General features: G+C 41.0%; 2 protein-coding genes, 1 long non-coding RNA gene and 1 other non-coding gene across 6 annotated transcripts; 3 read left to right on the top strand and 1 right to left on the bottom strand.

The window, feature by feature from the left end:
- Positions 1–4,653: 4,653 nt before the first annotated feature.
- On the top strand, positions 4,654–4,736 carry trnal-uaa (transfer RNA leucine (anticodon UAA)). The gene has a single exon. It is a non-coding gene; the product is annotated as a tRNA-Leu (tRNA).
- A 19,399-nt stretch (positions 4,737–24,135) lies between these two features.
- LOC133478270 (ankyrin repeat domain-containing protein 36B-like) lies at positions 24,136–49,045 on the top strand. The gene is made up of 33 exons (XM_061774129.1): positions 24,136–24,349; positions 25,245–25,516; positions 25,612–25,726; positions 25,813–25,986; positions 26,076–26,182; positions 26,276–26,413; positions 28,801–28,952; positions 32,822–32,898; positions 32,983–33,046; positions 33,113–33,157; positions 33,305–33,541; positions 33,647–33,733; positions 33,811–33,878; positions 34,201–34,695; positions 34,850–34,998; positions 35,204–35,392; positions 35,631–35,676; positions 35,777–35,876; positions 35,951–36,116; positions 37,442–37,499; positions 37,575–37,715; positions 38,023–38,374; positions 38,438–38,943; positions 39,074–39,226; positions 40,084–40,259; positions 40,360–40,453; positions 41,010–41,087; positions 41,273–41,407; positions 41,504–41,616; positions 43,023–43,095; positions 43,216–43,470; positions 47,941–47,986; positions 48,151–49,045. Exons 2-33 carry the CDS (start codon positions 25,266–25,268, stop codon positions 48,246–48,248), a joined length of 4,938 nt encoding a protein of 1,645 aa, XP_061630113.1. The 5' UTR covers positions 24,136–24,349; positions 25,245–25,265; the 3' UTR covers positions 48,249–49,045.
- LOC133478273 (uncharacterized) lies at positions 33,721–35,357 on the bottom strand. The gene is made up of 4 exons (XR_009788641.1): positions 35,222–35,357; positions 34,347–34,476; positions 33,933–33,957; positions 33,721–33,858 (listed from the first exon to the last, which is right to left on the bottom strand). It is a non-coding gene; the product is annotated as an uncharacterized LOC133478273 (long non-coding RNA).
- A 254-nt stretch (positions 49,046–49,299) lies between the features above and the next one.
- LOC133478271 (ankyrin repeat domain-containing protein 26-like) lies at positions 49,300–68,803 on the top strand. Of its 3 annotated transcripts, none has more exons than XM_061774131.1 (29): positions 49,300–49,550; positions 50,581–50,857; positions 51,694–51,808; positions 51,892–52,065; positions 52,793–52,899; positions 52,987–53,124; positions 53,196–53,308; positions 53,583–53,644; positions 53,718–53,781; positions 53,873–53,893; positions 54,114–54,329; positions 55,903–55,989; positions 56,076–56,170; positions 57,413–57,624; positions 58,941–59,132; positions 60,042–60,072; positions 60,194–60,329; positions 60,445–60,658; positions 60,763–60,832; positions 60,976–61,116; positions 61,398–61,761; positions 62,812–63,317; positions 63,395–63,547; positions 63,993–64,168; positions 64,491–64,563; positions 64,659–64,877; positions 64,955–65,178; positions 66,437–66,641; positions 67,372–68,803. In XM_061774131.1, exons 2-29 carry the CDS (start codon positions 50,667–50,669, stop codon positions 67,375–67,377), a joined length of 4,305 nt encoding a protein of 1,434 aa, XP_061630115.1. In that variant the 5' UTR covers positions 49,300–49,550; positions 50,581–50,666; the 3' UTR covers positions 67,378–68,803. The 3 variants fall into 3 exon arrangements, with proteins under 3 accessions (XP_061630115.1, XP_061630114.1, XP_061630116.1); XM_061774130.1 differs by having other exon boundaries at positions 49,301–49,550; positions 58,938–59,132; XM_061774132.1 differs by lacking the exons at positions 49,300–49,550; positions 50,581–50,857; positions 51,694–51,808; positions 52,793–52,899 and having other exon boundaries at positions 51,943–52,065; positions 58,938–59,132; positions 67,372–68,802.
- The last annotated feature ends 2,887 nt before the right edge of the window (positions 68,804–71,690 follow it).

Raw genomic sequence — 71,690 nt, 5'->3', positions numbered from 1 at the left:
GCTTTTCTTTGTAATATAAGGTTTTCATCTTGCCACACTAACCAATGCAGAAGATGGGAGATTGTTGTCACATTGTTGTCAGCCAACAGTAGTTGCCAGAAATTTCTGCAACTTTTTCAATGTTGCTGTCAGTCTCTTGGCAGACTCCCTGACCAGTTTGCTTTTCCTCAATTTTGGAGGGACATCCAGTTCTTGGTAAGTCGATGCTGTGTCATATCTTCTACATATGGTATTTTGATTATTACTTTTGATTAAGCATGTTGGTTTGCACAAGAGTCCGCATACGCCCATAACACCTTGGGAAGTGGCCCAATAAAGTCTGGTAAGCAAAGACCGGTAATGTCACTGAGCTCGGGCTGTTTTAATATCCAAGAGATATTGAAGGCCAATGGGGAATTGATTTAATTCAAATCCCGTCCACATTCCACATGACAACTGCTAGCAAACGTACTCTACTCTTACTTAATGGAATGAACTGGATTCCTCTGAATGGCTGTGCACACTGTCAATGCATTCAGTCAGATGATGGAAGAGTTGAAGGAACAGCAACAACAATTATTAAAGCGGAAAGCAGCGACGAGTGGGCCCTTGTGCCGCCATTTTTAAGACGAATCCTCGAAAGCCACGCACAGGTTTCACGTAAAGACATATTTTGACGGACTGTCATCTTAATCAGTTTAATTTAATCTAGTGTGTTTGTGTGGGTATATTAAATTGTGACAGGTGAAGCAAATTGATTTCAATGATCTAAAGCACGGAAGACGCATCTTTTTTTTAATAATGGACCTCCAAATATGCATTTAGTCATAAGCACAGTGTTCTGCTTAAATAATTTTTTGGGGAAAGATTTCATACAGAATTAAAAAAACAAATACTGTTCTTCAAAGTGTACATTAAAAGTGTGCTTTATCTTTTTCACAGATTTCATTAAAACTCCCAAGTCTCGAGAAAACGCCACCTTTTCATCAGTCAGTGGCTGGTATCAGCAGCCTTCACAAGTACCCGATACCTTTTTTCATTCACTTGCCATTGTTGCTTTCCCACGTGTGGGATTACCAATGAGTTGTGTCTTTATAAAGAAAAAAATAGTTTATTCTTAATTTAATACCTGTGGGAGCTTCAGTGTCGTGGAAAAGTGACCCCTCCTCATTACACTAGCTCTGTTCTTCTCCCACATTGGGACAAATACCATAAACACATTTATCATGGTGTATTCTTGTCAGTTGTGGTCAAAAATATAAAATGCAATCAATCCTGATTGTTGGGAAGTGTGCTTATACTGTACTCAGAAAGCCAGAGCTAGCTGTACTGCAGACCCAGAGCTACAAAAAAAATAAAAAATCATCATCATCATAATCATCCATCCATTTTCTGAGCCGCTTCTCCTCACTAGGGTCGCGGGCATGCTGGAGCCTATCCCAGCTGTCATCGGTCAGGAGGCGGGGTACACCCTGAACTGGTTGCCAGCAGGGCACATACAAACAACCATTCGCACTCACAGTCACACCTACGGGCAATTTAGAGTCACCAATTAATGCATGTTTTTTGGATGTGGGAGGAAACTGGAATGCCCGGAGAAAACCCACGCATCTTTCCTAAAGCATCATCAGACATGCTACAATTATACTTACATTCTATACTTACATTCTATCCTTACGTTCTAGACTTACGTTCTAGACTTACATTCTAGACTTATGTTCTTTACTTTCACTGTATGTAAAGGAATGACTTGCAGATGACTGGGAAAGAACGCCAAGGGTTAAATCACTACAGGCAGTTTGAGGCACAACCTCATTGGATTATTTTATTTAGATTATACGTCATCTAAAAAATATGTGAATTCATAAATAAAACCGCTAATTTTATTTGTCAGTGCGTCATCATCGCGCGAGCACATTGGCTGTTTTTCATTGAAACCTGACCTTTTGTTACATTTTCGTCTGATCGTGGGCCAAAAGGAAATATCACGCTTCACTAAAATGCACACAACACGCAGCAGGTCCACCTCAGAGCCAGGCTTCCCCCTCCGCCTTGACATATTCTTTAAAGAGTTTTATGGGTGACAAAATTCTGGGATTCTGCTTTCGCGACGCCATTGCTTCTGTGAAGTCTCAAAGCACTTAAAGCAACAAAATGGTGAAATGTGACACTTTTACAACAGCTTGGAAAAAAAAGGAGATACGCATATCTTGCATTCCAGGGGTGACCCCAGATTACCTACAGTGGAGGACCAGCCAGGACGCTCCTTATGTTTTGCTTGCGGTAGCATCATACAAATTAGCGCTATAGAAAACAGATGGATGAATGGACTTGGATTTGTTTTATCTTACGAAATGCACATTGGCCAGAGTCCAGCTAACGAGCTTCAAAATAAAGCCCATGTCTCAACACTAGAGGAGCTATGGAGCAGATGGTCGATGTGGGCGGATTCCTCACAGCTCCGAAATCTCTACTTTTCAGAAAATGTAAAAAAAACTTACCAAACACCACATGGTTAAAATTGATATTATACCTTATATTCTTATCGTATACCATTGTGCACTAACGTCAATATAACACCACCCCAATACAATCACTCATTTTAATGTGTTAAAGAAAAACACTTATTCAATACGCTGTCATTGATTAAGTGATTTTTAAAATGGTAAAATACGTCCACTTCAAAGTGTGCACTCACAGCGACCCCTCAACCAGAAAAAAACACCTTTATTACATCACGAAAGCTAATTACAGTGGTTACATTATCTTTCCCAACTCTTTTTCCAAGGTGTATAAATGACACGATGAGATGACTAAGCAGTGTAAAAGGCGGAAATTAATCTGTACGTTAAGTTCCCTTTGTGGCTGACCAGTTCCTTCTGCACTGAAGCATTACAGCTATCCGTTTTTAACAAAACATGCTTACTCAAATGTATCTAACGTATTTTCACTCGTTACTGTCTAAAAAAAAACATCCAGACTTCAGTTTTGAGGCGACATAATGCCACATGCCTCCTGCTGAGTGGACGGGCAGTTCTCAGACAGTTCATGTGTTAGAATTTGTTCTCAAGCTATTTTCCACACTTTTAATTGGCTAATAATGCGAACAAGAAAAAACCAGACCAATAGTATCGATTTGTGAAAAAATATGAAATTGACTATATTTGAAGATACACGGTTTCTACCTAACAGCAATGAAAAATTACTTCATTAATTACGTATAATATAATTACCAGGATTATGCAAAAATTACTGAAAGGAAGGATGTTTTCAATTTTGTTAAGAATCTGAATTTGATGTGTGATTTATTTTTTATTTTACCATTACCACGGAAATCATAAATTGACATTATTGTTTATAGATTACATTATTAGCCCAACACCAGAAACAAAAATGGTAAAAGCCCAACATTTTTTGTCTAAGTAAACAAAGACAAAGCAGTTTTGTTCAGCCTTGGCGGAGGTCTACTGAGTCCCATTTTGCTTTGTGTTTACTGATTTCCACACATTGAATCAAGAATCTGAGGTCACATGGAATTTGTATTTCTTTTATTTTTTAATGGCCTCCACCTGTACCTGCAAGCTAATGGCAGTGGTTGTATTAATAACCATGATAATAATACAACGTTGGACTTTAAAAGAGCTTTTCTGCGTATGCATGCTCAGGTTTAATAGCATCTCATTTGGTGTAAATAAAGTGGCATCACGACACGGTCACATTTCTGTCTGTATTAAAAATTCTACTGTGGGCCATCAAAGTCGGGAGATAAGACTTGTACAGTCCCTCATCTCCCTCCTGCTCATCCAATAACTTTTCATGAGGCTTCAAATAAAAGGGGTTTAGAGGACTGCATTCTAGTTGTTTGTGCAATGCTGAAGAGGTTGAATGCAAAATGGCAGCACAGTGAGCTGAGATTTGTTTGTGAAAGCGAGCGCAGACATCCCCCTTGGCTTATAAATGCTAATTTGGACATTCACCAGTTTGTGGGGATGTATGGTAGTCTTTTCTGGTTATTACAGTAGCAAATGGACCAACACATGCTACCTAACTCAGCTGGCAATTAGTTTGCAACTGTGGGTGGAGGAAGTTGGCGTGTGCGACGCAGGCAAGCACAGGAAATGTTTGAGGTAGCTTGTTCGGTGTCGAATGAGTATTTAATATATTTTGTTGTTAATATTAGTTAAGGTCTATTTATCATTAATATGTTGCAAAGGCAGTTTCCATTGTAACTCCTCCCACATGACACGACAAAGCCAATAAGTCCAAAGAAGAAAGCTGAGTGTAAACAGATAATTTTGTACTATGAAAGAAAAGAAAGAGGGTTAACACTTTTCAGTTCAGATTGTTTAACTCCTTCTACTTGACACTGCACAGCCAATGAAATAGTTTATTCAGCGTGTGAAGTGTGAAGTGAGTGGGTGAGGCAGGCAAGCGGTGATGTCCAAGGTGTGTGTAGAAAAAAAGCCAGGCTTACTGCAATGCTCTCGTGGAGAGAGAGAGAGAGAGAGAGAGAGAGAGAGGGAGAGAACAATAAGATGAGATTTGTCCAGGATGACATTTTCCAGGTTGCACTTCAGTCAATAAAACAACATTTGGAGTGCGGCGTTTCATTTAAATGACATATTGGACAGCCCAGATAGTTTTGTGCCAAGTGCCAAGTGCCAAGTATCGGCTACCAGGATGGCCGAGCGGTTAAGGCGTTGGACTTAAGATCCAATGGACAGTAGTCCTCGTGGGTTCGAACCCCACTCCTGGTAGACAGTGACCACTAGAGAGGATCTTGACTTTTTGTTACAGGTGATTGGAAAATCAGGAGCCTCTGCTAATCATATTAGTTTGACCACTTAATTGCTAATCTAATTAGACTTACTTTGACCACTTATAGCAGAGGTAGGTAGAGTAGCCAGAAATGGTACTCAACTAAGACTAGTGTTACTTTACAATAATATTACTCTCATAAAAGTAAAAAGTAGCCCTTGAAATACACGACAATTTGCATTCTCATGCGTGCATGTTTTGTTCCACAGGCATTACATTTTGAAAACGCTGATCAGCCTTGTATGATACTCGAGTTCCAAGTGGAGTTTTTGTAGGCTGAAATGATGAGACTGAACTAAACGATACACTACTGGTGTGAATGTTTGTCTGTCTCTATAAACCCTCTGATTGTCTGCCAAGGGTTCTCGTGGGGTACAGGGTCTACGGCCACCTAAAAATATTTTGCTTTTTGATAAAAACTGTTTTGTTTTGTTTTTTAATTGAATATAAATATATAAAACAAAAAATAATTGCTTCACATATATTTACTTACACTGTTTAATAACTAAAAGGTGAACATTCCTTGATTGCTCTGGAAGAAAACATTTGGACACCCTTGACCTGCCCGCTTTTGAAATCACGTGGTCATGCTTGTGCTGATATTGGGGGTATCATACGCCTAATCGCTTCCAAACGAGCGGAGAAAGACATCAAAAGACATTTCTCCATATATTTGCTACATTGCAGTGTCAACTTATGAAAAGTGGACATTCAATATGGTTTCAGTATTTTTGTTTTTCCTTTTCTGAACTCCTTTGCCTCGCATGCAAATGCAAATGAACAATGCTGAGTTTTTTTGATGAGTGAACCCTGGAGTCCGTTCTGGTGATAAATCATGTATGCGTAAGCATGAGCCATACGGGCTGGCAAACAAAGAAAGAAAGCCGACAAAGGCATTTGGCGTTCATCGCGGCTTGCCTCAGCTGCAGGATGATGTGTTACCTGACAGCCCACTTAATGATAGGAACCGAACATCTATCACACATGCAGGCGCCCAGTCCAGGCGAACCAGAAGCATGCATATCGTAGCAGCTAGAGTGTAAAACGCGTCGCCGCTTTTTTCCCTCTCTGTCGCGCTCAGCGAGGGTGTAAAGCGATGCCATTAAAAGGGAGGCATGCTCTCGCACAGCTGCAGCAATAAACAACATGCCTGCCAAAGTGCCGCAATCTTTTCCTAGCATTTAAGCTGGGTTTTGCAAGAACCTGTGGTCACAGCTGCTCATGACCTAACGAGACACAGCAAATGATGCCCTTTTGTACAAACACCTACCACTTACTTCTACTAGTTCCACTTTCCACAAAACGGCCTTCTCCCAGATTATTTGAAAGGGTTTTCCCTCATTCTAATTCAACATATTCTCATGTTGCTTGCCAATGATGAGAAGATAATCTACATCACCTAAAACTATGAAAGGTCAAAGTGTGACTGACTGACTTTGGAGATGAGGGCCATTGTCTGAAGTGAGCATAGGCATTTGGGATTTTTATATTAAGCAGATAACAAGTACACAAACTGATTTCCACTGCCCACATATACATAACAACTCAGTCCCCATTAGTATAGGGAATATATATATTTTTAAGACACATTGTTTTTTAACTATTACTAAAGAAGCTGAGCTCGGGTCGCGGGCGTGCTGGAGCCTATCCCAGCCATCATCGGGCAGGAGGCGGGGTACACCCTCAACTGGTTGCCAGCCAATCGCAGGGCACATACAAACAAACAACCATTCGCACTCACACCTAGGGGCAATTTAGAGACGTCAATTAACCTAGCATGCATGTTTTTGGGATGTGGGAGGAAACCAGAGTGGCCGGAGAAACCCCACGCAGGCACGGGGAGAACATGCAAACTCCACACAGGCGGGGCCGGGGATTGAACCCCGGTCCTCAGAACTGTGAGGCAGACGCTCCACCGTGCTGCCTATTACTACAAGATAAAAAATTACATATATTTTTTTATTAGTAACGCATTATATTCTCATTCATGAGGGACCGACTTTAATCCTTAAACTACATATGTGGGTACTTTGTATATGGTATAAATTTGGTGTACAGAATTTGAGACAGCAAAACACTGAACGGTTAGTTATCGCGATTAGAACTAAGGATGTCCCAATCAATCTCTTTCACTTCCAATCCGATACCGATATTGCAGTCTTGAGTTTTGACCGATACCGATATTCATCCAATCTGATTTCAGCAATAATCATAGATAATTTATTTACTTTGTAGTATGGAATGTTAGTAAAGGCTTGATCAAGCGATATTACTCAAACAGAGAACAATAATCAACAACAGTAGTTATGAGAAAAACTGACTCATTTATTATTAACCAACGGGTTACATAAAATAATTGCTGTGCACATCTTGACTTCCGAGGGGCAGTGTGGTGCACGCAATAAGACACACACTTGCAGTATCAAAGAAAGTAGAGGTTACGATTGAATATTGTTATTATAACTCATTTTCCACAGATCTTATAGAATATATGCCAGAGAGTATTGTTATATTGCCTGTTTGTAAGTGTTTATACAGCATTCCTGTACCAATATTCATTATTTCGAGAGATATAAGTGCCGCGAGCTCGATGCTAATTTCCGTTAGCTCGTCAATGGTGCTTTTTGTGAGAACAAAATCGAAGTCTGTGATTTATTTGAACATTCAATAGGTGTAATTCTTTTGTCATGTCAGTTTAGTGAACTTCAACTGGAGAGTCAATCAACGACTTTAAGCAAACATTCACTCTTACTGCTTGCTATTGTTAGCACCTTAGAAACCTGTTGTTGTTATCATGTGGGCTCTGCGTGCCAACCGTGCGCTGCTGGACAGAAGTGCTGGAGCGGAGCATGGAATAGACTGCTTGCATAATATTGGTAAAATCGGAGCTTTTTAGATCCAGTCTGATCCAATCCTTGTTTTTATGCTGACATCGGACCAATTTCCGATCTCAAAGATCAGCTAATTAGAACGCTACCATCCAGCTATCAATGGCACAACATTCCGTCCGTCTGCAATAAATATCCCAGTGAAATATGGGTTCAGGTGGCGCAAACATAATTCCAGGTGGAACGTTGTCTTTGGCTCTGGGTGTAGCTTCGAGGCAGATATTTTGTGTCAACCTGTTTTTTAAGTTGACTTTTCCAAGTTAATTTTTTTTCTCTGCCCTAATTGACATTTTAAATGACCAATTAATCGGAACTGATATAACCAACCAATCACCGGACCTTCATGTTTGGAATTAACTTGTACTGCCCAATGCAAAGTTAGTGAGGTAATCGACCACTCCCTAGTCCTGTATGTGATCGTTGACATGGAGACTGACCAATGAATGATGACCGACCATAACCGACCAATCACTGGGCTGAGAGTAATGACTGACATAGACTCGCCTAGTGATTCTCAAAGTTTGGGCTCACTCTCGTGGTGCACAAAAGAATCATTGCCCAAGTACAGTTCAGTTGTATTTAACTTTTGAGTCTAATACATTTGCATTTAATTTTTAAGAACTGTTTGTTTTTAGCATATGCAATGCAGTTTAATAGAGTTGTGATTTAAGTCCAGTTTTTTTCCCCCTTTTCCTATATTTAAGTGCAGTGTCAATGTTCAAACTGTACAAAATGTTAGCTTACATCCATCCATCCATCCATTTTCTTAGCCGCTTCTCCTCACTAGGGTCGCGGGCGTGCTGGAGCCTATCCCAGCTGTCATCGGGCAGGAGGTGGGGTACACCCTGAACTGGTTGCCAGCCAATCGCAGGGCACATAGGAACAAACAACCATTCGCCCTCACAGTCATGCCTACGGGCAATTTAGAGTCTCCAATTCATGCATGTTTTTGGGATGTGGGAGGAAACCGGAGTGCCCGGAGAAAACCCACGCAGGCACGGGGAGAACATGCAAACTCCACACAGGCGGGGCCGGGGACCGAACCCGGGTCCTCAGAACTGTGAGGCTGACGCTCTAACCAGTCGGCCACCGTGCCGTGTTAGCTTACAATAATATTAAATATACTTTTTAGGAATGTCATGTTTTTGATGAACAATAAGGCCTACTGTATTCTAATGTTGTCATGATAAATGGTACTGAGAGAGCAAAGTTTTGCTTTCATTGGTACTTCGTGTAAAAAGTAAATGAAACAACAAATCACTGGTGATTGATGTTATGACTGACATGTGGACTGGTCAATAACGTGAACACTTTTTGCTATCGCCTCTTTCTCAAAAATGATTTATGGTGTAAACCATCTGGTGTGTCAGGTTCGAGAGAGAAGAAATTGCCAGGACAGCATTGCATCATCAAGCAATTTAAGTTCCAAGGACTGCATCTCCGCTCTGTGAGGAACTAATTTGAGTTGGAACTTCCTTGCTGTGTATTTACTGAATATTCCAGGCCAGAAACAGGATTCAACCACAAAATGTTCTTAACCTGACAGTGGCAACTCGTTGACCTAGATCCCGACTATGGCGTCAGGCTGGTCCTGTGGCAGGTTGGTGTGAATCATGTCTGACATTTACATGACAGTGGAGGAGAGGCATGTTTGGCAAAAAGGGGACCTTAGGGGTTCTAAAGAAGACACCACATGCGATCTACGGAGTCCTGCTGAGGTGTGAAAAGATTGCTTTAATCGGACAAAAGCCAAGCGATCCCTCTCGAGACTTGTGCATCCGGGAAAATGTATGGTCAATCAATGATGACATTTTGTTGAGGAGTGATTTTTTTTCACAATACTTTTAGACTTGGCTCTGACGACATGCATTACTATCTTATTTTTTATTCCGCAACTCCCCCTAAAAATAAATAAATAAATAAATAAATAACAGAGCGTCTGTTCCTCGTAGTGCACAGCCGGGAGTCCCTTTACAAATGAATCAAAGAAATTAAAATCTCGCAAAGAGACGACTTGCAAATCTTTTTTTCTTCGTCTGCTGCCTCGTCTTCAGTCAAAACGAACAAAAAAAGAAGAGAAATTATTTAAATGCCCTGTGTTTCCATATAATTATCACTTTTAGCAAAAAAAAAAAAAAAAAGCAACTCATGACATTCCTGTAATCACACATTCGAGAACCAGTAAAAATCAGTCTATTAGTGACATTTTAAAAAGTAGTGATTCGTTTTTTTATAATCACACAGAACTTTCGGCTGGTGATCATTTCTCAACTTAAAAATGTCAACAAAGACATGGGTGATTAGTTAAAGGCCCCCCTTCCATCAGAATCTTTTTTTTGCACCCGTTTTATGCATAATATGGGTCGAAATGAGTCAGTGACATGGTTTAAGTATCTGCCCACTTCGTGTGTGGTACCCACCCACTCAACACAGCTGAACGGCAACACAGCATTTTTAAGCGAGAGCGTCTCAGCCGCTGCCATGCCATAAAATACTGTTTGTTGAAGATATTTCACCTTTAAACAAATAGGCTTTTTAAATTGTATTTTTTTGGCATGGAGCTTCCTTATTGATGTTTCCGGTCGGATGTGTCCCCTCTAGGTGGTCACAACAGGGTTGTTGTTGTTTTCAGGCTTGGCTGGTGAATGACCGTCCTGCATACCAACAGGTCCTTCACCTGCCTTGTGACAAAAAAACTCATCAGTGGCCACTCTTCCCGTTGATTAATGCAATCTTTGGGCGAGAGATTTAAGGACATTGTTGTAAACAGACTGTACAAACCTTCTACTCTATTGAGAAAGGGCCTTTCTAGTTTGACATAGATGGCTTCTTTCACACCTCTTTAAAACCAGTAAAGCCCACGTGTCAGTGGTTGCTCGGAATGGCCGCCTTCTACGAATTGCAGTGAATTACCTTTATACAACTCTCTCGTGAGGAAAGTCTCACACTGCAGCTCAAACAACGGCGGACATCCTGGGCCAAACGCAAGCTCCATTAAGAGAATATTTGCTCTATTTCACATGGAAGAGGGACGTGTTGTTTGTGTGTTACGCAGTCACCTTCGGCAGCCACCCAACACATTTTGTATGAACTGTGAGGCTGAAGGTGGGCCAAGACGTTTCACGCTACGGTCTGCCTTACTATTGCTCCTGGGACGTTACAGAACGCACACGCTCTGCTGCCTGGTTGCAAAATATAATACATAAACACATGCTCATTCACACATAGGTGGCAGGTCTCTGCATATTTCTAGGCCATGTGGTATTTAAATTCATCAAAATATAGTATAAAGTGCCTGTCTGGTGTTAACCACACATGATACATACCGTACATACAAATAAAAAAATAAAAGCAGGCCAGAAAAATAAAAAAAGCAGGCCACAATCATCTGTTAATGAACAGATTAATTATCAGAAATGTAAACATACTGTGCCTCTACCGGGGCTGTCAAACATACCATCAGCAGGCCAAAACTGGCTCATTCGAGCAGTGGTTCTCAAACTTATTGCGAAATGAAAGCATTTTAGCCATTGCAATTTCTTATTACAACATAACACAATCATACTTATCTAACACTCCCAAGATCAGCAATAACAGGAACTCATCTTTTATCACTCACATTGTCAAACTCCAAAAATGCCTCCTTCCCTTTCCAGGCAACTTCACTTTAACCCACATGGAGCAAAATGACAGATATCCTTTATTTGTGACATCTGTTGTCTTGTCTACTTCCACAGAAACAAATGGCCCGCCATTAATCTCCTTTTTAATACCATTTCTAATGACATCAGCGACTGCTTCAATTAAATCATTCTGTATTCTATTTGACAAGCCAGAAAACACAGCAGTTGTCTCCAAATGTCTTGCTAATGTTTCTGCGATTAAAAGAGCTTGCACTCTCTTCATTGATGCTAGCTCCTTTATTGTAAGGTTGCATTGGTAAAGTATTTAATAATATCTCTCGACTTTCTTTTATCTTGCCATTGTGGATGCTAACATTAAGTCTCCGCTGCTCATCTAGAACTAAATTGATCCACGATCTCCCAAAGGTTTCCAAAGCAATCTGACTTTGAATGATAGAAGTTTTTCCTGTTTGCTGAGATTTCTTAGTGACATTTTTATGTCACAATTTCTATCCACACGTTGTCACCGGTGGAAACAACAAGCAGGGGAAAGAGAAAACCTGTATCTTCTCGGGCAGCCACACAGCCAGTCTTTACTGCTACGTTTGAAAATAGCAGTTTATTTTATCACCTGATTGAAGCAGATCTTAAAATTCGGGTGTTGGTCTTCCTTTATCTGTTAGACCCCTGTTTCAATTGGTAGTCCAGTTTTGAGAAGTTTTAATGGTTCAATATCTTCCATGTTTGGCTTTTATTAAAACGAACTGACTGCAGCTGTGCACTTGATTTTGGACATGCAGCTAGCAAGGTGTCTATGTAGAAGAACGGCACCAACGTCAAGGTGCTTTTGTACGCCCCCTTCCGTTAAGACGGCAGAATACTGTCTGCCTCAGCTCATGTTTTATCCGCACTTGTATGCGATCAGAAAAACTAAACATCTAACACACAAATTCAAATACATTTTCGGCGAGCACTGAGTTTCTCCAGCCCGTGACACCTCCGCAAAGCGCGAATTACAAGCCTCCTCCACCAAGTAAGTGAGGGATTGCACAATCTGAGGTGAGGCCAGCTGCTCGCTGCTGCACTTCTTGTCTCGCCGATGAATTTGAACAGGAATTACAGTGGTTCCCCACTTATATATGGTACATAAAGTCGATACAAGCCGTTGTTCGGCTGATTTTTTGCTTTAACCTGCGAGCAAAAAATTGAGATAAGAGCGCTGGATGGTGGCAGTGACCTTACCTCATCTCACTTAACAACCAGCAGCAGTTTTGCAGATAGAGAAACATTCTTCAAACGAGAGGGTTCAAGCTGTTAAATGCCACTCCCAGTTGAAGTTTCTGTTAACCCTAACATAACATATACTAAACATTTGAAACAACCACACAACTTTGTCTTCTGCTAGCTTAATGCTAACCCGCAATGCAAAACGTTATAGGCAGGCTAACGACTAGCATTGACAGTGGTGGTGGGTACACTTTAAGCAATGGATATTTGAAAGCAAACGGAAGAGCAACACATGTACACAAACAATATGAAAATACTCACACATTATCCTCAAAAAAATACTTGTATTACCGCAGTTTATTGAGCGTACTTGTGACTGTCTCTACATGTATATCTGTATGTCTGTATTACACTGCACTCACTTTAGGCATGCACACTAAAGAAGCGGCACAGTCACAATGAATAATGTAAACGAACCGTTATATTATTTACATTGTATTTAATAATTTGATTCCTCTTTGTTGTTATAAAGTACAATATTATATAGAGTGCTATTTTCCTTCTAAAAGGAAATCAATATAAAGCACAGACCAGGCAACTAAAATTGAAAATGATTTAATTTCATCATTATTCTTTTTTTGTTTTATTTTTTTACTCTTCACAATGCAGGAGAGGCTCCGCCTCCCCTGCCCCACCTGACCGCACGTCCCCGTTAAATGAGTTGATATGCAGACCCCCAGCTTTCCACTCTGAAGGAGATCTGCTCTCCACTGAGTGCCCTTCTCGTTTACGACTGTTAAGATCTGTTTGAATCCCCCAATGTAGAACTGATAATAAACTGTGTGGGAGGCCCCACAGGAGGCGTGAGAGGGCGTTGGCCACTCGGAAATGCGATTTGTGTCACTGGTGCTTGAAGATGCGATGTGTTACAGGATGTAAAACGAAGGCAGACATCCCGTTTCCCATGTAGTAAACCATGTGGGCATTCATGTAGTTGTCTCATAGCGTTGAAAAAAAAGGGGGGCACAGATCCAAGTTTGATTTGATGGTTTTGGATGCAAGCTTAAACATCAAGCTGATCGTATTTTCTGCAAGTCATTAGCATGTTTTGGAAGACAGAGTTGTACTAAAAACAGCACTAAGACAACTTGTGTGGACTCTAGTTAGCTCTGATTAAGTACATTATTTACAAGAACAACACTACAGTTCATTAAGACAGTATTGACATTGGCAGCGATGTCTGATATTGACTAAATGAAGCCACACGCTAGGTTAGCTAAACAGCACGTACTTGATTTGTCAGTGACTGTAGCGGTGGGGGCTATTTGTGTTTGGTGATGCTTTTATTGTTTTCATGGTCACTGACTCCCCCCGCCCAACACACACACACACACACACACACACACTGGGCTCTCTCACCGCAAATAGAAGCCACTTCAGCCGAAAAGTTCAGGCTCGGCCCCTGGTCGTCATGGTAACAAAAGCTGGACTTGCCATTGGCCTAACAGTACAGTATATACCAAAGGACCATCGTTCAACTGTTGGAGGATGTTTTATAATGTGTGGTTGTGTGTTTTTAGATATCCACATATTCTGTCCTCCTTTCGGATTTAATTTCACACCAACAGATGGTAGAGTGATGACACAACTATCTGATGACTTTTCCATTGGGCTCTATCTAACATGATTGACATCGAAACACAAACCGAGTGAGACGACAGCGTGTTAACATAGTTGCTGTTTGGTGGTGATTGTACGGGTGATGAATTAGAGCAAAAACAAGCATAAATTAGCAGATAATCCTCAATTGTTCCAAACGATGACAGCAATTGGCTCCCTTCACTCATTTATCAATGCTGTTAAGTGATATTTATGACGACTTCTTTTAATCCATTTTCTGAGCCGCTTCTCCTCACTAGGGTCGCGGGCGTGCTGGAGCCTATCCCAGCTGTCATCGGGCAGGAGGCGGGGTACACCCTGAACTGGTTGCCAGCCAATCGCAGGGCACATACAAACAAACAACCATTCGCACTCACAGTCATGCCTACGGGCAATTTAGACTCTCCAATTAATGCATGTTTTTGGGATGTGGGAGGAAACCGGAGTGCCCGGAGAAAACCCACGCAGGCATGGGGAGAACATGCAAACTCCACACAGCCGGGGCCGGGGAATGAACCCAGGTCCTCAGAACTGTGAGGCTGACGCTCTAACCAGTCGTTCACCGTGCCGCCGACTTCTTTTAATGATGATTTTTATTTTTATTTATTTTTTTACTTTTTACCATAATGTGAGCAATGAAAAAAAAAGTTTAATAACATTGTTTTTTAAATAGGGATACAAAAATATGCCAAAAATCCCAGTTGGGTATGTACAATGGATATAAAAAGTCTACACATCCCTGCTCAAAGGTCAGGTTTTTGTAAAATGTAAAAAAAAACAATTTTTTTTTTTTAATTGGACTAAAAAAAACTTTTTTTCCCACAATTAACGTACGGCTCGATTCAAAAAGGAAAGTAAAAGTAAATGTGACATAATGTGGTCGCACAAGTGTGCACACCCTTTTAACTGGAGATGTGGCTGTGTTCAGAATTAACCAAGCACATGCAAACTCATGTTAAATAGGAGTCAGCACACACCTGCCACAATTTAAAGTGCCTTTAACTAGCTACAAATAAAGTTAATTATTATACCCGGCTATGAATGATAACTTTGAATAAAGAGAGCCCTGTGATCCTATAGTGACGCGTTGGGGTATCGAGTCATTTCCAGGTTACAGGCGTTAACACACAGCTGTCGAACTGGTGGCCCGTGGGCCAGATCCGACCCGCCACATCATTTTATGTGGCCCGTGAAAGCAAATCAAAATTGCTCATTGTGTTCTGGTGTAATACCATGGAGATATTTGCAAGCATTTTTTGTTACCAATCCCCCTTTGAAAAGAAATGTAATTAATTGAAAAACATGTTTTTATAGGCTTCTGATTTCAAAACTGATTATTCATCAATGTGTATACTGTATGTAATTAGAATATATGTGATAATCTTTCATTTATGGTGCTACAACTGTGAACCAGTTGTAGCACCACTCCGAGGGAAGTCATAACTACGATGTGGCCCATGACAAAAATTAGTCTGACACCCCTGCATTAACACATCACATCACAAGAAACTCTTAAAATGATGTCATCCATAATTATGGTTTGAATTGAAGTTTTGTTTGACTTTTGGGCTATATTTTTAGTTGAGCTTCAAATTGTCCTACTTTGGGGACGTTTGACTTTGAGGCTCGACAGTGTTTTTTCCAAATAGTGCCTTGAGCATAATCTTTTCCATCATGTTAATGGAATACTCTAGTGGAGTTGTTTATCTTGGGGTCCAAATGCCTAATGATCGTGTTGATTAATGACATCACAAAAGGCAACTAGCCCCTCCTGTACCGTAAGCCACATCTGTGAACAACATATTACAAAATATCACCACTGTCCCAATACGCTACTGCTTCCAGCAACCGTTCTGAGTTGTGAACTGGCAACATATTGACATATTTGTCTTTTTTTGTATTATTATTTTAGAGGGATTGCTTAAGAAAGATGAAATAGTCCAGGCCTCTGTGTTTAGTTCACATTGGGCTAAAGATAACGTGTGCGAAGGGGAAACCATACATTCACCTTACATGGTGATATATATATATATTCATATCTGTCTGGTATGTTGTGGACTAAACCAAGCTGTAATATTTCTTAATGCACTAATTTAGCTGTCGGATCTGGTAGTCCGTTCTATCTTCATCCGTCCTGCTAGGTTAAGATCCTAAAATCTTAATCATGTTTTTTTTCTCATGAATGGTGAGTCCATGAACATTTCCACTGCATAACCGTGCATGGATGTCCTCCCATTGCTTCCCAACCTCCTTGATTCTCCGCTGGTGTGACTTGGAGTTTGCCCGTGCATTCCTGGCAGCAAAGTTCGATCAGAAAACAACCAAATCTTTTCCAGATGTTCCCGTCGACTGCCCCCATTCGTCGAGCGTGCAAAGGGTCTAAAATGAAGAGGGGGGAAAAAAGGTGATCCTAAAGTTGCTGTTGCTTCCACAGCAGGAGGAGTGTGTGCCCGCGATGCGCGGTTGGTGAAAATATACGGTCATGTTTTGCGACCTCACTCGTTGACCCCCACGGAGGCCTCATGACTAGACAAAAACAGAACACCGTCAGTGAAGACTGTTGGAATTTATCCTACCAGCAGACATAGTTTTCCTCTTGAAGATATTTGATAAAGATCATCGCATTGAAATGACTTTTCCTACTTAATATGAAATTTTAAAAAAATACATAAATCACCCGTGTGTTCTCTTTACTCGCGTTACAATTTCCTGCCGTGTCTGGCCTCACGTGTGCAGGCTGTCACACGAGGCAACCTAATGTTTTCTCATCGCTGCTTTCATGCAGTTAAATGCCAGTAGCCAAGTCTCTGCGGGGGGAATCTGTTTAACACAAAGATGACCTTTCTATTGAAAATGGTCCAGTGCAGTAGTGATCAGCACGTCTGCCCCACAGTTACGAGGTTCGGGTTGAGAGCTCAGCTCTTTTTCTGCGTGGAGTTCGCATGTCTTCTCCGTACTTGTGTGGGTTTTCTCCGGTCACTACGGCTTCCTTACAAATTCCACAATATGCATAGAGGAAAGGAAACATGGTGAAGCAGCTTTTAGCTGGAATAAGTTACCAACAGAAATGAAGTCAGCCCCAAGTGTCAATATTTGTAACTCTAGGTTAAAAACTATTTTCTTATGCTTACGATTGAGCATTTTAGAGCATTTCCATTTTTTAAATGATCTTTCTTGCACTGTGCTTCTTTCTTTGTTTTTAAATGCTATCTTTTACTTTCCTCTTTATTTTTGAATGCTTTTAATCATGTAAAGCACCGAGTTACTTTGTGTATGGAATGCGCTATATGCGCTATATGCTTTGCTTTATCCCATCTGACGAGGTGAGAGGCACGGTACACCCTGTACAGGTCACCAGCCAATCACAGGCACAAAACGCAATTGTGAGCATTTAAAAAAAACACTGATGATTTTATTTACAGTGTAAAAGTTACACCTGATCGAACAACGGCAACATAAACATTGTGAGGGTTTTATACAATTCTGGCAGTGGGTAGCTTGACGCTATAAAACTGCTGGTAAATTATTGGCAAGCCTAATAAAAGCTTTAGAGGGTTTTTTTTTGTTTTCTTTTCTTTTAATACGCTGGCACCCTAGACTGGAAACTCTTGCTGTGTCTGTCCATGTTTTAAAGTCGTAGGATGATTGATAGTGCAACAACTTCTCCTGGTTTGCAGTGGATAGAAAACTGAGCGGGGGTCGGAAGGTTTCTTGAGAGGATTTAGCAGGATGAGGATAAGCGGTAAAGAAAATGGATGGATGGATGAGTTCAACGGGTTTTAACTAGTGTCTTGTAGTCCTCCAGTTGATAGCACAATCAAGCGTCGCGCCCGTTGATTTAGAGCTCCTCGTAAAATTCAGAGACAAAGATATTGCAGCTTAGCACCATCGGTCAGCACGACCCCTGTTTGACTTTTCACTGCATTAATTAATGTTTCTTCATTCAAGCGTCATCCTGCTCAGTGTGCGCTCGCCTTTTTCTTATTTGTTTGGTAGATTAATTGGAACATTGCTTTTTGTGAATAAATCTTGTACTGTTGGAAAGCCTGTCCCAAATTAATGCAGACATTTTACGTCCTTCTCCTTCCAACAATTCTTGACCGATTCAAACTGTTGTAACTTCAAACTGTTCAGCTCATTTAGGACATAGCGTTAGGTTACAGAGTTATTACAGCATTCCTCTAATTTCAACATTTCCCAAATAACATTCCCAAATTAAGATATTTTACATATTTATCTCCTTCTTCCACATATTTTGACCGATTCAAACCATTCAAACTTCAAGTCTCACATTCTACATTCCAACAGTTCAATTTAATTCCACGGCATTTCAGTTCAGGGCTCATTTTTAAACTTTCTTTTCTTTGTAAGTGTAACTAAAATGTTGGCGCTGCTCCTCCTTTTGGAATAATAATAATAATTACGGTACTCCTATGATGCTCGCTGAACTGAGGTCTATAGCATGATGTCCTGCATGACGACCGTTCAAACTATGTTTTGTGCGTCTCTCAAGTGTTGGTCAAATTCCAAATTTTCCAACCCAAGATGGCTGTGTTTCATCCTATGATGCATTAAATGCAAAATCTTGCCAAGTTCGTTTGTGTGTAAGCATTCACCATTATAAACAAAAACACCAGTCCCAAGAAGACACATTAAACTACAAACTGGGAAGTGAATGGGGGGCGCAATATTCCCATGGAGGGGTCCTCTGGTTTGAGGCAAATGGCCTTTACACAGGAAGTCAGTGTTGTGGCTTATTTGGATCATCTGCTGCTGTTCGTGTGGTGGCTTTAATCGCAACAATTTTGATTGGCCCTTGTGTTCAGGACTGTTCATTTTTAGATCAGGAAGAAGTGGGTAAGGAAGTGCTTGTAGAAATTTCCCCTTCCTCAAATTGTCTCTGCTTTCCCTCTCCCTGACCTAGAAAAAAAGGATATACTATGAATACATCTTCTTGGTTTACAGACTAAATGTTTTACGATATTTTTCAGTACATTTTGAAATTTACAGATAACTTAATTTTAGCATTCAAAATATCATTGGGGGGTTTGAGCTTTTACATACTGTTTTTTATCAACCATTAAAGGAACTTAAAAAATATTTTGGTCATTACTAATATTAATTTAGAGTAGCGGTGGCATAAACCTAACAGTGGGTGGCGGTTTAATACATTTGTTAAGCACTATTGCACGGACAGATAAAGATTCTTGTAGATACAAACTTGCAAAAACATTATTTTTGTGTGTATGAACAAGTAATTCACTTAAATAGCTTCATTCATCCAGTCACCCATTTTCTATAGTGCTTCTCCTCATGAGGGTCAGGGACAAAATGGAGGCTTTTCTAGTTGATTTTACCTTTACTGGTCGCCATCCGATCGCAGGACACATACAACCATTCTCACTCATATGAATTAGTTGGCAAGAATAGTTTTACTTGTGAGAGTTACAGCACTGCTACATTGGTTATACACACACACACACACACACACACAAATAATAATAGAAAAAAAATAATAATACAGGATAATGTGGCCTTTTTCAAGTGGTTGAAAACATCCAATGTAAGAATGAATTACACCGGAAACTGCCATATTAATCCTAATATTCCTCGGTGTCGAGCGTGGTAAACTCAGTAGGTGATCCAAAACAAACAGACTCTGCAGACTTTGAATGTGTTTGTGCGGAAACAGACTGCACTATTGATTTAGTGCGCTAAGATCCTCTTAAGGCCGCAATTGCGTTCTCATGGTTTTCCCGGTCAACTCATGAGCCTTAGAGCTGCCTCCCCAGACTCGGCGTGCTCTCATTCAAGAAGTCAATCGGCACCTTATTAAAAATGCTTTGACAGCCAACAAATGGTTCCTCGACGGAAAGTGTGAAAGATGGCAGTGTTAATTGGGAATGTGTATGTACAAAAATAGACACGTATAAATGTACCTAAGTAAAAAAAAAAATAAAAAAAAAGTAAAAAGTACATTTATATTTTCCAGCCCAATAATAAAATATGTAGGGAGATTTTTGTATCTGTATAAGTTTCTTTCGCTCAATAATTGGGAAAATATTTTTTATTGGTCGGCCAATGGCAGCTGCATTGACACATTCCTTTATGGCCGAAATCCAAAATCCACGCTATCCTGAGGGAACATGAATTTGCTCTTAAGAGTTCTGGATATGTTTGGTTGAAGGATACGTCTTTCATTTGGAAGAGCGGCTTAGCAACGGTCTAGCAACATATGCAACAACGGTTTTGAGCTGGTTTCTGGAAGAATAAAAAAGTACATTCATTTTTAAAAACTCTTTTCTGAGTCAGCTTCCAGAACATTTTAGAAAGCCATGCCCTGTCTTCCGTCACGCAAATCTTTTCCGGTAAACAAACTATTTGATTGGCTGATTTTGGTCACGTGATCACAACAGAAGCTACCATAATGCTGAATCTCGTCTGTGATCGCATCGTATGTGATAAAACTGCTGGGTGACGATTCCCGCCATTTGAAGATACTTGTTTTATAGGAATTAATGTGTTTTAAAAGAAAAAAAACGTTGGAACAGGTCGGCTGTTTTCCCTGTCGCCACCCTGCCCCGTCTTTTACGCTGTGTCATTGCTAACCATAGAATGTTTTAAAAGTAACAAGCTCATTTTTAAGAAGTAAGGAGTAGAACGTACAGATATTTGTGTTAAAACGTAAGGAGTAAAAGAAAACCCACCTCTGCTGAGACTGTATACTACACAGTAACACCCCTGAGCATATACTGTACACTTTATAGGTTCCAGTAGGCCACATGTGACCTTGTTTCAAAAATCTTGACCTGCAAAAGTGATCATCCAGTGCTTGAAGCACTGCCTCTGGTGGTCAGGAGGATAGAACCAAACTTCCATCATCTAGTTTGTGGAAGGCATTTTCTCACAGGTATGTGGCAATGCCTCTCAATGTGTTGTGTTTCCAATCATTAACAATGATGAGACAGTCAGCCAAACCCATGTTTACAGAAGTGAATTTGAGTGAAACTATAACAGAAAAGTGAATAAAAGAAGAAAGAAGTCATTATTTACAACACTGGCATGAGTCTACTGGCATCGATATTTTTCGCCAATTGTTATGTTGACGTTTAGCAGTTGATGATTGGACTATCAACACAAGTCAGCCGCGCCATCAGCCGCGCCAACTGCCGTCGGGGCAGTTACCTGAATCAAAATGTGCGATATGCTGTTTGACATTCATTGAGCCGCTAGATTTACAACAGCCTCTGGAGTGCTTAAGTCCACGAGAGAATATCCACACTTTGTGCGCCTGCTTAGATTTGACAGTGAACGCCCGCATTTCAGGGTTTCTCCGCCCATAGTGCATAGCTGGCATGATGGTACATACATTTATAGGTTTGACCTGATAGTGCAGCCAGAAATGCATGCAGCTGCCCCTTTTATGACTAATGCACATGGGAAAATATGGCCATAAATGAATATGGACACAATTAGCTCAATGTATGAATATGTAATATTCACAGAGAGTGACAAAATGAGAATTTTTAGGAATAACAATACAAAATAAAGCTGCAAGCAGGGATGAATAGGCCCTTGTTTTGGAAATTCAAACAGATCAAATATCAACCGAGGTCAAAGAAGGGACTGTGCTCGCTCTTCAACCTTCCACTGTGATATTTTGGTTTCTCTTTTTACTAAATCAGCAAAAATTTCAACAATTACGTTTTTTCTTTCATGTCACTATATGGGGTGCTGTGTGTACATTAATGAGGGGGGGGGAAATTACTTAAATAATTTTAACAAATGTCTGCAATATAACAAAGAGTGAAAAATTTAAGGGGGTCTGAAAACTTTCCGTACCCAGTGTAGACCATCATGCTCTCTGATCTAGATGTTGCTGCATGGCTTCACACCACAAGCCGCATATGCAACAACAACACTGCCATCTTTGACATTTCCTGTCTTGGGAATAGAGCGGAAAACGTGAGGAGGAACAAGTGCGTGGAAAAAGATGACACGTGAGATCATGGACGGAAAAGCAATGATGTCATGGCAGTACCTCAACACACTTGGCATTCATTGCCGCTGGGGATTGCTATGATAGGCTTTAATGTACAAACATGCATCACAGGCCTCAATTATGTACTGTACTTTCTTTTGACAGCATCACTCGGCATTCACATACACTCTCAACTCCATCAGTAATTTTCCAGACAAACCCCACCATCTAGTGGTTAACTACGATAGAAACTCAAATCAACTCACTGAAACACGCAAGACATGCTACACACTTTCTCAACTGTTCAATGTTTCAATACTTTTTGCACCACTTGCTGTTCTCGAAAATGAAATGCACAACAGCTGTTTGATCTTTGAGCTTTTGATCCAATACATTTCCCTGCTTAAATAAGAATTAGTTAATTATCCTATTCATCATGCTGTTCACATTTTGACATCATGTAATTGGTCAACAGTACCTCACCATGGCGAGGCTTCAAACAGCATTGTTCTCAGAGGGAAGTGGAGACTGGGTATAGTGTGTCACAGAAGGGTGAGATACACAGAGACTGGAAGAGTCACAGAAAGGGGTATAAGTGTACATCCTTGGCAATGGATTAATGGATCAAACAGCTGTTGTGAACTTTACTGTTCAGCCCTTTGTTAGAGACCAGCAAACTGTGCAAAAAGTAATGAAACATTGAAGAGCTGGCATCCAGAAGTTTACGGAAGGGCGAATAAAATTGCCTTGGAGAGGTTATAGTCCATTTTAGGTTCATCCTGTAATTTTACCCCTAAAATCAATCCTATCTTTTTGTGCTTTGTTTATGGTTCAGATACTAAAAACAAAATAATCATTGTTTATTGAGGATGCAAATTCATTACAATTGAGACTGCACACCCTAAAAAGCAAAGGTATCACTGTAGTATTTTGCATATAGTGGTTAAAAAATATGAAAAGGCATGATGAAATTGATTAAATTGCAGCCTAGAGTATAAATAAGTGTTGACTAAACGTGTTCATAATCAAGAGGAGCATCCTAATCTTAATCTGAATTGTGAGCTACTCCAATTTGAAGGCCTGTCATGACCATTTCCATCAATAGGGGGAGCGCTATAGCGTTGTAAAACCTGGGAAAACGCGGACGTAATGTACTGTCTTTTTCGTATTTTTATTTTTTTAATATTAAAAAAAAAAACAGTTATGTCAATATATATATGAGAAGTGACTGCATTTATTTGTCTCTTTACACTCTCGGCCATCTGTTCCCTTTTTAATTGTGGCGTTTAAAAACGTCACTAGGTAGAGACCATAGAGAATTTCTCTGCTTTGAGGCGTGCTGCAAAGCTGCATTGAGTTTATGTCATATGGTGCGATCGGCAGTTTCGTCCATCACTATGTCTGGAGAAAATTAGAGATTCGTGAATTATGTTATTATGATATGGTTATGTCATGAAAAGTATTTGAAGCAGGAAGTTGTCCAACAAACAAGGCAATTTCAAGTGGGGCAAATCGTATTTAGCCAGCGTCACTTTTAAGAAAACGTGGGTATGTAGAACATGCTCCCTTTGTGATTAAGTTTATTCTATAGATTAGTAAATGTTCAGTTTTCAGTTTCTGCTCACTAAGTGTGTCACAGTGTTCCAACTGCATTCATCGCTAAATGAAAGGTGCTGGTTCAGTTTTAACTATAAACTATTGCGTTTTGGGATGTTAATACATTAAACAGGTAACCTACATTATGTTTATTAAAAGGGAGTTCTGGTGAGAGTGTTTGGGTAGTTAATGGAAATATCATATACTGTGCAGTATACGTATTTGGTATTGCTTTATTAACTGCCGTAAACCTTTTCACTTTGACGTCATACGGTATGGCGGCAAATTTAAAAGGTTTACGGCAGTAGACAATATGTATGGCCCATACCTACTTCCGGGTGGCAAAAGCCTGAGTTTTCCCGATGGGACCAGTCGTCAACAAGCACTTTCATGTCATTTTAACCAATGCAGAGCGATTGAGAAATAGCGTAAAGGCATAAATGATGATTTTAGCCTAATTTTTTTTAACGCTGTTGTTTGTATGTCTGAAGTGTAAATAAAAAAAAAAAAGACGATTTTACGTGAGGTAAATTGCTTCAAAGCGAGACAGAACGCCAAAGTACTTTACATTTCAACAGGTGAGTTGATTTAAAAAAAACAGACGTGTTAGGAATTCAGACATAATTAACATGATCATTGAGACTGGTAGTTGACTTTTCTTTTGCTTGGATTAATGGCACAGGCATAGTCTTTTGACATGAAATTAATTGTGCATGCATAGAGCATGTAGAGCTGACGTTAGCTGGCTGGCTAGCCGTAATGTGTTGCTAAATTAATCAAACACAACCCAACCAATCTAGTAAGGAGTCACTGCACAGTGCACAGGCTTTCCAGAGTATCAGTTAATGGTACAACAACACAACAAAAATGAAAACCAACAGGTGAATAAAACACAGTTAACTATTACTATGGCGAAAACACAAAAATGTCTAACATTGGAACTGACACGTAATTAACGCATGTATAACATTGCTAGGAATGCTGGGACGTCTGTGTCCACTTCTTTGGGTGCTACAGTACATACCCTACTGTAAATATTAAAATTGTGATATTGCACCTCCGTCGCTTAAGTTTAATAATCTACTGGGACCCTTTACTGATTTTTGTTCAAAACCCCAGCACAAAGTTACCATCCACCTGGCAAGAGGCAATCAGTACTGAGAAACAATTACTAAAAACTATAAAGGAACTACTTCTGGTCAAAAATTGTTGTTAGCCAATTTCATGACCTATAATAGCAGCCTGTTCGAGCGGTTCAGGTCAGTGTTAGTCAGTCGCTCCTCTCTCACCCGGAAGTACACTGGGGCCTATTGTTTACAAACAAAGTGGCATTAGGTAGGTAGGGAGGAAGGTTGGTTGGTTGGATGATAGATATAGTCAATTAGTCAATCAGTCATAGATAGATATACCCATAACCATGTCAAACTACTGTATATGCAGTTACCAGGAGTAATTCCTTGGGTGTCTTTTCAGGAATAAGGAGTTCTGCTGTTGATGATCATTTTACCTCAATTAAGTCACGTTGCTGTGTTGCTCTATAAGATGAAGAAATTATTTGCCAGCTTCTCCAGCAAGATGCGAAGACCAAGTGATGCACCAGACCGTGGTGGTAAACTCACTGTTGGCTACAAGGTGAAAAAAAGGAAGATGGAACATTTCCACAAGGCTGCCTGGTTGGGTGATATGACCAAACTGCGGTGTCATGCCATGTGCAGTGATGTTAATCAGGTTGACAAGTACAATAGGTGAGTGAGTCTCAAATAAGATGCGACACATATAGATAAGCCTGTCAGTATGTTGTCAGAAAATGAATGCTAGCAACAATCTCTCCTGTTTACAGAACTGCACTTCACCTAGCCTGTGCCAATGGACAAGTCGGGGTGGTGAGTTTCCTCCTAGGGAAAAAAGCCAAGATAAATCTACGTGACAACCAAAATAGGACTGCCTTGATGAAGGTGAGCCTGGACATCGTCGAGACAATTTCAGACCGGATGCATCATGATGGCCATCAATGACTGTCTATTCACTCTCGTTTTATCAGGCAGTGCAGTGCGATAATGATCTCTGTGTGAACATTCTGCTGGAGAACAATGCCGATCCTGACCTGACGGATGCAGACGGAAACACTGCTTTACATTTGGCCTCGAAAATCCCGTCAATCTCCTGTGTCATCTTACTCGCGAAGAAGGATGCCGACCTTAATGCAAAAAATCTGGTGATTCTTTCTCACTGACCATTCTTAAGACATGTGACATTGAAATGCTGCATACTTTGTGTTTGTATGACTGTGATCTCATTTTCAAGAAAGGCCTTTCACCCTTGATAATGGCAGTCCGAGGAAACCACATGGGAGTCACTGAGTTGCTGTTGAAGAAAGGTGCTGATGTTAATATTTCAGACAAACACCAGAGGTTGGAGCAAAACAATGACACACGACTATTATTCATAATCAATCTTTTTACAGTTTGGCTTTGTTTGTGCGCGGTCTCTAAACAAACTTGCAGGACACCATTAATCATAGCTGCTGGCAATGGACAAATGGACATGGTGCAAATGCTATTATGGTTCCAAGCAGATATTACACTGAAGGACGACAGAGGACTATCAGCTGAGGACCATGCTGTGACAAATGGCCATCGTCCGTAAGTTTATCTTCAGTTAACTTATTTTTACACTTGTATGAGAGTCAAGCATGTTATAAAGTACGACACATGAAGTCGACTCTCCTTCAGCATCCCTCCCTCGCAACATTTCCCTAGATTATACACGAATAGTGCAGTTTTATTTTACAGTTGCGCCTTGAGATATGTGTTTAATTAGTTCTGTGACCACGCTCATAAATCAAAACACTCGTATCTCAAAAGGTCTTTCAACATTAAAATTAATGTTCCAGCCTCCTAAAAAGATCACAAAAATGTTTGTAATGTCTATTAAAAAAGCAAAATAGCACTCTATAATATTTTACTTCATAAAAACATACAGTAATGACAATTAAGTAGAATGTAAAGAAATTATATTGTTTTTGCCATATTTTGTTCTTCAATTCAATGGCCATTTTGCTGCTCCTTTTGGTGTGTGCTCCTTGGCCACCCGAGAGCATTATAGTACAAACATAGGGATATAAGGAGACTGTCTCAGTTCCGCAGTAAGCTGCACTAATATTTGTTTGTCACAGAGGATAAAGAATATATGCCTGTGTCATCCATCCATCCATTTTCTGAGCCGCTTATCCTCACTAGGGTCGCGGGAGTGCTGGAGCCTATCCCAGCTATCATTGGGCAGGAGGCTGGTTGCCAGCCAATCGCAGTATATGTCTGCGATTATTGTTATATTATCGGTCTACGTGTTGCTCCACCATATATGTTCAAATATTTGTTGCTCAAAGGGTTATGTGACACCAATGTTATTTATTCGTCCGTTTATGGTGTTTCCCATTATGTGTTAGCATTAAGCTAGAGGCTTTAGGGCAAAGTGTTTTAGTTCTTTTAAATATGCAACATGTAATTATATTTATTTAACATGACAGTAAACTTTATGTGCGAGTAAATATCTTAAAGCTATCACTATCTGCCAGTTTGCTGCCTGTCGTGAAGTTCTCTTCCACAATATAGTGCTCAAAGTTTTTGCTCACAAGTCAAAGGAAAAAAATCAGCCAAAACACTGTCCATCCATCCATCCATTTTGTACCACTTATCCGAGGTCGGGTCGCGGGGGCAGTAGCTTTAGCAGGGATGCCCAGACTTCCCTCTCCCCAGCCACTTCATCCAGCTCTTCCGGGGGGATCCCGAGGCGTTCCCAGGCCAGCCAAAAGACGTAGTTTCCCCAGCGTGTCCTGGGTCGTCCCCAGGGTCTCCTCCCGGTGGGACGTCCCCGGAACACCTCACCATGGAGGCGTCCGGGAGGCATCTGAATCAGATGCCCGAGCCACCTCATCTGGCTCTTCTCGATGTGGAGGAGCAGCGGCTCTACTCTGAGCCCCTCCCGCATGACCGAGCTTCTCACCCTATCTCTAAGGAAGAGCCCGGACACCCTGCGGAGGAAAGTCATTTCGGCCGCTTGTATCCGGTATCTTGTTCTTTCGGTCACGACCCACAGCTCGTGACCATAGGTGAGGGTAGGAACATAGATTGACCGGTAAATTGAGAAATTTGCTTTTCGGCTTAGCTCCTTCTTCACCACAACAGACCAATACGAAGTCCGCATCACTGCAGACGCTGCACCAATCTGCCTGTCGATCTCCTGTTCCATTCTTCCTTCACTCGTGAACAAGACCCCAAGATACTTGAACTTCTCCACTTGGGGCAGGATCTCATCTGCGACCCGGAGAGGGCACACCAACCTTTTCTGACTGAGGACCATGGTTTCAGATTTGGAGGTGCTGATTGTCATCCCGGCCTGAACTGCTCCAGTGAGAGTTGGAGATCACGGCTTGATGAAGCCAACAGAACCACATCATCTGCAAAAAGCAGAGATGCAATACAGAGGCCACCAAACCGGACACATTCTATGCCTCGGCTGCGCCTAGAAATTCTGTCCATAAAAGTTCTTAACAGAATCGGTGACAAAGGGCAGCCTTTGCGGAGTCCAACCCTCACCGGAAACGAGTCCGACTTACTGCCGGATATGCGGACCAAACTCTGACTCCGGTCGTACACTGTCCATATCGTGAAAAAGTCGTGAGTCGGGTATCTCAAGGCACAAGTGTATTTTACTATTTTATTGTACAGCGGTTAACTTATTTTTACACTTTTTTGACCATTAAACAAAGCTGAAATGTTACTAAAAACTTTGCATGAGTGTACAGTTTATGAAGGTTTTATTTGTCTCTTTAAATTGATAAAATTTTGCATTATTTTCAATGGGGATATTCCTAAATTGTAACATATTGGAACTTGACCAGCCTCCTGGATTGGATTGTGTTCAGCCTCAGCGGTCTCCACTGTATTTTGTCATAAAAGAACCTCTGCTCATGTGCACCACTTAAGGCCAAAAACATGGTCACAATGTCAGTGTCTTGACTTTCTTGTAGCTGTGCCCTCCTTATTACTGAGCACGCTGCCAAAAGGAACCCAGCGCCCTCCCTGTCTCCTCCAGTTGCATGTGAAGAGACTGTAAAATCAGAACAAGGCAACCCTTCCGGAGTCCTCGAAACTTGTGGAGGACCATCCACTAGCAAAGATGGTGATGGTTTTACTTAATGTGATTACTAAATGTCTTCCTTGTGTGTCATCACTTGATTGGAACTAGGGTGTGTTTGCCAACTCAGTAAAAGCTGTTTAAGCAAAGCTAATTTATTTATATAGTGCATTTCCTACACAAGGCAACTCAATGTGCTTTACATGATTAAAGCATTAAAAAATAAAGATGAATATAGAACACAGCTTAAAACATTTAAAAACAAAGAGAAAAAATATACAAAAATAAAAATAAGAAACATACAGTGCAAGAAAGGTCATTTAAAAGTGGAAATGCTCTAAAATAATCATAAGCATGAGAAAAAAAGATGAGTTTTAACCTGGATTTAAAAACATTGACACTTGGTGCTGACTTGACTTCTGTCGGCAATTTATTCCATTTGTGAGCAGCATAGCAGGTAAAAGCTGCTTCACCATGTTTGCTTTGGACTCTGTTTTCCATTATTTGACCTCAGTCTGTAGACGTCAGAGCCCTACTGGGTTTATATTCCACTAGCATTTGTTTCATATATTGAGGACCTAAACCAATTAATGATTTATAGACCAGTAGTGGAACTTTAAAGTCAATTTCAAGCTGACTGGAAGCCAGAGACTTGAGAATTGGAGTAATATGTTCTGACCTGTTTGTTCCGGTCAGAACCCGAACTGCAGGTTTCTGAATGAGTTGCAACTGTTTAATGCTCTTTTTGGGGAGTCTAGTCAGAAGACCATTACAATAATCAAGCCTACTTGAGATAAAAGCATGGATGATCTTCTCCTGGTCTGCTTCGCACATGCAAGCCTTCACTCTGTATATGTTCTTCAGGTAGTATAAGACTGTTTTAGTAATTGATTTGATATGTCTACTGAATGTCAGGTCGGAATCTATCAGCACACCAAACTGTCGGACCTGGCCTTTTGTTTTTAAAGAGAGTGACTCTAGGTATTTACGAACAGCAAACCCCTTTTTCTTTACTGCCAAAAACAATTACCTCAGTGTTGTTGTGGTTTAATTGGAGTTTTGGTTTTGGTTCATCACGTTATTTATTTGACTTAAGACAGTGAGACAACATAATCATCTGGAGACACTGCTAGATATAACTGTGTGTCATCTGCATAACTGTGATAGTCAACATTATGGCTCTGAAAAATTTGACCCAAGGGAAGCATATACAGGCTGAACAGGAGGGGTCCAAGAACTGACCCTTGAGGGACCCCGTATGTCATGGCCATTCGATGAGATTGAAAACTTCCAATGGTTACGAAATACCTCCTTTCCTCCAGGTAGGATCTGAACCATTTAAGGACTGTTCTCTTTAGTCCTACCCACATTTCCAACCTGTTCAGCAATATGTTATGATCTACTGTATTAAACGCCACACTGAGATCCAACAAGACAAGAACTGACACCTTTCCTGAGTCAGTGTTCAACCTTGTATAATTTAGCAATTTGATACGAGCTGATTCTGTACTGTGATGCTTCGGAAATCTGTGAAATTTGTCAAAAAGTCCCTTTGACTTCAACTAATTGCTGAGTTGATTAAAAAACACTTTCTCGACAGTCTTGGCTATGAGGGGGAGATTTTAGATTGGGTTTATAGTTTGCTAACATGGAAGCGTCCAGCGTTCTCTTTTTTAGAAGTGACTTAATGGCAGCTACTTTAGGGTTTGAGGTTTAGGAAACTCGCCTGACTTTAGTGAACAAGTAATTATTTGCTGCAAATCACTGAGCACAGGCTTCACAATAGTTTTGAAAAGTCAGATGGTATTGAGTCAAGACAATAGTTGACAGTTACAGCTGCCGTTTTCGTTGCAGTTTTTTAGTCAACTGTATTAAATTCTGGCATGGTAATAGAGTAATGCCTGGAAGGTTGTACGTGTTGTATCATATTTTCATTATGATGATTTGTGGTGATACTTGCCCTGATGGATTTTATTTTTTCACTAAAATAGCAAGCAAAGTAATTGTATTTATGTTCTGTGAAGTTATGGAGCTATCTGATTAAAGGAAGGAGGCGCCCTTCGTATCTTGGTGGATGTTGGTTTCAGGCGATGGGGGATGGATGGGAGGAAGATACTGGTGTGGTGTATGTTAGATTCCAACACTGAGAATGGCCTTCATCCTGTCTGTGACAGGGCATTAGGCTAGTGGAAAGTGAGTTTTGTGTTGGACTTAGCGCCAATGGGGCGTAGAGGAGTGTGGGAGATTCCAAGTGCTGCCTCATCTCAGTCGTCATTCGTTCCTCCAATTGTTTGGTTTATGTCGGTGACTCCTTCTGCTTGTCATATCGTCTTTTCTCTAATTTCTATTGTTTAGATACAGCTGAAGACTCGTTCAGTGCCTTTTGTCCTTCAGCCACATCACCAAGGCCAATGTTTTCGTTTTGTGCCGCTGAATGAAGTACACAGTAAACAATGTTGGCAGTCAGTAACGTAACCCCTTGTTTATTTGGAGAGAAACCTCCTGCCTTGTAAAGACCTCTGCAATACCCAGAAATACAGTAATTGTCAATGAAGCTCACCGATAGAGTCATGCACACTTTTTAAGTCACCTATTTAATTGCCTAAGCCTGCTGAAATGTTCATCTCTAGATCATACCATTGGGAAAACCTCAGCATCCAAACATTGCGCTTTTGTGAAGCGATCAATTAAATCTTGTTTCAGTACCTCTGATTGCTGCTTGACAACATCCAAGGACCCTGGGTGTATAATGACAGATTTCACAGTTGGATGCTCATTAGTGATCTTCATGATTTTAAGATATCAGACACCATATCGTTGGTAAAACACTACTTCGGTGTTCTTCTCGGTACAAAAACGTTTCACATCCTTGATACCTCCATCACTGACTATTAACGTTTGGCGTGCCATTTTTTTATTGTATGATTGTTTCATACCTTTCAGTAGTGGTGGGGGATGAGCATTCTTTGCCAGGGTCTTGTAAAAGTGGATCAAATCTGTTGTCTCATGTCTTTGCTTTGAATTGCTTCCTCTTTTTTTGCCTTTCGCTGTTGCGACCATCCCCAGCCGCTCTCTCGGGGTTGAAGAACCACTCAACACAGACCAGTAATCTGCTGGTTCTCCCTTTTGGACACTGTCCTATATTTTTTGGCTTTGCTCCCAATACATTCCAGAGAGAACTACTGGATGATCCATTACCATTTCCACAGTCCACATCCGTCCTCTTTGTAGAGCTAATTGGCTGTCCATTAGCATGCTCCTAGTCACCATTTTGAGACATCGGTAGAGTGGTTTCTTTTCCCGACTGTCCATTTACCGCCACATAAACTTCAAGGCGGTGAATTTTCCTTTCCAGGACCCCCATCTTCTGTAGCAGTGTGTGATAGCCTTCAGTGGAAAAGGGACGTATCTTGTTGCTGGTCTTGATGCTAATAGCAGGGTTGTGCTAATTAGCAGGCCACTCTTACGTAATGGTGAGGCGGGATCAAAAAATATTGGAATATGGCTACGACTGACTATCTACAAAAAGTACAGTCCCATTGGTTTAAAAATATCCAGGAGTTGCTGCTGCTAATTTCTTTGGAAGAAGATTAACAAGCTTACCAAGAAAAATGTAAACAGAGGCGAAGCAAGCAGGGTGAGCAGCGTCACTGTATGAGAGCAGGAGTGGAAGAACTAATAGGTTCTGGAGATGGTTGCTTAACTTTGATGAATGTATTGACAATACCATTTTCTATTCTGTGACAGTTTTGGTAAAGCCAATTATGTTAACATTTTATAGCTAAATTAGTAATCTTATTATGACAATTTTGAGTATTAGTTAGACTTTATGTTGAAACGGGTCTGATTTCTGTTGTCCCTTGAGGGGTAAAATGAGGCAATGTAGACCTTATGGCTTTTGATTTGTTTAACAGGAACCTATTCACCTATTGCTGAATGTGTTGATACCAGAGGTGGTCATGACATAAAAGAGGAACTTCAACCAAAAGAGGTAGGCCTAACAGAAGAATGCAGCCTATACATAGTCAAATACATATATTTTTGAGATTCAATAGCATTTTGCCCGCATCATTAGACCGACATGAACAAATGGGGACTGCTTTTGAGCAAATGTGAAGAAGAGAGCCTCGAAAAGATCGGTTAGTCCGCTTCATTTCATTTCATCGCATGCATGATTTTGATTAACATCCTTGTTCATTTCACAGAATTGTTGGAAGAGCTTGGTTTTGGAAAGTTTGTCTGTAATGAAGGTAATTCTTACAAATGTAAAATGGCGGCCCAAGCTGAAATACACATATAGTATTATACTGGTAGCCTCACTTACAGCCAAACCCTGTGGACCTTTCATCAATAACTGCTACACCTTGCGCCTGTGTTCCTTTCTAATGATAAATCAGACACGGACAAATCTAGCAATAGCAGTAATGGAAGTCTGCCTGGATGCATAGAGGAAATTAAGCCTGAGGAATTCCCAAAATGCCCCAGTCCTTCTCTTGAAGAGTTAGTAGTTGTATCTCCAAAAGTGGCCTTTACTCTTCCGATAACAGTCAGCTCGGATGACAAAATTGTCAGCGCATGTCCTACTCCACCTGCACATCCCCATGCCCCAAATGTGATTCTTCAAGAGAGTGACGGTAAGACGCAGGCCTTTCATTTGCTGTTTTGCACTTTAACATTAAGTGTACACATCATTGAAACATCTTTTTAATAATTGTTTTTATTCAAATGCACTTCTTCAGAATCAGATTGGGACCAAGACAGTTTGATTTCATTTTGTAATGAGACTAAAACAGAGAAACAGCAACTTCAAGAAGCAGTTACAGGAGGTAAAAACACTCACCATTTGTTAGCAGTCCAAGTTGTGTGTGCATGTTCTCTGTGTAAAGATCTTGCCTCTGCTTAGGCTCCCCTGAAGTATCAATGGCAAGTGACGATAAAAGTAGTTTTCATTCTGACAAGCAGAAACAAAAGGTAACCACATTGCCAAAGAACAAAACTGTTTTGATCGCTTTGTAAGACACATACCATGCTTTAAGATCCCCTCTTGAATCTGTCAATCAAAAACATCAGCTAATGTGTGTTAAAGTACCTATACTGTACAACATTGATAAAGTTCTTATTTTAACAATACTATGTGTACTTCACAAACTCACATATGATCTGTATTGTGAACCAAATATTAATGAGATCATATTGTTGAGTTTTATCCATATTGAAAGAAGAATTGCAGATATATATTTGTTTTATATTTTTTTGTTTCTGTTTTGTTTTCCCACTCACTCCTTATAAGTAGACAGTTCTACCTGAGACCTTGGATGAGAAGCTTGGCGAAGAAGAGGAGGAGCAATCTGCCTTAAGTAATGTTGTTCAAAGTTTGAAGGAGATACTTGGGTTGTCCAAATCAGGAGGTGTTAACGGAGAAAATCTGAGTGACTCTACCTGTGCTGAGCAACAGTCCGGCAATGAAGAGGACGGACAGTCGATCGTGCTGTCCATTCATTCAGTTCATGAACCCCACCAGTGGGAGTTTGGAGCAGAAGATTCTGTGGCGGAGCCCGCTGACAATTCTCTGAAAGAGGGAAAGATAGAAGACTGTGAGTTCCCTGCTAGTGAGAACATCGTGCTTCAAATAGAAGAAGAATCACCCTCTAGTGAGGCACCATATTCCCTCAAAGCAAAGAAGGAGAGCTGCGTAGACTCTGCCCCCACAGTTTGCACTGCTGGTCACAACACAAACGATGAGACCAAAGCTGGGCCTAGTCACAACCTTAACCTAGAAGAACCTGAAGTAAGGGTGCTGTTAGCTTTACTGTATTTGTCTATTTGTGTGCCATCTGGAGTTTTGTAAAGTCAGCATATAGAATTTGCCCTTGAGGTTGCTATTCAAATAAACCCTAAAGTTGGCCTAGACCTGTTTCTCTTTACTGTGATCTTCTTTTGAGGTGGACCCTGAGATTCCTAAGACAATGAAGGCTTCCTGTGACACAGGTGAAAGGGCACCAAAGGGGCTTTCAAAAGAGCTACCTGAGACCAGCTTAGCGAATGAAACTGAACTCTGTCAAAAAGTACGGAAACCTTTAACCTCTCAAAGGTAATCACTATTTTACATGTGCCTTTTTAATACATTTTTTTCCTATCACAACAGCATATTATACTGGATGATCTTTACATTTCAAAAGTTTCTTACGTCGCCTCTCTTTTTGATTACCCTTTTTTGGCGATTATGTCATTATGCCGCATCAACTACCTATTATTGAACTGTATATTCTGTGATTTGCTGAACGTTGGGGCGGCAGGCTGGAATCACAACTTACACATCAGCTGTCCTTCAACATCAGACCTGATGGCCAGTCAGAGGAAAGCTCACAGCTTACAGTGGTTGGTGACGCATGTGGCCTCAGAGTCCTTCAGAGCAATGGTGGAATCAGCAGAGATCGCTTTGTGTTTGACAGCACTTTAAGTGATCTGTCGGAAGACGATGGAAGGTATAAATTCGCCTGATTGCTTGTGTGCCTGCGAATGCACTCTATAGGAGGTACTGTATCAATGTATTTTTCCACGCAAACATGACTTTCTTTAAAAGTATATTTATTCATCTACGTTTTTATCTACATACAAACAAAGTATACCAGCTGCGTTCAACCTCTGTTCTCCCCCCCTCCAATTGATTTAGCCATGACCAATTTTCATTATGAGTACTATTTTGCTGTTTGTCTCCAAAAGGTGGCAATCAGCAGAATGGCTGAAAAGAACACGAAACACTGTCCTGGTAAGTTTAAACTGTAAGTCATCATTTTGCACCTTATTGTTTGTCGATTTTAGTCCAAAGTTTAAAATGTTTAAATGTCATGCTCTTTTTCTTTCATCAGAACACTGACGACAGTGAGATGTCCGAAGATACTGATGGTGTCATTTCAGAGGACTCTGACATTGCCCTCCACATTCAGAAAATGGGCACAGTCGCTACAGGTATTGCTCATTGGAAAACCAAATTATGTTTTACTCATCTATTGCCTTATAAATACTTGGTTTATATTTCTCAGATTCCAGAGGTAAGAAGAAGTTGCAAGACATAATCAAGGAGATCCGGTTGCTGAAACCGAAAGGCCCTCTTGGTCCTGTCGGAGAGAGGCTGAGACAACTGGAAATTGATAATCGTGTCTTGGAGCAAAGCAACATAGAGTTGCAAACTGATGTCACAAACCTCACGTAAGAACCGCTTAATTTTCTCTTCACTAACTTTACTCTGCTATGCATTAAATATGTTGAGTTTAGCCCATGTGATCAATCTTTAAAGACCCAGTAAAGTAATGTTCATGTTGTTGTTGTTTTTTAATTCATTAAATATGTTTGAAGGCAAGACCTCTATCTCACTGGCCTGGAGACTAGTTGGCAACCTAATGGCAACTCGAGTCTCCGTTGGTTGCAGTGACGTCTCCTGAAGACTAGTCTGTTGCCCAGTGAGTTGATTTCATTGGAGACCTTTTGGAGACTCCTCCTGGATGGATGGAGGGATTTTATAGACGTTATAAGCGTTTTCTTCTTCATATGGGCGCATGACGATCTTGGATTTTATAGACGTTAAGTGGTTTCCTCTCCATATGCTCACTATATAGAAAAAGCTTAACGTTGTTTAATGTCACAAAACTGCAACCGCTCATTATCAAACCTTATGTGGACATCTCTATTTATGGCCCCTTCAACCTCTAAAACTATCTGAATGATCGGCCCAATATTATGGATTTTATGTACGCTATAAACGTTTTCCTCTTCATATGGGCACTCGGCTACACAGGAAGAAAACGTAATGTCAAAAAACTGGGATCAGTCAGCACCAAAATTTATGAGGATATCTTTACTTGAGTCAACGTTAACCTCTGAAAATATCAGCACAATCGCACCAATATTTTGGATTGTATGGACGTTGAAGCGTTTTCCTCATTATAGAGGATTGTTCCAGTGTCTGTGCGCCGACGAAACCTCACCACACGTCGCCCCTGCATTTGAGAGTTCGACAGCAAAAGAAAAGAATACTGTATTTAGGTCAATAATAAATTATTAGTGATGTAAGTATTCAGCAAAAGAAAAGAATACTTGGCTCAATAATAAATTATTAGTGCGCCAACTTAAACTAAATATTAATTTCCATCTCCGTATTTTAAAACACACACACAAACACACATTATATACAGCTGGAACCAGGCTATTTACCTACGAACAGACATACAGTAATATGCAGCTGAAACCAGATATTTACATACACTTCATAATAAGACACATGCTTTTTTTTCCTCACTGTCTGACATGAAATCAGACTAAACGTTCTCTGTTTTAGGCCACTTAGGATTACCAAAATAGCATAAGTGTAATGTTTTGTCTCAATTCTTGACCAAGTCTGATTTAATTATGAAATCATACATGATTTTTTTTGGTCACTTTACTGGGCCTTTAACTACTTGAGTTTTATGGTGGTGGTGGTTTCCCTTTTGGGAAACTAAAAGGTGGCATTGACCTGACATATTTGCCTGACGCAGAGTTAAGCTGGAAATGGCCATTAAAAAGATTGTGTCGTATGAAACCACCAATGAGAAGGTAAGGTAAGGAAGAGCAGCATCAGTTGGGTAGTTTGTGGCAATTACATTTGTTTGTTGCGTATCATCTTCCCAGCTTGAGGAGGACCATAGACAGGCCCAAATGCTTTTGATGCAGAATCACCAAAAACTGAATGAACTAAAACAGGATGCACGAAGTCAGCTCTTCAAGCAAAAAGAGATGGAAGAGGAGTACAAAAGAAGCAAATGTAACGAGGTAATTTTCAGCTAATTTAATTGCTTAAGTAAGCTGTTCTAAATTTGCCCCACAGTGATGTAAATGTGGGGGTAATTTACATAATACTGTCATGTCAAAGTCAAAAGCTAAACAGAGCTACATTGCGTCGTGGGATGGACAGATTAGCGTTAGCCAACAACCTTGGCTTCTGATAAGCAGCACATATTTGAATGGTATGGGGGCAGAGGCATATTTGTATTTGTCAATGTGTCCGCTGCATGCACCACATACACACCCACTGGGCTCCCTGTTTGTCTCCTTTAGGTGTAGCCCTCTTATCTTTCAGGAGCAACTGAGAGCAGAACTTGAGGTCTTGCGGGCCGACAGCAGCATCAAACAGACAGACCTTGCAGAGGAGAATGAGGCCCTCAAGGACCAAGTAGAAGATCTTCGCCAAGATCTCAAACTCACCTGTGACAACGAGAACCAAAATGCCTTGGATTGGAACAATACGATTACCTCATTAAAGTATGAGCTACAATTAGCAAATGCCAGCCTGGAGACTGAGCAACAGGCTCAGGACAACTTGGTAGCGGAGGTTCAGGCCATCCACTCCCGCTTGGCTGAGGCCGAACGAGCTCGATCAGACATGGAGAAAGCTCTGCTCCAAGAGAAGGAGGAACATCAGCTACTTAAAAGTCAGTATTTACATCTGGCCTCTTGTGGTGGCTCAACTCGTTTCTAAGTTTGTTCTTTTTCAGGCGAAGTACCCTGTCATCGTGAAGCGGTCAACAGACTGTCCCAGAAGTTGTCCAAAGTGAAGGCACACGCAAACACCATGGAGAGCGATGTACATCGATATGAGGTCCAGATGGTTGAGAAGACCATGCAGCTGAACATCGTGCAGCGTGAGAGTGAGCAGACAGCGGTGCGTGTTAAAGAGCTGGAAGCTGCTCTGCAGGGCGAAAAGGAGCTGGTTGCTCAGGCTGCAACACGACAAGAAGCCACTCAGGAGCTTCTAAACCAAGCCCAGAGCGAATGCACGTTGCTACGGAAACGTCTGGAGGAGGCCCAAACCAAAGCTGTTGCGAATGAGAATGCTTTGACAGATGCCAAAAAGAGTTTCAATGACACTTTGTTCAAGCTTCGCTCCGACTGTGAGGAAAGAGTGCAAAAAGCACACGGAGCACATAAGGAGCTCTCCTGTAAGGCAACTGAACTTGAAATTTTTGTTCGAAAATTACAACAGGAGAAAACAGAGAACCAGGTAAGATCAGGGCTGGAGGAGCACCTTACTTTGAGCCTTTGTCCGCATCCAAACTTACTTACTTTTTGTGTGTACTGTATTCCAAATAACAGTGTTTTTTTCCTTGTCTGGATTTTGTTTGGGGGTTCAGATTAGTCTGAGGCAGCTAAAGCAGGACTTAGATGACTCATTAAAGAAGCTATCAAAGTGTGAAGCTTCTTTGGAATTCAGCACACGGTATCGCAGCGATTTGGAAGAAGAGAAGACTCGGCTCCTCCAAGACATTGACAAGCTCAAAGGAAAGGTAAAAGGAGGGTAGAGGGGCAGCATAGTGCATTTGGGATGTGTTATTGTAGTCACATCACATGCCAAAAATCACTTTCACGTTTCCTGCAACCAACTAATTGAAGAGGTAAAAGGCAAAGTGTAACGACTTCCTCTGGAGAGATACTGGTATTGTGCTTGCCAGCTTTTCAGAAACAATTTTTTTTTTTTTTTAAACAAAGTGCAGTTGTGCTTAAACTTCTGTCACGTATACTAATGCATCTTCATACAAACATAGCCAAAATAATGCATGACCACATTTTCATTGGACTGAGATGTTGATGTCAGGAAACTGCTGAGTGCAAGCACCTGCAAGCAGGGCCAGAAAAAAACAAGGTCCCGTCCTCTGTGTCCAACAAAGCTTTAATAAAAAGAGTTTTTTCAGTGTCAAACATTTAATTTTCTTCCAAGACAAAACAAAAATTTATTTTGAAGACAAAAAATTGCCCAACACGAGAAAGAGGCAGGAGAGCTTTTATCTCAGAATAATTTATTCTTGAAAATTGAGCACAAATTCATTTGAGCATCTCCCGGGAGAGAATGGAGTACATTGGGCAACTATGGACTTAGATACATGGTATGAATTCATTTTGGACAATTCTCTTTTCTCTGAATGATCAGTCCTGGAAGTTTGATAATACAGGAATCCAGGTCCAGAAAGTAGTAATATTTCTTAAGGTAAAAATGTAAGTTCAAACAGTGATATAAGGTACAAGTCTAAGGATTAACACAATATCAAACGTGTATACTAAACTCAAAAGTTTAATACAAGGAATGAAAAAAAGCAACACTGCAGTCTTTTGCTAATGAGGTGACTCTGCTCTGTTATTTATGTAGCTGCAGGAAAGAGAAGCCCAGCGCATCCAAGCTGAGAAACAAATGAAGGACCGAGAAAGTCTTTTAGATGAAAGAGAAAAAGAACTGAGCTTTGCTGCGCGAAAACAGAAGGACGCTCAGGCTGCTGTGGCCGCCTCCAATGATATTGCCAAACAGCTTGAGGAGGCTGTGCAAAGGTAAAACCACACCAACAACACAGCAGTTTTCACTTTCCAAGCAACTGATTTATTTTGTTTTTTGATTTGTTTTACCCATTAATGACATATTCCACATGAGGCTGGAGCTTGACAATATCAGGCTGGAGGCTTCTGCAAAGCAACATTCTAACAAATTTGATGCGCTTCAGAAGGCGGCTCAGGAGGAGGCAAGGGTGAGTGCTGCATACCTGGTTTGTCTTCTCACTCCATCAGCCACAACAGGATGTCTCTTCCTCCTTAATTTGTGGTTAAAGATGAAACTCTCTTCGACCTGTGTCCTGGAACCCTTTCCCTCAGCCCTGGTAAAAACTCAGGACGTGCAGAGATAGACCTTTATTGGTGCTTCCGCTTTGACCTTTTTGCCACGGATGAGAAAAGTGCCGTTTTCCATGGAGCCCTTTTATTGTTGTTATTATTATTCATCAATATTTAAAAAATGGAAAAAATATATATAATTATCTGATTGTGGCATACTAAATAATAAATGCCTTATCTGCTGTTATGGCTGTGACGCTGCATTTTGAGAGGTCTTTGTGTAAACCAGGCTATTGAGGTCACGGGTTGGTATTATTTCTTTGGACATTGATGCAGTTATGAAGTTAATACTTGGGGGATGGGGACTTGACAGAAAAAAAAAACATTTTGCAAGATTTTTTGGTATGAGGAGAAACAAATCCCAAAACAACACTAAAATATCACCTCTGTATTTTTTTAAAATTGTTTCTATAGATGAGAGTACAATTGGAGGACTTGGTGACAAATCTTCAAAGCAGGAAGATTACATTAGAGGACCAACTCAACAAAGAGGTAAGTGCTATAATGTAATGTGTAAGTAATGTTTTTACCTTCTTTTTGAATGTGAAAAGGGACAAATACAACATAACCTATTCTTGTATAACTGTTTTTGTATCAGCCATAAAATGGGGCAGGGAATCTATAATTTGCTTAATGCTTTTGAAGCAAATGTCCTGTTCTTATGGTCTTCTTTTTAGGTGCAAAAGCATAGCGCGTTATCTAACAGCACCCAGGACACTCAGCTCATGTGGGAGGAGGAGCTGAAGAGCCGCTCGAAGTTAGGACTGCGTTTAGCAGAGGTCGAAAAGGAAAAAAATGAGATGAACACCCAGGTGGTCATAAAATTGCTTTGGTGTCATATATATGTAGCATACAGGAGATGGATTAATTGATAGATAGGTAGCAAAGTTTAACAAGTTCTACTTCAGGTGGAAACAGAGAAGAAGAAATCAGAGCAAATAGCAGAGCAAAAAAGGGCCGCTGACTCTCGTCTGGAACAAGAGATGAAGAGAAACTCAGCGCTTCAAAAGGAAATGTACAGGTGATTACAAAAGCTCTGTCTCATACAGTACATATTTGTCATGCTTCTGGTAGACACTTACCATTTTGACACACAAAATTCCATGGAGGACGCTAAACCATTTGTTATTAGCTTAATGTGTATCCCATCAAGATGTAGTTTTATAGTGCTTCAAAGCTTTATTTGTTCATGAAAGGACACTAAGGCTGACATCCAGACAAAATTAAATAAGCAAAACTATGTTGGTCATTTGCATAGTCACATCACTTCCTGTCTGATCCTCAGTGAGCTGACTGCTTTCAGGCTTAGCCTAGCATTTGGCACCTCCACAACAATATGCGAGAATTCATTCTTCACTGTGAGAAAAGCGATTTCAAACCAAAACACAGGGTGCTGCCCGTGCAACTCAGGCGCATTTTTTGAGCAGTAAAATTCCCTGCACCGACCGAATGCCCCCCGAAGCCCATCGAACATGCTCTGGCCCCGACAATTTTTTTGGCTTGAGCACCTGCCCCCGAAAATGTCTGTGCACGTGCCTGTCTACGTTGATCCATCCATTTCATACACCGCTTATCCTCACAAGGGTCGCGGGTTTGCTGGAGTATCCCAGCTAAGTGTGGGCGGGAGACAGGGTACACACTGAACTGTTCGCCAGCCAATCGCAGGGCACATATAAACAAACAACCATTCGCACCTGCGGACAATTTAGTCTTCAATCAACCTGCCGTGCATGTTTTTGGGATGTGGGAGGAAACCGGAGTACCCGGAGAAAACCCATGCAGGCACGGGGAGAACATGCAAGACCAACACAGGCGAGGCCGGATTTGAACCCAGGTCCTCAGAACTGTGAGGCAGATGTGCTAACCAGTCGTCCACCGTACCGCTGTCTACAGCCCATCCATCCATCCATTTTCTGAGCCGCTTCTCCTCACTAGGGTCGCGGGCGTGCTGGAGCCTATCCCAGCTGTCATCGGGCAGGAGGCGGGGTACACCCTGAACTGGTTGCCAGCCAATCGCAGGGCACATAGAAACAAACAACCATTCACAGTCATGCCTACAGGCAATTTAGAGTCTCCAATTGATGCATGTTTTTAGGATGTGGGAGGAAACCGGAGTGCCCGGAGAAAACCCATGCAGGCACGGGGAGAACTTGCAAACTCCACACAGGTGGGGACGGGGACTGAACCCCGCACCTCAGAACTGTGAGGCTGATGCTCTAACCATTCGGCCACCGTGCCGCCCCTGTCTACAGCCATGAATCTAAATTTAAGATCGTCTTTTTAATATTGTTCCCAATGTCGGAATTTCAGCATCAGTTTTGTTTGTAAATTACTCGAAACATTGTTGGGTTTTATGGTATGTATTTCTCAGTGTAGGAATACCTGAAGAAGGGTATCTCTATTCACTGATTCTGATTGTGTTAACAGGTTACAAACTCTACTTAAAACTGCTAAGAGGAAACTACAGGATCAGCAAATGAGTGGAGCAGACAGAGAAAAAGTTTGTCCCTCTTTTATAGCACTTTCAATTAAAAACATGTTCTAAAAATATGTGTAGAGGTGGTGGCATAGCTCTGAATGATGATCTGCTTAACGTTTAGTGATGTTTTCATTTGTTCAGTTAAATCACCGGATTAACGACCTTCAGGCGGAGCTGGAGAGAGAGGTGTCTTCCCGCAGCCAGTTGGAGAGGACTAAGAGGCAGCTGGAGGACGAGGTGCTGAGTCTGAGACGGGGTCAAGGACCTTCTTTTGATGGAGGCTGCTTGGCTTCAGCAGCCAACACAATGGGCATCCAATACAGATGCCACTGCTCAAAAACCCTCAGCCCTATGAGTGAAGGACCCACCTGCAGTGTGGAGGACTACCTGGCCAAGGTTTGCGGTGTAACTGGGAGGGGGGAATGTAAATACTGAAGTACACCACCATTCAAAGGTTTGGAAATGGTTTCTCAATAATAGTATCAGAAAGTATGTCCAAACTTTTGACTGGTAGTTTATACAGGTGCAGATCCCCATGAATTAGAATATTCAGTAGAGCTCATATTTCAGCATTGCGATTCCAAAAGTGAAATTTTTTCGGAAGGCCAATTCCGACCTCGTTTCCATTTTCAAATATTTTTGACTGTTTCTTATGTAACATTCTAATTTCTTGGGAATGGTAAAATGTGGATTTTTGGTAGCTGTAAACTAAAATCCATCCATCCATCCATTTTCTACCGCTTATCCGAGGTCGGGTCGCGGGGGCAGTAGCTTTAGCAGGGGCGCCCAGACTTCCCTCTCCCCAGCCACTTCATCCAGCTCTTTCGGGGGGATCCCGAGGCGTTCTCACGCCAGCCGAAGGATGTAGTCTCTCCAGCGTGTCCTGGCTCGTCCCCGGGGTCTCCTCCCGGTGGGATGTGCCCGGAACACTTCACCAGGGAGGCGTCCGGGAGGCATCCGAATCAGATGCCCCAGCCACCTCATCTGGCTCCTCTCGATGTGGAGGAGCAGCGGCTCTACTCTGAGATCCTCCCGGATGACCGAGCTTCTCACCTTATCTCTAAGGGAGAGCCCGGACACCCTGCGGAGGAAACCCATTTCGGCCGCTTGTATCCGGGATCTCGTTCTTTCGGTCACGACCCACAGCTCGTGACCATAGGTGAGGTGAGGAACGTAGATCGACCTGTAAATCGAGAGCTTCGCGTTTCGGCGTAGCTCCTTCTTTACCACAACGGATCGGTACAAAGTCCGCATCACTGCAGACCCTGCATCGATCCGCCTGTCGATCTCCCGTTCCATTCTTCCCTCACTCATGAACAACACCCAAAGATACTTGAACTCCTCCACTTGGGGCAGGATCTCATCCCCGACCTGGAGAGGGCACGCCACCCTTTTCCGACTGAGGACCACGGTCTCAGATTTGGAGGTGCTGATTCTCATCCCAGCCGCTTCACACTCAGCTGCGAACTGCTTCAGTGAGAGTTGGAGGTCAGGGCTTGATGAAGCCAACAGAACCACATCATCTACACAAAGCAGAGATGCAATACTGAGGCCACCAAACCGGACCCCTCTATTCCCCGGCTGCGCCTTGAAATTCTGTCCATAAAAGTTATGAACAGAATCGGTGACAAAGGGCAGCCTTGGCGGAGTCCAACCCTCACCGGAAACGAGTCCGGATACTTACTGCCGGATATGCGGACCAAACTCTGACTCCGGTCGTACATGGGGTTCGGTACCCCATCCCCCCAAAGCAGCCCCCACAGGACCCCCAGAGGGACACGGTCAAACGCCTACTCCAAGTCCACAAAACACATGTAGACTGGTTGGGCGAACTCCCATGCACCCTCGAGGACCCTGCCAAGGGTGTAGAGCTAGTCCACTGTTCCACGGCCAGGACGAAAACCACACTGCTCCTCCTGAATCTGAGATTCAACTTCCCGACGGACCCTCCTCTCTAGCACCCCTGAATAGACCAAGGAGGTTGAGTAGTGTGATCCCCCTGTGGTTGGAACACACCCTCCGGTCCCCTTTCTTAAAAAGGGGACCACCCCAGTCTGCCAATCCAGAGGCACTGTCACCCGATGTCCACGCGATTTTGCAGAGGCGTGTCAACCAGGACAGCCCTACAACATCCAGAGCCTTGAGGAACTCCATGCGAATCTCATCCACCCCCGGGGCCTTGCCACCGAGGAGCTTTTTAACCACCTCGGTGACCTCAAGCCCAGAGATAGGAGACCCCGCCTCAGATAACCCAGACTCTGCTCCCTCATGGGAAGGCATGCCGGTGGAATTGAGGAGGTCTTCGAAGTATTCTCCCCACCGGATCACAACGTCCAGAGTCGAGGTCAGCAGCGCCCCATCCCCACTATACACAGTGTTGATGGTGCACTGCTTCCCCCCTCCTGAGACGCTGGATGGTGGACCAGAATTTCCTCGAAGCCGTCCGGAAGTCTTTCTCCATGGCCTCACCGAACTCCTCCCATGCCCGAGTGTTTGCTTCAGCGACCACCAAAGCTGCATTCAGCTTGGCCAGCCGGTACCCATCAGCTACCTCAGGAGTCCCACAGGCCAAAAAGGCCCGATAGGACTCCTTCTTCAGCTTGACGGCATCCCTCACCGTTGGTGTCCACCAACGGGTTCGGGGATTGCCGCCACGACAGGCACCGACCACCTTACGGCTACAGCTCCGGTCGGCCGCCTCAGCAATGGAGGCGCCGAACATGGTCCACTCTGACTCGATGTCCCCCGCCTCCCCCGGAACATGAGCAAAGTTCTGTCAGAGGTGGAAGTTGAAGCTCCTTCGGACAGGGGATTCCGCCAGACGTTCCCAGCAGACCCTCACAATACGTTTGGGCCTGCCACGTCGGACCGGCATCTTCCCCCACCATTGGAGCCAAGTCACCACCAGGTGGTGATCAGTTGACAGCTCCGCCCCTCTCTTCACCCGAGTGTCCAAGACATGCGGCCGCAAGTCCGATGACACGACCACAAAGTCAATCATCGAACTGCGACCTAGAGTGTCCTGGTGCCAAGTGCACGTGTGGACACCCTTATGCTTGAACATGGTGTTCGTTATGGACAATCCGTGATGAGCCCAGAAGTCCAATAACAGAACACCGCTCGGGTTCTGATCGGGGGGGGCCGTTCCTCCCAATCACGCCCTTCCAGGTCTCACAGTAATTGCCTACGTGAGCATTGAAGTCCCCCAGCAGAACGATGAAGTCCCCAGCAGGGGCGCTCTCCAGCACCCCCTCCAAGGACTCCAAAAAGGGTGGGTACTCTGAACTGCTGTTTGGTGCATAGGCACAAACAACAGTCTGGACCGTCGCCCCACCCTCTCGTCCACCGGGGTGAACCCCAACGTATAGGCGCCGAGCCGGGGAGCAATAAGTATACCCACACCTGCTCGGCGCCTCTCACCGTGGGCAACTCCAGAGTGGAAGTCCAACCCCTCTCGAGAGGACTGGTACCAGAGCTCAAGCTACGTGTGGAGGCGAGTCCGACCTTATCTAGTCGGAACTTCTCAACCTCACACACCAGCTCGGGCTCCTTCCCTGCCAGAGACATTCCACGTCCCGAGAGCCAGCTTCTGTAGCCGGGGATCGGATCGCCAAGGTCCCCGCCTTCGGCCACCGCCCAGCTCGCACTGCACCCGACCCCTATGGCTCCTCCCACAGGTGGTGAGCCCATGGGAAGTAAAATCATGAAAATAGTTTATGTACTGAATACTGAAAGATTTTTAATTGAACAGCAGAAATACATAGAAGTGACTTTCAACTTTTCCCTGAATATTTCAAATTCATTGAGATGCACCTTAGTTTGTCATTTTATATATTTCTTTTTTTCCTCATCTTTAATCCAACCCTTTAGCTCTAACATTAGTGAAATTACAAACCAGTGGTGTTTTTCATACAGGGGAAAAAAAGTAAACTGATGTACTGACTCCAGTGCACTTTATAAAAGCTTGTGTCTCTCTTATTGGAAATGTCAATGATTTGTGTTTTTTGTATAAAGTAACATCTGAACTTTTAAGTTTATTTTCCAGCAGAAAAAGCAACATTGTTTAAAATGGCAGTGTATAGTATTATGTAGTGCAGCAGCGAGTACCAGACTTACTGGGGTATGCCTTTAAAGTAATATCTACTAATACATTACAATATTGAGGAATTGTAAATTCACTCATGATGGTTTGTGGTTCACTCACCTGACTTCGGTGCAGCCACCGTGGGTTTAGTTCCCATGAGTGACGGTGCAAATGTGAGTGTGAATGGTTTGTCACTATACAGTATATTCTTCGCAGAGGATAAAGGAAATGTGCCAGTGAGTATTGTTATATTGTTTGTCTACATGTGTTGCTCCAGAATTTGTGTTTAAATACCTATTTCTTAACGGGTTATAACAACACAGATGCTATGCCTGTCAATGGTGTTTCACAATATGGGTTAGAATGAAGCTAGTGGACTTAAAAGCAGTTCTGTGAATGTCATAAATGCACGCGTATTTTTCTTTGTTTAGTTTGACTGTAAACTTCAACTGGGAGTGGCAAACAGATTGAAGCCTCTTTTTCTGAATAATTTACTATCTGCCAAACTGCTGCTTGTTGTGAAGTGAGTTGAGTTCACTATATAGCGCTCATAGCATAAGTTTTTGCTTGCAAATCAAAGCAAAAAAAATAAATCAGCTGAACGACGCCTATGATCTCGAAAAACAAAATAGTACATGTTCTATATTATAGTATGAACTCTTTGTCACTCATTAGATGGAAGATCAACTCCAAAATCACTTGTACTTTTAATTTTCTCTGGCTTTTTCTGGTTCTTTGTATTCTGTGGCCATTAAAGATTCTGTTCTGTTGTATCTCTGTAGATGCGGCAGGACCTGGACGTAGCCATGTCAAGAGAATTAGGCAATCGTGAGTACACTGAAGCACGGCACTACTGATGACGATAATTATGGTGATACATTTGACCCTTAGGCACCTTACAAAACACTCAAGAACTGTCTTACAAAAAAAATGAAAGTGGTCAGATGCTGCAGTAGAATGGTCTATAACCAGGGTACGCCCTCCATCCCCAGCCTCTGTCAAACTGGACACGTCTTGGGGGCGTGTGTCACCTGTGAGTCGGGCAAGGCAGCAGTATGTGAATATACTGAAGAAGAACCATGAGGTGTAACCAGTTTGAAGCAAGACATCACAGTGGAAGGTTTGAAAAGAAGGTTTGGTTGAATGGCCATCTGAACCCAACTTGGACTGACTGCTCCTGGCTGATATTTGGTCACGGTAGTAGTAGTAATAGTAGTAGTAGACTACATGTATTAGTATGACATCTACACCTCTGCTAAACATATGGTAAGTAGTTCCAGGTTTTACACAAAATATACAAAAAAAAATGTTTCACGTGTCAGCGTTTAGTACTTGCAAGTTTCCTTTCTGATCTAAATTCTCAGTGGGTGAAATGTATATTCATTCCAAAAGGTACTCATTTTTGTAGTGTATTGCTGCTCCTCTACTGAATGCTTTGTTGTCATATTTTTTTTCAGTCATTAAGTCGCTTTACACTTTAACAAATGTATTACAAATGCAAATGAATAGACTAGTTTGTGGAAATGATTACTGTGCCTTGCACGAAATGGACGTGACAGTGGTTGTCTTCCATGTACTGAAGTTTCGCTGAGTCTGTGTATTCTTTTGTTTTTTTGTTTTATTTGTTTTCTAGGGGTTCATTTAACAGCACTTATTCCATCAACAGGGTACCTGACTTACACAAATGTAATGTGATTAAAAACTAATAAACTACTGAGGATACAGAACTAATCTAATTAACATACACTACTCACACAGTTAGGGATACAATTTGCAGCTTTCGAGTGAACCTGAAGATGCACTGTAACCTTTTCAGGTGAACTTTATTTGACCTTATCTAAAGTTCTGAATGCATTGCACATGTCCTCACTGTTTTTGCACAACTTGCTGCTCTTTGACAAGGAGCTCAACGGCGGGGTCCAAAATGCTCAGCAGCCTGAGACAGTTGAATCACCTGTTGTATAGTTTGCTGTTCAGGTCGTCTTAGAGAACAGTTGGACAAAAAGGTACTGAAAAAATGAAGTCTTGACATGTTTAAAGGTCAAATTAAATTCACCTGCAAAGGTTATAGTGCATTTTAGGTTGATCTTCAATGTCTCCGAAGCCAAATATATCAAACTTTTTATCAGTAGTGTACGGTATCTCATCAATTATCTAAAAAATGTAAATCAAATATTCTTCCAACGCTGTTGTGGAAGTTTCTATTACCTAAATAGTCAATGGCAGGATTAAAAAAATAATAATTACTCCAGCATTCATCACATTCGTGAATTGGCGGAAGGATTCCCAGCAGAAGGAACTGAGACGACGAAGCCGCTACATCACAATGACGCCCCATTTCTTGGGAGGCAGCCCGTTGCCTCGTCGCCATTCTCCCCTTGCTACACAGCAGGTGAGCAAAATGAGACTTAAGTACGTTCTAACCGTGTACGGTGTTACACGGCCCAAACCCTTCATGTATGTTCACCATAATATTAACGATACAATTAATGGCCTAAGTGTAAGAAGTGAATGGATAACACTATCTACCGTGCCCCTTGCGGGGAGAAAAAAACCCATTGACGTTCGAAACGACGTCATTTGGCAGAGAGAACTAATAATTTATATGTATAGACGCGTGTGACAATAAAGCCGTCGAAACCAATGATCTCATGACGCGTCTGAGATTTTCGTCCTTCCCTGTTTACTTAGATTTGTTGTAAAACTTGAAGAAAAGAAGAAGAAAAGAAAAAAAAGCAAAAAGTCAAAACTTTGTGTGGTTGGGCACGAAAATGGTCAATACAATTAGCTCTTGTTTAGAGTGCCATTATCGCGAAGAGCCTGCTCACTTTAAGAAAGTGTGGGTATGTACTCACTTCTGTTATTGATATTTTAGTTCATGGTAGAAAAACATCAGCTAATTAGCTAGCCTGCGTCTGTGGCGTCCAAACTTGAATTTTTTTTTATTAAACTATTTGAAAAATTCACTGCCGGGATGTATTACATGATGTATTAGTACAGTGGTTCTCAAAACTAAGTAAGTGTTTTTTTTTTTTTTTTTTTTTTAAAGAAACAGTTTTGTCACTGAAAAGTGTATTTAATATTGTAAACCATTGGCATTGGGCAATTTTAAAATTGACACTGTGCACTTTAACATAATATGTAGGAAAATGGAAAAAGCTGTACTTAAATGATTCCATCAAAATGCCTGGCACATGAAAATTAAATGTAGATATACTAAAAAGTTAAATATAACTGAACTTCCTTGTAAAGTGATTCTTTCCCGCACCACTTGAGGACGCCTGCATACCTCAAATGGTGGTAGTACCACACTTGGAGAATCTGTCTTAGTAAAATGAGTTTGTAAAAAATAACATCATCTTGTGGGGTTTTCTTTGTGGAAAAGTAACATTTGATTTGATTTTGGTTTTCATTTGATTTAGGGATGAGAGTCGCCACCTATGATCCTCTAACAGCAGTTAAGTAGCAGTGTGGTGGTGCGAAAGCATCGCTTTGCTGCTGTGTTAGGATGAAGAAACTATTCAAGTTCCCAAAGAGGAAGACCTCATCAATTGATGCAGTTGACAGTGCTTCCATTGCCAGTGATCTGAGAGAAAATGAGATGGGCAAGTTTCACAAGGCCGCCTGGCAGAATGACATGGCCAAGCTGGAGCAGCTCGTCAAAATTGTTGATGTCAATCAGGTTGACAAGCAGAACAGGTCAGTGTGGGTACAGGTGCGCTATTAGTTGCATCTTCCAATGTGTATTTGTTGAATTAACTTTAAAACTAATTACAACAATGTAAATTATGAAAGAGAAAAAGAAACTTGCAGTGCGGAAAAGTGAAAAGTTTGTCCATCTTATCTATAATGTTGACAAATGTGGTCACAATTAACTTTCAAACTCCTTACTGGTGGTGGTATCGGATATTATCTGAAAATCCAGACCTGGTTGAACAGTTTGGTCTTGAATGCTGGTCATGCTCAACATTCGATTTGTTCACATTCGGTCCGTTTTCCATCATATCAAAATATGGAGATTGAAATTATCTGTACAATTAAACTTGCCATCATAAAAGTGCCTATCATAATCAGGGTCACAGGGTTGGTGGAACTTATTCCAATTGACCTTAGGCGAGAGGTGAGGTACGCTCTCCACTGGTTGCCAGTCAGTTGCAGCACGTACAGAGAAAACAACCATTCACATACACACCTATGGGCAATTGAGTCTTCATTGAAGCTAACTTGTATGTTTTTAGATAGTGGGAGCAAACAGAGATAGAATATACAAACTCCACACACAAAGGTTAATGTTATGTTGTAATGAAATGTGAAAACAAGAAAACCTGTTTGATAATGAGTAACAGACAGTGACAAACATGCACAGGGAGGTTACTATACCTGAGAGGTGAGGCTCTTCACAAAAAGAAAAACTGTGGTGTACATTGCATTCTTTTTATTCTCTTTTTCTGACTTAGCTCTGTTATAAGCAGCCAGGACATGAGATTTTGGTCGGGTTGAAAATAACAACAACAAATCTGTCTCTCCTATTACAGAACGGCACTTCACGTCGCTTGTGCCCGTGGAAACGTCGAGGTGGTGAAATTCCTTATCGAGAAAAATGCCCAGATCAATTTATGTGACAATCAAAATAGGTCTGCTTTAATGAAGGTAAGCTTAGACATCAACAGACTTGGAACAAATTTGATGGTCATTGATGGCTGTTCATTCCTGATTCACACTCATTTTATCAGGCAGTGCAAGAACAGCGTGAGCTCTGTGCCAACATCCTGCTGGAAAACAAAGCTGACCCCAACCTGATGGACTCAGATGGAAACACAGTTTTACATTTGGCCTCAAGCATCCCGTTAATCTCCACTGTCATCTTGCTCGTGAAGCATGATGCTGACATCAATGCCAAAAATCTGGTGATTGTCTATTAGCTGCCTAAATAAGCACTTTCTCTTAACAAGGCACTAAGGCCTGCCGCACACCGACGGCACGGCCTAACCAAGGATGTGGCAGCTAGTTTTTATGAGTGGCCGACCGTCGGCCACTGGATTTGCTGCGATTCAAAATTTGATTCAACGAACAATGGCGTTACAATGTGGCAGATAGAAAATGCACGAGCATGCACAAAAAGAAAATGTGGGGTTTTAAGAGTAGGTCGTGACACCCCCAAGCTATACCGATTCGCTATATATTGTTTCACGCCTACAATACTAAACTATATAATTCCATATGTACCTGTGGCGAGAAAGCAAAGCGTGGGGAGTCGCCGAAATGAATGAATGCAGTGAAATTGTCAGTAGATCTTAGCCAACAGCCTCTCAAAAGATCCACTCTTCTTTATCGTTGCCCTTTTTCTCTGTGGCAGTCCGCTTCTTCCTTGACAATCATGCCATGTTTAAGTGGTTCAATAGTAATAATTGTCCAGTATATTGTATGTGCAGCCTGGAAACCCAATAGAGCTCGTAGTTTTTCCGTTGGCAGTGTGTCATTATACAGTATGTGTGTAGTTCAATCTGCTGCAAGCGTCGGCATCTTAATTTTTTCGGGGTGGTCCACTTCAGTCACGTTCGGCTGCGCCGCTTAGTGTCCGGGTGGCATTAAAGGTAGTCAGTTGTTACATATCAATTCTGATGGCATTTTTAGGAGGGCATTTCACCCCTGACTGTGGCAGTCCAAGAGGACCACATAGAAGTGGCAGAGTATCTGTTGAAGAAGGGTGCCAATGTTAATATTTTGGATAGACATCGAAGGTGAGAACACAAAAACAGTGGCACTCTTATCCATTTAAAATAACCTTGTTATGTGGCTTTGTTTGTGCACTCTCCAAACTTGGACAGATCACCGTTAATGATGGCTGCGGGCAACGGACACATCGACATGACGCGACTGCTCTTACAGTTTAAAGCCAATGTTGAACTTACGGATAGCAAAGGACAATCAGCCACGGACTACGCCGAGATGGAATACCATGATCAGTAGGTTGAGCTTCTCTTTTCTCCCATTACAGAAGCATGGTGTCGTGATCGTTCTCTTGACTGTCTTCTAGCTGTAGCCTCCTTATTGCCGAGCACAGGAAGAAACAGGAGGCCTCCATCCAGGTCCACTCAAGTCCTAGTAAAAACCAGTCCAAATCATTTGAACGCACCTCCAGCAAAGATGGTAAGCACTTTTATTTCTATTTTGTATTAAGTATTTACTAAAGCCCCACTTGTGAAATCTACCATTTTGTGTTGGTGTATTTTAGTCTTAATATGAGAATTGGAAACAGTTATGGTGCAGCCTTGCACCACACTTCAGTATTTTTGTACAAAGATGCAAAGGGACATCACTAGATAACAGACCAGCTATCTTGTTCAGGCTAATTGCAACCCTTTACAAATCAATCATTTTAAAGAAAACACATTTGTGTTTATTTTTGTGTTTACTCCTGCAGCTGTAAGTGTTGACCGAGTGAGTTCCGCAAGTGCACGGAAAGAGGATCCCACACAAAAAGAGGTAGGCCTAACAAAAAATGACATGGGGTATTCATTTGGTGATTCTAATTTTCTTTTTCTTTTTCTGTCACCAGTGTGACATGAGCCAACTCTTCAAAATCTTGACTCAACTGGGAAAGGATAAAAATGAAAAGTTTGGTAAGTAAACCTAATCAACAGTATTCTCCAGTAGCTGGTGAACAATAGCTAATGCATAATCGTGTTTAACATCTCCTTGCTTCTCTGACAGACCTTGAAGAAATTGGTTCAGGTGAGTTTCACCAGTATAGTCTTTAATCTTTTATTTATTTATTTAATTGTGTTTTACCTTTTACGTTACAAGACTAGTTTCACAATGTTCAATCTAACATGAAGCTATGAATTTCGAATTGTAAGTTTACCAATAAGCTAAGAAAGACAGAGGAGTCATGCTTGTAGTGTTCTTGATGTGTTCATTATATTACACCTTGTTCTTATTTTCTTTGCGTCAGACTGCGATAAAACCAGCAACGCCAGTAAAATAACTCTGCCTGAAGGCTCACTGGTCTCTCAGATATCCGAGGAATTCCCTGAATGCTCCACTTCATCTATGGAGGTGAGGGAGGTAGAGGTGCATCCAAAAGGACCTAGAAGGAACATCTCAGACGGGATACACTTGAGCCCACAACCCAAACTTCATTCAAAGAAGCCATTTTTAGAGAGTGACAGTAAGCATCAGACAGGCCTTTGTATTTCCTTCACTTTTTTAAGACTTAACTTTTTGTATTACATTTGCACACACCATGAAAACAGGATGTGAGCCAAAACTCATTCATCACCTGCATGGGACTTGATAAAAAACAGTGCACCCTCAGAACTTGAACGTTCCGATGCTTGAACTATTTTGAAATCAATCTAATATTTTAAGGAAAAAATTCCAGGAACTGAATTAAAATTGAATTAGATGAAACAGAGAGGTCTCGACACCAGTTGATCAGCTGTTTTTTTGCGTTTTCTTTTGTCTGTAAGCCAAAGAGGAAAATTGTAATCACAATAATAGAACCTACACAGAATTTGGCACACAAACTGGTACCTATCACACACAAGGCTATGTTTCATTGTTTTTAAGCTATAAACAAAAAATATATATATACTTGCGTGACGATTAACTTTGTTTTTAAGCTATTAACAAAAAATACTCGTGTGACGGTTAACTTTGTTTTTAAGCTATTAACAAAAAATACTTGCGTGACAGTTAACTTAGCTTTAGTGCCAAACTGGTACCTATCACACATAAGGTTATGTTGCATTGTTTTTAAGCTATAAACAAAATAAATACTTGCATGACGATTAACTTTGTTTTTAAGCTATTAACAAAAAATACTTGCGTGACAGTTAACTTGGCTTTAGTGCTGCTTAACATTACCTGTTCAGTAGTTGTTGTTTATTGAAAGTTCTATGATGGGATGGATTTATTTTGGGGAAGATTAATTCAACCTGAACAAATCAAAGGTCAAAAGGGCTCCTGGAACAGATTGTGTTAGGGGTATTGGGGATCCACTGTATATTTTTGTCTATACAGTGGTGCTTTGAGATACATTTGACCCGGCTTACAAGTTTTTCCGAGATACGAGCTGTCGGGATGATTTTTTTTGCCTTGACTTGAGAGCATAAACTTGAGATATGAGCGCTGTATGGTGGCACCGAACTCAACACAGACTCTCATATAGTGTATTTCAAATAATCAAACAACTTTACCTTAGGAATAACCCGCTACCTTAATGCCAACAAATAATGGAAAATGTCGTACATGGGGTAACGATTAGCATCGATAGTAGTGGTGTTGTAACCCTTTAGGCAACACATATTTGAACACAAACAATTGTGCAACACATGTAGACAGACAATATCACAAAACTATTAAGATTTCAGCTTATTGAGACTAGAGGTGACTCTTTTTCGGGTGTAAACCAGAAGCAGCACAATGAATTGAGTTGAAGCATCAAATCATGATGCACAAACTTTAATTCTTTACAGAATATTCTATTTAATTATGTTAACACTGTTTTTATAAGGCACAATATTATAGAGTGCTCTTTTGCTTATTCGAAAACATTACAACATTTTTTACAATTTTTGGGCGGAGTTACAACGGATTAATGGCATTTCATTTCAATGCGGAAAGATGATTTGACGATTTGTTTTTAAGTTGCGAGCGTGGTCATGGAACAAATCAAACTCTTATCGCAAGGCACCGCTGTAGTAGTAAACATTTTCTATTTTGGTATCGCTGCTCTTTAGAATCCGATTATGACCAGGACATTATGTTTGTATCATGCTATGACGTCAAAACGGAGGACCGGCGTCGTAAAGGAGTGGTTGGGCCAGGTAAAAAGACTCACTGAGAATTTGAGACCAGATCTACTCGCTTAATCGAGTCCTGTTGTCTTTGTAAGCACTCTGTCTCTTCTCAGGCTCCCCTTGTGCCTCAATAATGTCAAGAGACATCAGAAGTCAATTGCAATCTGACACGCCAGTAAGCAGAAAACAGAAGGCGAGAAAGACCGAGGTAATTGTAATATATATTTACATATTAAATACATTTTTAAGAAATGACAACTTCCCACGTGTTCCCCTAACATGAGGGCGGGTTCGTCATTGGGGAGGTTGGTGGTGGGTGGGAGTGGGCGGGGGGATTGGGGAGGCAGTGACATCATTGAGATGATGTCAGTGCTTTGTATCAGATCTTTAAAGTTTTTAGTGTCCCCTATCACTTAAAGCACATCAGATCCTCTAACTAGAAGTGTGAAAGTTCATGCCATTTGCAATTAGGAAAAAAAACATGTAAATGTTAAACTGACTGTCTTAAATCATACAAATGGGATTTATTATGTGTGGAACTCCCATCTGTGTCAGCCAGTACGTCTGTGTTCAACCTGTGTGATGGTCAAGTTGTAATGTATTGAAAAGTCCGTTCTATTTACGCGCAGTGCACAAAGTGTCTATTAAAATGCTCAAGCAAATATTTTGAGCTCTCAGTGATAATTGATGTAGTATAATTCGGCAAGCATTACTGCTTAACTCTTCTTTTTTAAAACATCTTTATCGTTATCTTACGAGGGAGGACCACGAGAAGACCATGTTCTCAATTTGGTAATGGCCAACTTTTTGTTGTTTCCAGGTTTATGTATGTAAACAACAAATGTTGAGTTGCTCGTTATACAGATAGAAATGCTATTGGTTAAGAAAACACCTAATGAAAACAATACGGAAAAACAACAACTAATTTGATCATGTACATCGGGTGCACATGATTGAAATGTGGTAAAGGGACGCCATTTTCCTCTTTTCCTTGAAAATAATCAAATAATATGTTACTTTAACACATTTCACACACGTTGGGCCAAATTTGGTAAATTTCATATTTTTTTACATATACTATTGGTCAGTCCCCATGTGTGTGTGATATTTTTTACAAGTTATTGACCTATCTAAAGTGTTGAAAATGGTTTACTCTCTTTCATGATGCAATTTTAATGGTTCAACAAACTCAGTTTTTTGGTCTCCTGTAAAGTGACAGTTTTGGAGGTACGAGGTTTCTGCCCGACACCAGCAATGTTAATTTAACACATTTTAATCATGTGCAATCAATGTACATCTTCCAATTAAGTTGATACAAAGGACTTTTTTTTCAGTGTAGAATGATATCTTTTCATCATGGCAAAGTAAAGCTAATGTAATTAAGTGACATTATGCATGTAAAAAGAAAAAACTAACCGCAATCAGTGACCCAGAACTACTTTTCTTGCAGTGGTCTTTTCAGGCTGCCAAAGATGCCGCTCAGATTGTTTCTATGAAAAATCTAAGTACTACCAGTGACATTGGTGGAAGAGGATCAGACGGACATGCAAGTGAGAAAACGGAGAGTTCAATGAGCCGCAAAGAAAGTTCATTGAGAAGCAAAGACATGTCAACTCAACCTGAAACCCCTTTGCATTCAAAGAAGCAGGCACCATCTGCCGGGTATGCACAACTACATTTTGAAATAGCACGTTTTTTTTTACCGGTATGTGCAATTGGTCTCTCCATTTGTAACCGTCCGACAAGTGGTTGACACGTTTACATTAAAAAAAAAAAAAAAAAATGCCAACTTGCTTAAAAAAAAAAATATATATATATATATATAAGAGAGAGAGAGAGAGAAAGATAATTGATTTACAACTTAATTTTTTTACACAGGACCAAGCTCCCAGAATGTAAATAAATAAATAGTTTTATAAGGCATAAACAAGCCAAAAGTCACTCACACACACACACTGTAGTATTTGTGTGTTGTGTGGCTTTAAGCGGTGTGGCCTAGTGAGTGATGCCATGAGCTGAAGTCGGAGTCGCTCCTTGCCAGTGTTTTCATTATGTATTTATTGTTTGTCCCGTTCATTAAACAGCTGAAAGTACATCGGTGACTGTGGGTCTCCTTGCCCACATGCAAGGGTATTAAAATGCCCGTGACCCAAATGAGGACATTGGGTTTAGAAAATCAATTAAAATTTGGTCCGGATCTGGGGAAAATGCATTGACAGAATTAGACCTGTCACGATAATTACTATATCGACTTATCGTTCGATAAATACAATGGACACGATAGTTTTTCTAGACTTGAAAAATTCTCATTTACATGCGTTTGTTTACATACGTCATCATGAAGCAGAATGAAAGGAAGATTTAGCATACTCGGCTAACGACGGCTAGCCAGTAACTGTACAATTACAGAAAGTTAACCGGCATAAGTGGAATTAGTTCCTAAGTCTAATGCCACAGCAGCATTGTGGGAACATTTTGGATTCAAACCAGATGAACACGGTGAAGGGCGATCCGGCTAACATCAACGAGCTGGCATGGCAAAATTGTATGAAGGCGCAACAAAAACAACAACATAAACCTCAAAGTGACAAAATCAATTGAAAACACAACCATCCCACCCAATTTCTTCAGAAGGAACAAAAAAACACAGTGGGACATTTCCCGTTTCCCGTCAGCTTGCAATTAAGGAAGCCTTTGCTCAGCAATACAAATATAAATGTGACAATGTATATGGCGCACGTACGCTCACATACACAGTATAGCGTTACTTAAGAGATGCAGCCACCCAACATGTTGACAAAACAGCGTTTAAAGAGGGAAAATATATCATCTTAAAAAATGTGTTATCGTGACAGGTCTAGGCAGAATTTATTTCCAGTTTTCATCCTATAGTCTGCTTGGAATAGCCCTCAGTGAGTTAAGAACGGATCTTACAGCTTGGCTTTTATCATGTGTTTTGCCTTGTGTTTCATTAGCAGGCCACTTGGGGAATCGCCAGTGTCACATCAGCGGTTCTCCATTGCAAACAAACCTGATGATCAGACTGTAGAGAAGATCTCACAGCTGGCAGTGGTTAGCAAGACCCGCCCTGCCAAAGTCCTTCCAAGCAGCAGAGACCTCGCTGTGAATGATGACAGCACTTTAAGTGATGTGTCGGACGATGAAGGAAGGTATATATGCAGCATTTATCCCCGTTTGTCCCTCTACCCTTTGGCAATAATGCGCAATTGTGAGCATAATGCAAGTTGGAGAGAGTGCATGATAAAAGTTTTTAAAATAAGACTATTGTAAGAGTACAATAGAATTTCCAAAGTTGAACACAATCTATTCTATGATGTTGGTTTACTTTTTTTTTTCTGAAATAACATAAGAAATAATGCAAAGGGACTCATTTTTTCCAGGCTGTCATAAAACCTTAACTGAACAAGCAGTGTTTAGATACATTTTTAACACTTATTTGTTCAAGGGTTATGTTAACCTCTGTATAATAAAACGAAAATGAAGTAAAACTACTCACCCTTGAAGGTGTCGAACATAATGGGGAGGGGAGTTTATTTATTTATTTATTTATTTCAGTGATATCACCTAGAAGCATTTTATAGGCATTCATGAACTAAGTGTTCTATAGTGTATGCGTGTTTATATTGGAATCTGATAGGTAAAAATCCTTTCTGTAATTTCTGTTTTTCTGTAATCACACATTAATGCAATTACACAACTACACATTTTCCAAAGTTTAGCTCGACTGTGCTGAGGTCTCCTGACATCATGCCTGATCATAGTTTTGGTCTCGCAGTTTTTGACTTTTGACATATTTTTAAAAACAGTTTTGATTGGGCTCCCAAATTGTTGGCTTTTGTGGTGTTCAACCTTGGAGCTTGCACTGTAGGATCATTTGTGGGGTTGATGCCTTTAAAACCTTGTTGCACACATTAGGGTGGAAATTATTAACCTAAGATGTATGTTGATGCTCTATTTCTACACACAAAAAATCTCATGTACCCACCTCACACTGAGGTGAACTTGACTGGGAAAGAAAAATATTCATTTTGAAATAACCTTCTGTTTGTTGGCAACAGGTGGCAAGCCAAACAAAAGCCGAAAAAACAGGTAACCAATACAGTGAAATGGATTTTTACTGAATCTGTCCTCCGCTTTAAAAGTGAAATTCAATACAGTTTGCAGACAGGAAAGTGTACATTCAGGTAACATATTATATTCACACATTCAGCGTATTGACGAAATGGAGATCTCTGAAGAGCTTGATGAGATCACGTCCTCATCAGACTTGACTCTGGATGAATGTGAGCTCCCCCCTCCAACCCATCAAGGCACAAGCTTTATCCCTGCGAACCTTTCACCTTCAGGTAATGCAGGTTTTAATGCCAAACAACGCATTAATTATCTCATTGTATGTATGTACAAGCCTTGTTTCTAGTCTGTAGACTTCCTCATATACTGTAGCTGGTTTATATTCACCAGAACGTCCATTTAAGATGAAGCTGGATGGCTTTATGGGCCAACAAAATAAGCTCCCTATTCTGAAGCCAAAAGAACATCACAGCTGTGCTGGAAAAATGACCAAACTAAAAAATGAAAAGGCAGAATTAAAGAACAAAATTGAGGAGGTTAAAGATGATCAATGTGCCATGGAGCATAAACAAATGCAAATGGAAAGTGAAATCACAAACCTCAGGTATTAACTTTGTTCTCGAGGCATTCTGTTCTGTAATTGTCTTTGAGCTGTGCAGCATACTTGAGACAGTTTTGAATTGTTTTTCTTTCTGTTAACATCAACAGACTGTCGACAAAACAACAGCAAGAAGATTGCCTTAATACCATCAGGATGGCTCACATCAACAATGAGAAGGTGAGAAAGATCAGTATGCAGTGGCTGGGAGTGATTTAGGAATTGTACAATCCTTATGTCTATGTAATTGTTCAACGCTGTTGTGGATTTGGAGATGATGTGAATGTTGCACTTGTGGCTTGTGTTTCATCAACCCCACCCAGCTTGAGGAGGAACTCCGACAAGCCCATGTACAGTTGTCTCAGGAACGTTGCACAAATGCACAGCTGCAACAAAAGCTAAAGAGTCAGGACTGCAAGCAACATACCATAGAAGAGGACTACAAAAGAATCAAACATAATGAGGTATTTTGCAACTGTTTTAGAATGTGGGCACTGTGTTACTGCTCTGGAGAAGTTGGAATATTGCAGCTGACGAAAATATATATTTTTAAAATCATGTTAATGTTGTATTGTGACTTATTGGGGTAAACTAATTTGGTTGTTGTACAAAGACGTACAAAATAAGAGAAACCTAAAAGAAGTGTAGGTCTTGTGAAAAGTACATCACTTTGTGAGGTACATATAACTTTTCCATGGAAAGTTTCCAACAAATTACCAGAGATTTGCCATCCTTAATCTTTCAGGAACATCTAAGAACAGAACTTGAGGTCACCCAGACGCACAGCAGCACCAAACAAAGAGACCTTGCGGAGGAGAATGAAGCCCTCAAGGAACAGCTTGAAGATATTCGCCAAGATCTCAGACTTACTAACGACAACCAGGCGCAAAGTGTTTTGGAATGGAACAATATGATTACGGGATTAAAGTGTGAAGTGACACTCGCGAATGCGCGACTGGAGGCTCAGTATCAGGCTCATAACGTATTGGAAGCAGAGACTCAGGCCGTCCGCACCCGTCTGGCGGAGGCCGAGCAACTGCGGTCCGAGATGGAGAAAACTCTGCTCCAAGAGAAGGAGGAACAGCAGCGACTTCGAGACAAACTTGCAAGTAAGCATGGGTGGGGATGGAATGTTCTTTTGCCATATGATTTTAGCATGTCTGCTTCTATGGTGGCAGCATGTCAGGCTAGTCTGCCTCACAGAGAGGTCCTGGGTTACAATCTCTGCTTAGGCCTTCCTGTGTAGCATGTTTCATGTTCTCACTGCACCGGCCTAAGTTTTCTCTGGGCATTCCGGCTTCCTCCCACATCACAAAAATGTGCATGTTATGTTATTCAGGGGTGTCAAACTCATTTTTCTCACAGTGTTATTACGGTTCCCCTCACAGGGCCGCTATGACTGCGAAACCGAAAAAATCTTTAATCGCCTCATCAGAATCCAGAATCAGAATCCTCTTTATTAGCCAAGTGTGTCAAAAACACAAGGAATTTGACTCCGGTAGTTGGAGCTGCTCTAATACGACAATAGACAGCCATTTTGACAATAAATACTTTTGAGACATAAAAATATAAAAACACACTACGGCGAGTCACTTAGCCTCTAGCAATTTAATAGCAACAACGAATTAATGGATAACTAGTTTTGAAGTATCAGAAGTCAAGCATTATAGTTTGTTAAGCTATTGTTTAAGTTACTGTTAAAAAAGATTTTAGTAACAAAAAAATGCTTAAAATATAGCAGCGTTTGAAATTTTTCTAGAAGTTTTAGCAAGAATCAAGGAAGTAGACACATGATTTGCTTTCGTGGGCCACATAAAATGATGTGACGGGCCGGATTTGCCCCCCAGGCCTTTAGTTTGACAGTTGTTCCCTAGAGAAAGTGGAAGGAAGGATGAACGATTCTGGGTTTATTACACTTTTTCTCTTTGCCATGAATGGCCCTTCAGGGGTGTTAAAAAATGTATAATAAAACCAAAATATTGATCAGCATGTTGAACCCTCGCTAGCTTGTTTATGTATTTTGTAATTGTAACATTTCAAGACAACTGGAAAAAGGCCTTGACTAATAATTTGATTTCTCCCCGTACAGTTGTCTTATCTATGGCGGCTTGTAAAAGTATTGACTGACTTGACCAGTCCTAATTAAATGTTCTTTCCAGGTGAGATAGCCAGTCAACGAGAGGCAGTCACCAAACTGTCCCAGAAGCTGGCAAAGGCGAAGGCACATGGCAACACTATGGAGAACGAGGTGCATAGAGTAGAGGCACAGCTGATCGAGAAGAACGCGCAGATTGCCACCTTGCAGCGTGAGATGGATCTGATAAATGCACATGTGAAAGAGCTGGAAGCTCTTCTGCAAACCGAAAAGGACCTGGTCAGCTGGGCTGGAGCGCGCCAAGAGGCCACACAGGAGCTCCTAGGCCAGGCCCAGAGTGAAGGCATATTGGTACGGCAAAAGCTGGAGGAAGCCCAAAAACAATGTGTTACAAAGGAGCTCGCCGTGACAGACGCCCAAAAGTGTTTCACTGAAATTTTGGCCAAGCTTCGCTCTGACTGTGAGGGGAGAGTACAACTCGTGCAAGACAGGAACCAGGATCTAGCCACAAAGGCAGCGGAACTTCGAGAACATATCCACCAATTACAGGAGGAGAAAAATGAAAGAGAGGTAGCGCTCATGTCTAGTCATATGTTTAATGTGTAGACAATCACTATGTCTAAATATGGTCTCTGGGTTTTGTCCAGGCTTGTCTGAGGCAGCTGCAGGCAGAATTAGCTGACTCTTTGAAGAAGCTGTCAAAGTGTGAAGCTTCTTTGGAGGTCTACATGCGATATCGTAGTGAATCCGAGGAAGAGAAAACTCGGCTCCACAAAGAAGCGGACAGGTTTAAAAGAAAGGTATTGAAAGTAAACAGTCCCATCATGTGTTTGTTTTTTTCTCCCTGTTTTCATTTATTTGGCATTTCATTTATTTGGCACTGGATGTGATACTGAAAATGGCACGCACACAATATTTAACACAAGAACAGCCCAAATAATGATAGGGAGTTTTTATTTTCTCCCTGTTTTCATTTATTTGGCATTTCATTTATTTGGCACTGGATGTGATACTGAAAATGGCACGCACACAATATTTAACACAAGAACAGCCCAAATAATGATAGGGAGTTTTTATTTTCTCCCTGTTTTCATTTATTTGGCATTTCATTTACTTGGCACTGGTTGTGATACTGGTAATGGCACGCACACAATATCTAACACAGGAACGGTCAAATAATGATAGTTAGTTAGGTAGTTTTTATTTTTTTAACATTGCTGATGATCTTTGCATTACGTCATGTAGATGGAAGAAAAAGAATCCCATTGCATACAAGCTGAGAAACAGGTGACAGATCTAAGGAGTCGTCTGGACGAACGAGAGCAACAACTCATCATTGCTGCTCAGAAACAGAAGGAGGCGCTCTCTGTTGCAGCTGCCACCAATATCTCGGTCAAACAGCTGGAAGAGGCTGTGTACAGGTAGTCTTGTGCACATACACACTTACATGGAAAAGCAAATCCAGTTTTAATCCCTATGTTATCTAGCTCTCATTAATTGGTAGCAGTTTGTCATATAGTAAAAGGTTTCATAAATTGATTTTTTTTTTTTTATCTGAAAATTAATATTTAAGCTTTTGTTTACTATGCACAATGCAAAGCTCTCCATTTATGATTTATATTCTAAATTTTAAACCGCTGGCCCACGTTTTAGAAACCCCTAAACCTTTTAATTAGATTTTGATTATGTTTGATTATATATGAACCATATACTGTATATCAACATTTTCTTATCTGAATTAAGGCTAAAAGCTCTACTAAAGGGTGCTAAGAAGAAATTGCAAGATTACCGAGCAAGTGAAATAGAGAGAGAAAAGGTTTGTCTTCCAGTTGATGCTGCACATTTAACCGACAGTAAATCTGTACTTGTACTTCATATTTGCTCTGTTTGTTTCACGCTGAACATGACCAGGCGAATGAGCTGCAGGCCGAGCTGAATAGGCAAATGTCCTTCCGCAGCCTTTTGGAGAAGAATAAAAAGCAGTTGGAGGAGGAGGTACAGAGCCTGAGACGCAGAATGGAGACCAACACGGTGGAGCAAAAGCATGTGGAACAGTACCGCCGTGAGATCGAGGAAAAGGCCCGACAGGAAATACAGAAAAAAATACACGAGGTCAACCTATTCTTGCAGGTAGAATAATACAGATGATGACAAAAACAAGTCAAGACAACAGGTGTAGTCAGTATTTGTTTGGTCTGTTTTCCCAGTCCCAGGCGGCCACGCAGGAGGCCCAGGACCAGATTAAAGCCACCACCGAGGTCAGCCTGCGCTCCAAGATCCAAGAACTGGAGGGCGAACTGAAACGAGCTCGAAGCATCCAGCATGACACCATCGCCCAGAGAGACGCCTTGCACAAAGAGCTGAAGCGCTATCGACAGATGCACAGAGAAGAGCAGTGGCTCCGCAAGTCCCTCTCCAACGACCTCAAAAGGTCTGAATGCGGCCGGTTATGTCTGAACAAAAACAATGCGGTGTTCACACTTTTCATGTCTGGGTCCGTTAAAAGGAAAGATTGTGCTTACATGTTTTTCGAGATAGAAATCATACACCTTTTTAAAAAAAAATATATATATATATATATATATATTTTCCCTTCATTAAATTGAACGAGCACTTTAAACATCTCTAAAATCCTCCATAACAAATCAATTCACAAAAAAAACAACTGATTACTGAAGTACTTGACCTCATCCACTGCCCACACTGCTCTTCTCACCAATGTTCTTGGAATTTCGTTCCGTATGAGCGTTGATGGATATTTTTTAAAAAATTATCAGCTTATCGGAGAAGGGGTTCTCCCCAAGCAGCCGACAAACTGAACCGGTAAAGATATAATTCCATCCATCCATTTTCATTGCCACTTATCCTCACTAGGGTCGCGGGCATGCTGGAGTTTATCCCAGCTATCTTCAGGTGGGAGGCGGGGTACACCCTGAACCGGTCGCCAGCCAATCCCAGGGCACATAGAAACAAACAACCATTCGCACTCACATTCACACCTACGGGAAATTTTGAGTCTTCAATCAACCTACCACGCATGCTTTTGGGATGTGGGAGGAAACCGGAGTGCCCGGAGAAAACCCACTCAGGCACAGGGAGAACATGCAAACTCCACACAGGCGGCACTGGCATTTGAACCCAAGTCCCCAGAACTGTGAGGCAGATGTGCTAACCAGTCGGTCACCGTAATGGCGAAGATATCATTTACTACTAATTATTACATTTTACTGTTTGACTCTAATTTGAAGGCATTTTCTGACCAGAATTTCTATCGCCGATATCACACAAAAACACTTCCTACAAAGGAGATTTTTTCCGACACACAAAAACAAAAACAAAAAAAATCTCCTGAATTCATCATTCAATTTTCAAAATTCTTGCTGCGTTGTACTTGGGTTGAAGTGGCCGTTCCAGCCAGACCCCACATTTAGACAGACAGTTATTTTTGAGTTAATGTGGTAACGAAACGAATTAAACTCGTATCTCAAGGCACCACTGTACATTTTAGATACTTTTTATGACATCTCGTGGTAAAAATTGGAAATGACCAATATTTTTACCCCAGCAAACGGAGCGAGCACAGTCTATCCGGTCACTACAGATCTACAACTGTAAAACCATTCTCAGTCTTCATCAAGAAGGTTCAGTTTTCTCAGTGGGGGCAACAAGTTTTTTTTTACTGTCTACAGGACTAACAGTCGGCTCACAGAAGCCAATTCCAAATTGCTCAGCGAGCGCTGCAAGTCTCTCGTCGCGTCGGGAACCCCGGGTACCACGGGCCCCTTGGCTTCTACCTCCGGCACAATGGCAGCACCATACAGGATGCGGAACTCGAGAATCCTCAACCCTGTGGCTGAAGGACAGGGCAGCAATGTGGAGGATTACCTGTCCAAGGTTTGTAGAGCGCTAAATCACCATTCGTGTGAGACATTTTCACTTTTTCACACAACATTGTAAATTTATGATTCATGGTGTTTCTTTTGAAAATATCAGCTGTACCAAGTTATGGAAAAGGTTAAGTCTTCTACACGTGTGTATGTATTCAGCCTGTTCTTCTCCTTATCACACCAAGTCCACATGCATAGACACATCCACTCATGCCATGGTTTCAAGGGGGTCAGGTGGTTCTGTGTTGGGCAAATGCTGAACACAGTGGCAGTAGCGGTGCATTCATTTTAAATTCCTTATTTTATTTACTTTTTATTTTTTAATAAAGTACAATAGTGTAGTGATATTACACACTGAGCTTTCTGACCCTTGTACACAACAAATGTGGTCTCATACTTTCACTCTAAAATGTATGCTTGTGCTTGCCTTTCAAAACAATGCTTTTCAAAATGAAAGTCAGCATGCACATTCAATCTTATTTAAAACTGCTACTAGGGCAACGTTTCAATTGTCAAGTATGAACATTAAAACACATTGTAAGAATGAGGTTTTCTGGTGAACAACAAATGATACAGGTGTTTTTTTTATGTTACTTAAGAAATCAAAGCAGAGTAAACTCTCCTGTTCCCTTCGCACCGATCTCCTGTATGTACATTAACTTCTATTTGACAATTCAACAGACACATCAAGAAGAAACAAAACATTTTTAGCTTGATTTTATTTGTTTTCTTTTCAGCGGTGACCACAGAAAGTTCTCACGGAAGTAACAGATTGAAGGAAATCGAAGAAGACGAACAAGGGTGAGGACAATGAATTCACTCCGACAAAGTCTTTTGGTGTTTGGCATACAAAGTTGGGGCGCTGGATTCCGTTTCCTGTGACCAACGTGCCATTGCCCCCCTCAGCCAAAGCGAATCTTAATGTGTATTTGGCCTGCATGCCTCGTGGGTGGAGCTTGAGCCTGTTACCAGAGCGAAGCAACAGTGCTTCGGGGGTCCTGAAGAACAAGCACGAGGGATGTCCCAGCGGTAACGACAAGCTGAGGTAGATGTGACTACAGAACTACAGAAGCCATCAGACCTGAGACACCTCAACTTGATCTCACAGAACCTGCTGGCTGTTGGCTCTTTTTATATGAATAAATGCATATAAAGAGCATGGCCCTAGCCCATAATTGCTCTTGTGATTTTGGCGCTACATTTTAAAATACTGACTGCACCAACCTCCTCATCTGTCACATTCCACCAAGATTACTATTTCCCTTTAACAGAGAAAAAGTAACACACAATGCACATTGCACTTAAGGACTCACATGATCAGCCACATTCTTAGACGCACAATCTAATGTGATACAATAAAAACAAAAAAATCCTGCCTGTTTCTTTAAATTGACTATTAGAAACAGCTCAATATGATGTAGGGCAATCCTACTCCACTGCCAAGTCCAACCACAATAAACTTTATTACCTCCCTTGACAGTAACGGAGTATGACGAGGCCAAATTAATGATCTCATTAGATTGCAAATTGAACCTAGGGTGGCTAATTGGTGTGTATCGACCACATACTGTATGTTGCATCGTAAGAGCTATTATTTTTTATAAGCAACATACAGTACAGATTTTTTATAATCCTGGTTTGGGATTTTTATGTTTGTTATTGCTGTTTTTGAATTTGATGTATGTATCATTTATAATTTGATATGTGCCATCATAAGGGGAAATGTCTCTTTGTTTTAGTGTTATAAATTATTTTTTTAGGGGACTGGGGAATGCGACTTACTATGATATTGCTGCATTTCTATTGCCATTTATGTGTTCAGCCCTATGTATTTGTGGTTATAGTATTAGATTTCTGTAAATATTTTGTAGTCATGTAAATAGAGAGGACTCTTTTAAATCCTGTACATTAACGGAAGGTTGTAAATAAATGTGTGCACCACCCTTATCTAGAGTATCTTAAGTAGAGTAATGAGATTGTGATTTGATTACAAAATTAATGTAATTGTGATCCATTTCATTACTGGGAGAAAATGTGTAATTGAATTACAGTTGCTTTTAGAAATTTCTATCATTACAATTTCCGTTACATTTGAAAAATGACCGTAAAAGCTCATTCTTTTCACATCACATGCACCTAAAGCCGACGCTTGTGATCGGTTCTCTGGTCACGTGCCATTCTACATGACATAAAACATGATTTTTTTTTTTTTTTTTTAAACATGACTTCGAAGTGCCCCCTTGTGGTGAAAGCTATTTTTACATTTTAGACTTGCACTTCTGAACACAAAGGAACACTGACTTCTGAGCTCTTTCATCTTTAGAACGTTTTGAGTTTTTATGGAACTTTCACTTAATCTGGGTTGTCATATGTACCGATATTGTCTAAATTATGAACATTTAAAGTGGTATGGTATGGTGATTTTCCACATGCTGAACACAAAATGCAACAAAAAATGTTTGTGTAATTCAACATTTCATCATGTTTTGTTATCAGTTTATTATGTAAAGAAAGTGATTTATTTCAAAATTAGCTATACTTTTAATCCACTTTTTTAAAGGAGCCATCCAAGGGTCCTATTGATGCATTCATTCTAAATAATGAAAAGTAATCAAATGCGATTAGTTATATTACTTTGAGAAAGTAATTGAAATAACACTATGACTACATTTTTACCAAGGTCACTTGTAATTGTAGCCAACTACATTTCCAAAGTAATCTTCCCAAAACTGATTGCATTATTATGAAATACTGTATTCCTATTAACGGTTCCTCTGAGGTTTTTATTCTTTGTTTTTATTTGCCAGGGTTCTATCTGGTTCCTCACGCCTCTCCAGAAGAGGTGGCCACATTTCTGTGCCACGTTAGATTTTTTTAAATCGACACATGGGTCAAGTCATTTGTTGATGTTAGGTTTAGTTAAATTGAGTTAAAATATGATTGTAAAATAGTTTTTAGTAATGGAACAATAATTCAATTTATATTTTAATTTGTGATTAGGTAATTCTTTAATAAAGTAAATGCAACTTTCCAACTCATTATCTGAGGGTGTAGATTAAGGTGTGTATCTGTGGCTAAATCTGCTAGCTAACATTGCAGTTGCATGATGTCATTGCATAATTACGTAGAACAGTGATTTGCAATGTGTAGCATGAGTACCACTGCTAGTACGGGTGCTCCCTCTAGTGGTATGTGAAAGAATCACTGAAATGTTCAAACTGTATAATGTTGAAGAGGTTCAACTTTTTAAAATCCAGTAAATTATATTTAGAATAGTTGTATTTAGTGCATTACATTTGCATTTAATCACCTCATATTAATATTAAATGTGTTTCAAAACATTTATTTAGGTACCATTTTTATTTAACTTTTTCCCTTATTTAAGTGCAGTGTTAATGTTTAAATTGTGCATAATGTTACAGTGGCAAACAAAAATATGAAATATACTGTAATGTCCTCGGATGTGGTCAAGGAGGACACAGTCGCCGATGTCTTTCAGTCACTTTATTCCCATGAGCGCTAACAAAATGCACATTCATACGAGAGCTGTTACCGACCACAACTCACGTCCAGGCACTCATTCGGACTTGAGCCGTTGAAGCTTAAATGTCACTTTGTGGCGGCACGGTGGGCGACTGGTTAGAGCGTCAGCCTCACAGTTCTGAGGACCCGGGTTCAATCCCCGGCCCTGCCTGTGTGGAGTTTGCATGTTCTCCCTGTGCCCGTGTGGGTTTTCTCCGGGCACTCCGGTTTCCTCCCACATCCCAAAAACATGCATTAATTGGAGACTCTAAATTGCCCATAGGCATGACTGTGAGTGCGAATGGTTGTTTGTTTCTATGTGCCCTGCAATTGGCTGGCAACCAGTTCAGGGTGTACCCCGCCTCCTGCCCGATGATAGCTGGGATAGGCTCCAGCACGCCCGCGACCCTCGTGAGGAGAAGCGGCTCAGAAAATGGATGGATGTTCCTTTGTTCCTTTTCAAATTCATCTCTTGTTGATGTCACAAAACTACTCATGAATAGGCCCACACCCACAGTTAAGATATTACACTATGTTTTAGGAGGTTTTTTGTTGTTGTATTTTTTTTTTTTTTTAGGCCTACTATGCTACTGTATTTTAATGTTGGTCGTGACGGTGGTACTTGGTCAAGTATTTTTTTAGATGGTACTTGGTGTAAAAGATTTCAGGACCATTATGTAGATTACACAGTAGCACTACTCAGATGGCCATTTAAAAAATCCTTTACTGCAAAAACTGGGTTTTAAAAAAAGTCATAAAACAGGGAATATATTAATCTGCCCATAGAAAAGGCCTTGAATATGACCTTGCTAGATTTCTTAAAAGAAGTTGCAACTCAAATTTTAAAAGTTACATTTTGAAAAATTTGCTGTTATTTTGGGGAAAATAGTGGTAGCTAAGCAAAGCAAATGTATTTATATAGCGCATTCCCTACACAACTCCATGAGCTTTACATGAAGCATTTAAAAAATAAAGACAAAGAAAATAAGACATCTTAAAACATTTAAAAACAAACGGGGAAACTATATATAAAAATAAAGATAAGAAACATACAATGCAAGAAAGATCATTTAAAAATGGAAATTCTCTGAAATAATCATAAGCACGAGAAAGAGTTTTTAACCTGGATTTAAAAACACTGACAGTTGGTGCTGACTTGACTTCTGTCGGCAACTTATTACATTTGTGAGCAGCATAGCAGCTAAAAGCTGCTTCATCATCATGTTTGCTTAGGATTCTGTGCACCATTATTAATTTCCACTAGCATTTGTTTCCTATATTCAGGACCTAAAGCATTTACTGATGTTTTTCTATTCTGAAGCTGACTGGGAGCCAGTGTAAAGACTTTAGAATTGGAGTTCTGACCTTTTTGTTCTGGTCACCAAGCAGAGCTCCAGGGAGAGCCTGCAGCGGAAAAACACAGAGTGCGAAGTGTATGACGACGGGACAAACACGTTTTTCTGGTGAGTGCTCTCTGCTGATGTGAGTGCTTCCCAACCTTTATTTAGCCAAGGCACTTATTTTACATTGTAAA

Source organism: Phyllopteryx taeniolatus, chromosome 5 (genome assembly GCF_024500385.1).
Source record: "Phyllopteryx taeniolatus isolate TA_2022b chromosome 5, UOR_Ptae_1.2, whole genome shotgun sequence".
NCBI lineage: Eukaryota > Metazoa > Chordata > Actinopteri > Syngnathiformes > Syngnathidae > Phyllopteryx > Phyllopteryx taeniolatus.
This window is presented reverse-complemented; position numbering and strand designations above follow the sequence as displayed.

What these genes read in the sequence shown, in the direction of transcription:
- LOC133478270 (XM_061774129.1), top strand. Translation starts at nt 25,266, where the DNA reads ATGATCATTTTACCTCAATTAAGTCACGTTGCTGTGTTGCTCTATAAG. An exon ending in GTGACAAATGGCCATCGTCC is followed by an intron (nt 26,414 to 28,800) that starts GTAAGTTTATCT and finishes ACTTTCTTGTAG; the next exon opens with CTGTGCCCTCCTTATTACTG. An exon ending in AGGAGAAAACAGAGAACCAG is followed by an intron (nt 38,944 to 39,073) that starts GTAAGATCAGGG and finishes TTGGGGGTTCAG; the next exon opens with ATTAGTCTGAGGCAGCTAAA.
- LOC133478271 (XM_061774130.1), top strand. Translation starts at nt 50,667, where the DNA reads ATGAAGAAACTATTCAAGTTCCCAAAGAGGAAGACCTCATCAATTGAT. An exon ending in ATTTTGGATAGACATCGAAG is followed by an intron (nt 52,900 to 52,986) that starts GTGAGAACACAA and finishes AAACTTGGACAG; the next exon opens with ATCACCGTTAATGATGGCTG. An exon ending in CCTTGAAGAAATTGGTTCAG is followed by an intron (nt 53,894 to 54,113) that starts GTGAGTTTCACC and finishes TCTTTGCGTCAG; the next exon opens with ACTGCGATAAAACCAGCAAC.